The 58,158-nt window shown below is 38.0% G+C and overlaps 1 protein-coding gene across 1 annotated transcript; it reads left to right on the top strand.

Moving 5' to 3' along the window:
- Window positions 1-1,995: 1,995 nt before the first annotated feature.
- hook1 (hook microtubule-tethering protein 1) lies at window positions 1,996-53,574 on the top strand. Its single transcript, XM_052011925.1, has 22 exons — window positions 1,996-2,132; window positions 14,090-14,175; window positions 14,840-14,912; window positions 15,474-15,524; window positions 17,450-17,582; window positions 19,329-19,396; window positions 20,916-20,975; window positions 23,365-23,448; window positions 29,201-29,361; window positions 31,776-31,916; window positions 33,682-33,883; window positions 34,855-34,965; window positions 36,591-36,678; window positions 37,118-37,178; window positions 37,752-37,892; window positions 39,982-40,069; window positions 42,594-42,625; window positions 44,262-44,344; window positions 45,168-45,268; window positions 47,342-47,443; window positions 48,757-48,825; window positions 52,692-53,574. The coding sequence occupies exons 1-22, from the start codon at window positions 2,088-2,090 to the stop codon at window positions 52,836-52,838; spliced, it is 2,127 nt and encodes a 708-aa protein (XP_051867885.1). The 5' UTR covers window positions 1,996-2,087; the 3' UTR covers window positions 52,839-53,574.
- Window positions 53,575-58,158: the final 4,584 nt, after the last annotated feature.

Raw genomic sequence — 58,158 nt, 5'->3', positions numbered from 1 at the left:
TTTAAAATCCAGCTCCAACCAATTTCTGTGCACCCCATCTAACATTGGTCTTGGAGTTAGTTTTTCTCTGATTACATGAGGTGCCCTGGATCATTTTCTCTCCTAAAGCCTCTTCATAAATGTGCTGTCTATATACAAGACTGCTAAAGATCTGTGTTGCCTCCGTTTGCTTAGATTGTTAAAGCAATTATCAACTATACGTTGACATCTACAGTAGAGAGTGAGTGCTGAAGATAACATCAAATGCTCATACATAATTGGTTTATCACGGGTATAACAAGGTTTGGAAGATATCATAATTGAGATGTTCCTTTGTTTAGATGTATTTATTTACTCAGCAAAGCAATTACTGTAACTTATGGAGTATGCCATGGAGAACTGCCAGTGTCATCCCATATGACTATCTAGTCCAGGAGTGCCACAGAGATGCAGGTGAATATGGAAGACTTAAACTTCCAAAGAGAGCCTTGCCGCTCCCATTCCATCTGCTCTGATATTGGAATCCAGCAAAGGACCACCGACTTGCTGGGAAATCTGCCTGTCTGTGACTCTATTCCTTTCAAAGAATGCCCGAGGGAGAGGTAAGATGCAGGTTTCTTTTATTATATTAACTTGAACGTAATTAAATGTATCTTTTGGTGTTAAATGTTTTATTTTTAATGTTTATATTATTTTAATCGTTTTTAAAATTTTGGATGTCAGAGGCACAGACATGCCACAAACATTCAAATTCTTGCCAGTTGACAGGGGTAAGCCTGGGAGTGTGGCTTCACGGCCAAAGCATTTCTGTGGGCGGAGTTTATAAATCTAAATTGGAAGGCCCTGTAAACTATTCATCTCACGTATAGCGAGATAACTTTCATAGAACTTACATATTTTGTAATTGCAAATAAGGAGTTTTGGTCTTTTATTACGTATGTTGCTAAATACTTGAAGCAAAGGAAACAATTTATTGCCAATGTTCTAATTTTCAGTGATATGGTTTGTACTGTAACAACTTTGGAACAACATAAAAAGCAACTTAAGTATTAAAAATTCCCAGAAAATGTGCGCAATATAGTAAAATAAAATGCCGGATCTGGTTGCTTGTAAGCATTATTTTCTGTTAAATCTTTTCCTTGGTTATAACAGAAAAATAATAATTTTAAGTTTCTCAAATACCTTTCCTTCTCCACAGGAATTATATTCATTCCTCAAATGAGTTCACCTGAATATTTTTTCTCCCAATCTAAATATTCAGCTAGATGTTTGGGGAATTTACCGGCAGTAGCTCATCAATTCTAAATATTTGAAATGTAACAGTTGGAAGTTCTGCCTTTCCACTGTATTCCCGGGTGTTGCAGCAAGGCCGGCGCCGTGTGTTATTAATTCCATATTTCTCCTGGATGAAGGATCGTGCCCAGCTATTTCCTCATTTGCGTCAAGTAAAGATTGACAACCCGATGAACCAATTAAAACAAATAGCTAACGCTTTATGCCTTAATCCCACTCGCAGATTAATTTAAGATATTAATGTATCTGCCGTGTATGAGACAAAATATTCTGCCATGGTATTATGCATCACGGTACAATTCAAAAAAAAAGTTATGGAAAGGCAAGGCTCAACCGCCTTAAATTTGCAGTTTTTTCGTATTAAAGAAAATTTCCATTTCACATTTTACTTGGAATAAGTGTAAAAACATACTACAAATGCTTTTTTCAAATTAAGCATGAAAATCCCGCAGATTCATTTATCTCTTAATCCATTTGCAACTTGCCCAAATATTTGCGTTCGCTTTGAACCATCACAATCATACATTCTGCCACAATTTACCTGTCATGAGAGGAACGCCTCATTGAGGATGAAGAGGGAGGGGTTGGGCTACTATTACGATACCGTTCTTGAATGGATACTGGAAGTGTCGATCAACACGAGGACAGCCAATCCCAATATCCAGCTTTCCTTGCTTTGAGTAGCCATTCAGGTGGCGTTTTGTGTCATAATTTCCTTGCTGGCTCAGGTGCACTTAGACGGAAGAGTGCAGGGGAAAGTTAAAATAAGTTGTCGCCTTTATTGATCTGTATCTGTGTTCAAGTGGCTTAAACCAATGGAAGTAAATAAATCCGACCTGTGCGATAGTTTGATAATTTGGGTAAGTGAGTTCTCATGAACTGTAATCAGCCAATGTCAGTTTGTAGGTCCCGTGTTCCCTGTAACTCACCTGTGGTGCCCTCCTGTACAGGTGATGCTTGCAAACAGCCATTACGACCCTGAGTAGGCACGATTGCGATAGGTTTCATTTTCTGCTTAAATACCTGATTAACGTGGCGTAATCGCTAAGTTTATGGTGTATTTGCCAAACTGGTGTAATTACAACACCGTACAAAATGTTTTAATAGTAAAAGAAATCACCCCTGTAGGCCTACGCTAATAGACAGGAACTTATTTCTTCATTGCTGGCATTCATGATGTCATTCAGTTAATACTATACCTTTGATGATTTGTGATGATTATTTTTATTTTAAAAATGTAAAACAGTTCTAAATATAGTAAAACTCCAGAAATCCAATATGCTCAGGACTTTCATGGTGAGGGATTGGCAGGTTTTCCAGACTATTGGATGTTATTTCTCTTAGCACCTCAACAGTTTTAATTCACTTTTTCATATGTTCCAAAGTATTATAATGAATTTTCCAGTGAATCAGCAAAGTTGAAAGGGGAAGTAGAACTGTACCTTGGTGAGTGGAACTTGGGAAGGGAGTGTGGAAAGCATCACCTGGTGAGCCAGAGGCCAAATCATTGGGATTTCTGCAAAGTCAAATAGTGTATTATAAGAGATTTACTGTAGTTGATTGAACTGGTCCTCTTAACAGACCTAGTTCTGCTTTCTCTTTCTCTGGTCACCTTGTCAGGTAAAATCAAATGTTTATTGCAGTACTTGGACAGTGTGTTGCATTGGAAATTTGAGTTATGCTGTAGATTTAATGAAAGTGAGCGCCTGCCTCTGTTGTCACTGAGAATTGGCAAGTTGATACAATAGCTGGGTCACAGGAGCAATTATTTGTTATGAAGGAAAATCTACTTCTATCTAAAATAGTCACACTGGAGCCACTGAACAGCAATCCTGTATAAAACTAGCTCGTTCCACCAAACCAATTATAGATTAGGAATAGAAGTTAATTGCTGTTTGTCAATTGTCTATAATCAATTTTCTTTACACATTGTGCTAATGCCTTTTAATAATACTAAATGTGTTAAAATGGTAGAATAAAAGATCACAGCATTCATTTTTCCATAAAGTCCATTTGTTTTAATTGTTAAACACCATTTATTTCCTGTATTTTCTTTAATGGTTTGCCAAACACCAATTAAACCAGACCAATTTACAGATGTAGAAACAGAATTAATGTTACAGGCCATTGATCAATTATAATGAACAATCTTCAATCTGAAACTGTAACTCCATTACACTCACCACTGATGCTGTCTAACCTGGTAAGAATGTAAACGAAAGCAGTTTTTGGCCCCTCATGCCTACTCTGCCATTCAATAAGACTAATCTTCTACTTCAGGGTCACCTACGTGCACCAAGTTTATCTCTTGATTCCACTAATATTCAGAAGCTAACTAATCACTGCCTTAAATTACAACAGATCTGTAGACAAAATTCATGGTTCCAGTCTCACCATGATCCTATATATTTTTGTATAACATCATTACTCTTGTATTCTAATCCTCTTTCAATTAAGACCAATATTGCTTACTGAACAGGTATATTAACTTAGTTATTTGTATACATGGACAGGTCTTTCTGAACACAAACACCTTTTAGCACCTCTTTTTTTTTCTTTTTTGTTTCTACCAAAGTTGAAGACTTCACATTTTTCCACATTATATTCCATCTGCAATATCTTTGCCCATTTATTTCACATGTATATCCCCTGAAGCCTCTCTGCATCTAACTTATAGATATAGATCTGTGAACAACTGTCCCTCCCAACCCCACCACACTAGACACACTCTCCCTACCAAATAGTGACCTCTTGATTCCAACTTGCGTTTTCTGCTTATTATCCAATGAATTACTATTTCCAACATTTAGAACAAATGTATATTTTTATTTCATATATGTATCTATCACAATGGATACAGATTTAGATTGTTCAGAAAGTTGATTGATCTGAAAATTATGCCATGGCATCAGGCAGTAATATAAGCTGCAAAAATAAGGTTGGATGTATTTTCAGCTTTGTCCAATGAAGATTTATCCTGTTTTGTTTTCTAGAAGTACATAACAGTAGTGAGCTCCACAAATAACTGTGATTAAATAACCCAGTAATTTAGGATATGTTCCAAATCAATAATTATAATTATTAGGTGAATTTGAATGGCTGGATTCCATTTGTAAACAATGTCCTGTGAAATACAGAAGATACATTCTGAAATTTAAGCTCAAATTATATTGCATTAAACCTGTAGCTATTTTCTTTTAATTGTAATGGGAAACAAGGCCCAGATCTCAAAATGATAAAGGATTTCAAGAATGTATTATTAATTTAATTCATAAAAGGATACAAGATTGTTTAGACGAGAAGAATGCTCTTGCTCTTCCATTTTGCACCTCATCATGGTGGTCTCTACACGAAAAGAAGAATCTCAAATTGTTCAATATACTTTGATGAACTTCACAGAATGACAGAAGGATTACAGCAAAGAAGGCCATTTGATTTGTTAAGTTCAAGCAAGCTCTATGCAAGTGCAATCCAGGTAGTTTCACTTCCCAATCTCTCACCACAACCATATTTTTTTCCCATCTGAAAAATTGGGCCAGATCACCTTTAACCCAGCTTGTGCCCCACAGCCACTGTGGTTGTTTTGCAAGGTGGAGTGAGTGATAACTAGGTTGCAATCAGCACAAACTGAGGCCCTGCCAACTGACTGACCTGATGAACATTTAGATATATTATTTATTAAAATTAAATTTATTTGAAACACAGTAAACTGCTGTTAATTAAAAGCATACTATACTGTGAAATAAAGAAAAATAAAAAAAAAATTCCGAGCTGAACCTGCCATTTATTCAACGTCAGTACCCTATCTGAATGAATGTAGCCATGTGAAATATGCCAGCTGTGGCTGGCGTAAAGCTCTGGGGTCAGATCTGAAGTGCATTCCAGTCTCTCAGCTCAGTATGCTAATGAAAGCATCAGACTGAATCACAAGTCCAGGGGTGGAGCGAAATGCTGCTGCATCTGACCTGCATTTTTCATACTTGCATTGTGCAGTCATAGAATTCCAGAACGCAGTGACAAGCAGTCTGCAACCAGCCAGCAGATCCAGTGGCTGGCCATCAGCATGATCTGGCACCTTATCTGGTTCCATTTTGAATCTGCCTCCACTACTCTCCCTGACAGCATATTTGTGACTAATTGAAGTGCCCAGACTTTAATTGACAACCTTTGGCATGGACGTAAATTGTAGGGCCAGATGATGACACCAGTGCAGTTGTAACTCTTGAAATCTGCCTTCATCTCTCCCCGTTCAGACCCCAGAGTCACAATGCCACTTAGACTTCCTATTTTGTGGTATCAATATTAAAATGTGCTGCATGTTAATCTGGCAGATTTACTTATATTAGCTGAGATCCAGTTGCATCCAGATCAATTGCATTGAAAGATATGTGCAGAATAACAACACACAACGTGCATCCCAGACTGAATCCTTGAAAAGCACAAGCTATAGGAATGTTACACTGAACCTTTCAATGACTTCATTAGAGGATGTCCATTACCCAGAAATCCCACAATAACTAATTCAGATCTCTCTACTCCGACATGTCACCCTCAACAAGATAACCGAGGGCATTACCTAAATCACAAATATCATTACATCAAGCTTGGACCACATTCCATCTCTAAGGTTTAAGCACAATGACTCGGCCAACACGAGACACTGAAATTACTTTATTTCCTTTCTTGGCCTTAGAAGTGCCTGCTATTAAGTTATAAAAATGCACTTTCCTTCAGCAGAAACTGGAGGAAGAGATTTTAATGGTGTTGAGGAAAAAATATTTCACTCAATGAGTGGTGAAGATCTGAAACTCAGTCTAAAAAGATGAAGGAGACAGAAACCGTCACAATCTTTAATATAGAAATACTTGGATAGACAATTAGGGAGCCATAACCTACAAGGCTATGGGTCAAAAGCTGGGAGGTGGGATGAGCCTAAAGTTCATCATTGGCTAGCATTGACATGATGGGCCAATTGGCTTCTTTCTGTCTGTAAATTTCAAGGATTCCTTGGAAGAAACTAGAAACTGTCTATTGATAGAATTCTCTGAACCAGCAACCAAAACCATTGAAGCTACTGTTCCTAGATTTCAGTCGAAGCAAAGCATGAATAATATGTTTGCTGTTGGACTGTTTGAAAAGTTTTAATATGTGGGACATGTCACGGTTTTTACCAAAATAACTAAAACCTTTGTGATGTAAACAGTCAAGACAAGTTTGAGCTTGTTATTCACATAATTGAGCAATGATGTGAAAGAATTTTGGAAGATTGCTGAAGGCATGGTTTTTGACACTTTTTAATGGACTGACACCTGACCTGTTTAGCATGTTCTTCAATGCTTTGCCAGATATCCTGAACCAGTATAACTTTCAAATTATTTTTGATTCTTTTTATGGCCTTGCCATTCTATATCCCCGTGACATCCTTCAGCCCTGCAAACGTTACAGATATCTACCCTTTCTAGGGTCTGATTTTAATCACTCTACCATTGGTGGACATGCTTTCAGTTACAGTGGCCCTAAGTTCCAGAATTCATATTTTCAGATTTCATATTTCCTTTTTGATGTAGAAGGAAGCCATGTGGTCCATTGAGTCTACGCTGGCTCTCAGGGCAATCCCATAATTTCCACTCCTACAGTTATTTCCCTGCAACCTATTCTCTCTCACATGCCCATGACCGCCCCCAATTCTCATATCACCAATCTACACCAAGGATAGTCTACAGCAGTCAGTTAACCTACCAACTAACATTTCCTTGGGACATGGGAGGAAATGAAAACACCCAGGGGAAGCCCACAAGGTCACATTCTCTGTATGTGTCTCAAAGAGTTACAGGTTTCTCCTTAAAAAGTATATCATTGACTATATTTTTAATCATTTGTCCGAATTGTTTTTAGTCTCACTGTCCGATATTGTTTGATAACCCTCCCGTGAAGTACCTTTTGGTTGTTTTGCTGTGTAAAAGGTACTACTGATATAAATGTTGTTGCTTTTGACAATCAAAAATCCAAACTTAGGCAGAATCTACTACAAACTAAAATTAGAGAAGAAGGTGATAGTTTTATTTTTTTGTACAGCTTCAGACCATTGCTACATGATCTGAATTTATAGCTCAGAGCTGAGTCCTGTCCACTAGCGTGAAGTAATGTTTCCCTCATTTGAAGCATAAATCGTGTTTGTTGTTCAGAATGTTTCAGTGAGTTACCCAAATGAGTAAAGAATGTATGTATCTTGTTTTAAAAAAAAGGTGTTCAACTCGGAGTTTGGATCAGTTTTTGCTTAATGTGGGAATAACAATAAAAAGTTAAAACCAAGCTTGTGGTTTATAAGCAAATGGTTCTATTGTCTCATTGGTACTGGCAAGGAACTTAATAATTTCCACATCAGACAGTGTGGGGATTTCTGCTTTATTAATTTTTTAAATAATCTATGGGATTATGGGCAGATCTGGCAAACCCACCTTTTACTGTCCTGGAGAGGGTGCTGTAGGTGATAAACTGCAAACTCAAACCAATCTGGTCCATGTACTAAAGGTTTTGTTGGATAGAGAGTCAGATTTATTATGAATCTAAGCCATTTAGCATACCGGTGTCATACGACATAATGGAGAATATTCTCAGGGTGAAGACAGAACTTTGTCAAAGTAGATTTTTTTCTACACTGTTGTTTTCTCTCATCAACTGCCATAGCCTAGCCTGGTCTATATATACCGTCAATTAGAGGCGATGCTGTGCCACTGTGGTAATGGCACATTGAAGGGTCGCTGAACCAGGTCCCACAAAACAAGTTCCCAAGGATGAGGCATATTCAGGCCATTGTGTTTAAAGACTGCAGATTTCCTTACTAACCAAAATTAGTGAGCCAGATGAGCTTTTAAGGACAATGTGGTTATTACACAGTCAGTAGCTTCTTAATACCTAGTTTACTAAATTAACTATTTAAATTTTCCGGCCACCATTGTGGGATTTCAACTCACACCTATGGCTCAGTACTCTTAATTATGAGTCCAGTGCCAACCTGCATGTTAATGCGTAAATAATGAGTTCCTAAACCTATTGAACAACAAGGTCCTACTTTGAGGCAATGTTGATCAAAGTTTGACCAAGAAAGCTTGAGCCTGGGTTAAAAATGTCAAATGAACCTGTTGCTCTGAACTCGTTTTCTGCTGTCAGCTGAAGGTAGGTAAATGTTATAAAGGCAAATTAGAAAATAACTTAAGTTTGAGGGTAATTTGACATTCCTGGAGCAGCATTGCATATTCTTATTTGTATATAATATTCACTGGGATAGGTGCCAGCAAGTTTAAACTGCATGGGAGAAAAAAGAATGACAACTAGATTGAAACAACAAATTTTGAAATTGACAGTCATTTCAGTTGTGCTTTATTTAGTTGCACATGTATCTCTCCAATAAATCAAGAAGAGATATTCTTAATTCTTTAGGCTAAGATTTTATCATGATTTCAGTTGTTATTGCATATGGATGCTGAGGGCAAAAAAAGGTATGTTTGTAGTCTATCCAAAATATCAGGATTGAGACAATCTAAAGGATCCATCAGTCCATGTAGAAGTGAGTTAGGTCACTTAGCTCCTCAAGCCTTTTCTGTCATTTACTGAGAATATTGTGGCTAACTCCACATCATCTGCCTTTTCTCTAGACTCGTCGGTTTTGTTACCCAAAGATATTGTCAATCTCATCTTTAAGATTAACAATTAATTTAGCACTGGTTGCCTTTTTCCAGAAGAGGAATGCAACTGTTTATCAATATTTGCACATAGAAGTGTTTCCTAAATTCACTCCAGAAAGTTCAGGCTTTTTGTTTTGGCTTGCCTCATGTTGATCTCCTCGGCCAATGGAAATAGCTTCCCTTAAAGTACTGAATAATTCAATGAAATCACTCTCTAAACTATTACATTCCAGAGAATTCAATCCTGCTAATTTAATCCTTATCGTCTAGGTAACATTCTGACCAATCCATCTGAGGCCAATGTACCTTTTCTAAGATGTAATCTCTAACATTGCACACACTTTGCCAGATGATGTCTTATTAGGGATTTGTATAACTTTAATATAACCATTACTCATTTGTATTCCAGTCCTCTAGACTTTTCCATGACATTTTAATCATCTTTGTGCAAGGACCACTAGCTTTCTTTGGACTTGCTTTGTGCACCATTCAGAGAGTATTATGTTCTATCCATTTTGTATATAAAATAGATGATTTTACAATTGTCAACATTAACATGCATTTCTTTTAGTTTACACATTCACTTAATCTATTCATATACCTTTTATGAGCGATATTAACCATGGTTCATTCTTCAGTTTCAGCTGTGGCTCAGTTGGTGACATGCTCACAGAGTCAAAAATTCCTGAATTAAATTCCCACTCCAGAAATGTGAGCACAAAGACCTAGGCTGATACTTCAGTGGAATAACAAGGAAGTGTTGGAGGGTCATTTTTAGATGAGATATTGAATGAAGGCCCGAATTTTTTCTCATAGAGATCAAAGATGATGGCACTACTTTAAAGAGTAATGGGAGAATGAGATGAAATTCTATGGGAACTTAATTCCAATTCCATGCTTGTGCCTGCCACAGGTGCAGTGGGGAGCAAAGGGAGAATGCTTGTGGATAAGGTGCATTTAACTGATTCGCCTGATTTTAACGTGAGCCTAACATGCTTGAAAGTTCACTGCAGCTTTTTCTGCAGTTTCATCTTGCAGCCCCTTTTATTATTCAGATCCCAGTGTAAATTGTATGTCAACATCAATAAATTTCACAATAAACTAGGGACTCTTACATATTTACTACAAATAAAGTACTTTTGAACAATTTTATGTGTGAAAGGTGCTCTAGCAATGCAAGCCTTTCATCATTCCTCATCAGAGATTGAAAGAAAGCATGTTACACTTCTGTGGCTGTATTGCCATCATTATGGACTGCTGAAAGATGTATGAGCTGCAACACCAGAGATAGGAAGTGTACTGTGACTATCACTGTGGCATGGGAATATTTAGCAGTATTATTGTGCTATGCTTCTAGACTTTGAGCCATATATTGTAAACATTTGGATATGTAGATTGGCAACGATATTAGTCTACTGCCAGGAAATTGAGACCAGGCTGATGGATCAGTGGCTTTGTTTTGCTTCTTTAGTTTTGTTGAATAAAACAGTCCATGCATGGATCTTATTACACTAATAAAAAAGTCTACACGGTCACACTACACCCAACATGGATCCTGTTTTCAGACCTGCAACTTAATACCACATGTATAGACTCAGTATCTTGCCATAATGAATGAAGCTGATAGAATGATGTTCCTGTCATGGGTAGTTTATCATGTGGGCATTTAGTATTTGTCTCAGTGCAGGTATGTGTTTTTAAAGGATAATTCAATTTCTATAATGCTGATTGTCTCTATGTTTAAAGACATAGAGAAGCACAGAACACATGAACTTTTGAGTAACCTAGAAAATTTGTCATACATTTTGCTTTTATGTCATGGGGTCTGTGCATCCATAACCTGTTATACAAAGTATAATTAATTTTTTCAGCAAACAACTAATAGTGCTGGTTGAAGATGAGGATATTTTGAAGGAAAAGAAATAAAAACATTCAGTGAAATGATAATATATCAAAAATAAGCAATTTATATGAATTTCAAAGAAACTGCAGATATTGGAAATTTGAAATAAAACCATTAAACCAGAAAACTCACAGATCAGGCAACATCTATGAAAAACAGAGTTGATGTTTCAGGTCCAAGATCAGTTTTTATTTGAGGGTTCTGAAGAAGCATCTGGGACCTAATATATTAAGTTTCTTTCTCTTTCTACAGATGGACCTTCTGACCAGCATTTTCTGTTTTTATAACCAATTTAGATGATTACACTGACCTATCTATTTATTCAATAAAATAAACAGCAGTGCTGTTTGTCATAAATTGTTTTAGTTCTACAGTGATTAACTAAATCCTGAAAGACAAAACTATTTTCATTTTATTTCCTGGAATCAAGATCTTCATTTGAAAGTCTCTCGCTCTCTCTCTTGCTCTCTCTCCGTTCTTCATTATGAATCCTTGCCGTCGCTTAAGGATGCAATTTAAGCTGGCAGTTTAAGCCAGTTTATATTTAATTTGGGAATTTTGACTGGGGAATCTGTAAAGTGAACAGCAGGCTTTAAAGTGCAATGAAATTTCTATTAAAATGTTTTTTATGAGGAAATGTAAGTGTAACACAACAATCCATGTAATTTCCTTTCCTTTTACAAAAATAAATGCTATCTCCTGAAAAGTGGTGTAAAAATATAGATACTAATATATTTCTAAATATATTGCAAATGAAAGATTATGAGATCACAAAGTAAAGTAATATTATTTAAGAGACATATTAAAGAGCATAGTGCTATCAGTAGGGGTGGGGGGGAGTTTGAATTATGATTTACACCAAAAGAGAATGTAATAGTTTCCTGTTCCTTTAATGTTAAAGATACCCCAAAATTTTCTGGTTCCCTGTCAGGTCTCTTCTCGAATCAAAATGTGATAAAGCACTTTACTGTTTTAAAACCTCCACAAGTTCATTTTAATTTAATCTTCCTATTTCATCCCCACCAACCTTTAACCATCTTAGAGAGAGATGAGAGGTTGCAACAAATTCTTTAATAGAACAAGTATTTTATTGAGTGTCTTAGCTGGATGAAAGCATGGCACAGAGGAGCAGCTGGTAGAGCTGCTGCCTCATAGCTCCAGTGACCTGGATTCAATCCTGACTTTTGGTGCTATCAATGTGGAGTTTGTGTGTTCTCCCTGTGACTGTGCTGGTTTCTCCTGGGAGTTCCATTTGCCTCCCATGTTCCAAAGACGTTTGGGTTGGTAGATTAATTTTATTGGCCATTATACATTGCCCTTAGTGTGTAGGTGAGTGGTAGGATCTGAGGGGAGTTCAGGTTAATGTGGGGAGAATAAAATGGGATTAGTGTAAATGGGTAAGTACGGATTCAGTGGGCTGATGGGCCTGTTTCTGTGTTGTATAGCTCTGATGCAAGATTGCAATTGATTACATACCCAGCTTTGGCATGGAATCTTTAAACTGCTGCAGAATACCTCTCATTAATGAATTAAGTATAATTGAAGAAGTTCCCCTCATCAGAGCAGTGATTTAAAAAGTACAGCCTAATGTGTCTAACTTTGTCATATACAATTTAAAAATATGAATTTCATAAGTCATTCCAGATCTGGAATATATTTTTTCCATCCAGGAATTTGGATAAATATAGCAAAGTACATGAACTTTGGTAAATTTGGTTGTGCAGCCACCTGTAATAATGAGAAGAAGGAAATAAAGAGATCTTGTACATAAGCCTGAAGCAGGTTTTAGCATCTTTTCCTACGAAGGACTTAATGGGTATATAAGCCCCAGCCACCATTTGAATGCCCTGAGGCAGCCTATTCCAGTACCAACTGGATTCAGACAAACCAAACCAGACCTGCAACTTGCATGGTATATTTTTCACATTAACCCACCTATTTACTGAGCTCGGAAGAATACTCCTCGGGATCCTATCTTTAAAGAAAGCTCACATGAGCTCTCAAAACTTGCCTCTTAATTCATCTGCCACCCCTTCAGCCCTTGCTGCTGAAAGGTGCTGAGATGCCAGTGGCTGTACAAACTTGCACTGTTTAGCTGATTGTTGTGCCTCACCAACACCATTGTTTTCAAACCGGAGGTCTACTTTCCAAGGCACCTTGGGTCTCACCATTTAGGCCACATATTCTGTGCCACCTCTCCACCCAAGGATGGCTATACCTGAATTTCCAGGCAAGAAATTTTGGTATCACAGATGTGTCTATCTGAACTGTGGAATGAGGAGAATTATAGATTTAAATATTCCAGAATTAGTTGTACCTAACAGTGGGGTAGCCAAATAGCTATCACTAACTAAAGTAGTTTAGGGCATGGCTTTAAAGTAATGGGTGGGAAGTTCATGGGAGATATCCGGGGAAGGTTTTTTACCCAGGGAGTGGTTGGGGCATGGAATGCGCTGCCTGGAGTGGTGGTGGAGGCGGGTGCATTGGTCAAGTTCAAGAGATTGCTAGATAAGTATATGGAGGAATTTAAAATAGAGGGATATGTGGGGGGAAGGGGTTAGATAGTCTTAGCAGAGGTTTTAAAGGTCGGCACAACATTGTGGGCCGAAGGGCCTGTTTTGTGATGTACTGTTCTATGATTCTAGTCATGGTATATACAGTTCTATAGTTTGTTGGTTGTTAACTCATTATATATTCAGCAATAAGGCTGCTGTTTCCTTGAAGTAATTTGTGTAAGTATAGATGATCAGCTCCAACCAATGCTTGATGTTTTAGAATAATTAATACTTGGGCATATTTATTAGCACTCAAAACAATTGAAGGATCAAATGACTTTTAAAGAAACAAAGGCCAGGTGATTCCTGCAGTAAATGTAGTAATATAATCTTAGAGCTCAGGTAACAGCTGTGCAGGTACTTATTGTTTGTTTGATTTATTCTAATCCACACCTGTAATTGAAAGAAATCCTGCTTAGCAACCAGTGTGATTCAGTCTCGATAGAATAATGACACGATAGAAAATCATGTTATAAGAGAAAATCATCAAAAGAAATCATGAAATGCAAAACAAAAGGCTATTGCCATAACTGTTATAGATAAAAACATTGTATCTTTTGACACTATAATAAATTGCCTGTTAGTTCACAATGGTCATGCATAATAATAGTGTCTAAATTGTTTGTCTGTATTGATGTAATTTATCCAACGATTTTTCAATGTTTTCTTCACAGCTACAGACGTTTAATGTTTCCTCAGCATGTGACAGTGTTCAGGATTTAACCAGTGGAACTACAATGGCACAGGTTCTTAACAAAATGTAAGTCTTTTAATCTGAGCCTTTCTTGAATGGTTTGGGCTAGAAGTTGAATCCCACCTGAATCTCAGTAAAATGCTGGCTTAGTATACTCAGCATGTATCTAATGAGGCCTCATTGAGAAAGAACCAGGGAGCTGCAGCTGCCAATGGTAACTCCATAGATAGTTCAACAGTTGTGGGAGGGAGGGGGCTGTCCAAGGGCCTCCAATTACTTCAAGAGATTGAGTGGTTGGGAGAAATGGGGAGGGGCGTGAAAAGGGTCAACCTAATTGTGGCCGCAGCAATGTGGCTGATTGCACCTATAATGTGGAGCTTATAATTTTATCTTGGCTTCTAATGGAAGGATCACTGTTAGGCCAATTCTAGGATGCTGATTGTGATGGTTCCGAATGTTGCTGCTGCCCATAGGCTCCTCAAGAATACTCAGTTCTGGGTTCCTGGATAAATCGTTAACTGCCCCTGGCATAATGATGTATGCTGAACTGTATGATAAGGATATTCCTGTGCAGTAGCTGCTTGCTGATTTCCTGTGGAAGTGTCAGAAAACAGGGGGAAAAAAAAACTGAAATAACAAACTGGGAAAATTCTAATCCTTTGAGTTTACAAAAGAATGGCTGTGATTTTTCTGTTTTGTCTGTGACCTTTTTTTCCTGCAATCCTTGCAGTGACCCATCTTGGTTCAATGAATCATGGTTGAATCGCATTAAAAGTGATGTGGATGAGAATTCTAGATTGAAGGTACAGTACTGAATGCTATAAAGCTGATACTTTAAAAGTTTAAAGCCTTATTGGCAATGGAATGTTTTTTGTTATTATAAATTAAAATATGATACCCACATTATTTTAGCAAAGGATTTTAAAATATCAGTTCATACCTCTTCTAGCAGCTCTAAGATAAAAATGTTGAACTTAATTTGCTAAAAATTGTGATTGGCTTGATTCAAGTTTCTATGAACTTTAGATTTAATTCAGTAGTGCTAAAACATTGGAAGGCACAGTGATCTTTATTTCTTGAGGTTAACAGAAAATATAAAACAGTGAATGGTTTTAAGTGACAAATACTTAGCAGCTTTTAATAAATTGCGAAGTGGCATACTTATTAATCCTAGTACAATTTCACCACCAGTATGAGAAGGACAATTATACAACTCGATCAAAAAAGAATCAAATGCAGAGCTGTGCTGGTTCCACATTTCTGTACTAACTGTTCATCTGCCTTGACTTTACAACTATAAAGTTTCTCCTGACAGCAGACTTTAAGGATTTGTATATTTCATATGTGTATGCTATTCTCCACAGCTGAATAACCTAAAGAAGGTTCTCCAGATGGTTCTCAGTTATTATCATGAGGTAATGTTTTAAGTTAATGTGGTATTGGTGCATGTGTTGGGGAAGTGGAAGCAGGGTAGCCATCCCAGAAATGATACCCATGTGGAAATGTTCACCCTGACGTTAAAGATGCATGCCTCTCCAAAGGCCAGTATATTTGAAGTCCTTCCCTTGTAGTTTAGAAATTCAGAACTTTGCGAAGCAGCACGATTACTCAGCTGTAAATTTAAGACCTTTTTTCTCATAAAACTTTCATTTACCTAGAGTTTTGCCTTTTCCAGTAAGTGAATGGGTGAAGAGTGCTTTTGTCACATGGATGCAGTGCTTGCTCAGTCTGAACTATTCAGTGTAGATCTGACTAGAAAGCCAAACAGTTTCCATGTTGTTTAAACTGCATTTGTACTCCTTTATAACACTTTGTGCCATCACCCAAATCTCAATCCTGCTGTCACTTGAAACCCGTATCCACAATTTTATTAACTCCATGCTTCTCATTTATCTCTTTGCTGGCTTCCTGACTTTCCCCCTCCATAAATTGCAAAACTGCACCCTTGAAACTGGAAGCAGAGCAAAATAAATTCCATTGGCCCTAGATCTTGCTAATTTACAAGGTTTCCTTGTCCTCATGGATCAAACTCAAAATCTTCTCTCCTTTCTGTAATTCACTTCATGGTTTCTTTCAACTGTATGTCAACACTTGTAGTTTTCCACTGCTTTCCATTAACTCTCATCCTCTGGCCTTAATTTTTGTGCAGTTCATCCTTCCAGTGGTGGGAAGGACTCAGCTGTCTTGTCCCCAGACACAATCCAATTTGCCCTCAGTTATCATTCCCTAAATCTCTCCAACATTTGGTCTCCTGAGTCCTGATGGAGGGTTTTGACCCGAAACGTCAACAATTCCTTCCACTGATGTTGCTTGGCCCACTGAGTTCTTCCAGCAGATTGTTTGTTGCTCCAGATTCTTCATTCTCTTGTGTCTCTACTCTGTGTCTCATGACCTCTATCTTGCTTTCTCTCTTTCTTTCTGTCTCTTCAGAAGGTTAGGGATAATATTTCTTCAATTACCCTGTTTCCTAATGCTTTTCCAAAGTCTCTGTATCCATCCCTTTACTCTCAATCCTACAAGAATGAAAGGTCCAATTATCTCTGTATCCATCCCTTTACTCTCAATCCTACAAGAATGAAAGGTCCAATTATCTCTGTATCCATCCCTTTACTCTCAATCCTACAAGAATGAAAGGTCCAATTATCAGAAAAGTGTATATTTATATTGAAGAATTCAGGAAGTTTGCCTGTCTGAACTAGTTTTGCTCATTCAGGCTTTCACTCTCTTGTTGGGAATACTACTGTTGTGTATGAATTCTAAGCCTCATCTATGGAAGGGATTGTATTCAAAAGAAGTTAGGCTTAAGACCTGAATTTAAAACACAAAATCTGATCTTTCCAAGCCAAGTCTACTTGTTTTCTAAAGGCATTGGTTTGGATGCTTCTAGGGCAACTTCTGTTTACCTAGTACATCATCAGAGTAGCTATTCTTCATCTGTGATTCTAAACTGTGACTCTTAACAGATTACATTCAAATGTAGGAGGCATTTCATCTGAGCCTGATCATGACCTCTAGATGTTCATACATGCATGGCTTCTAGTTAGTCACTACTCATCAATCTGTCTTCATTAACTTAATTCAGCCATTTTTAATATTCTATTGTCTTGATATTTGAACTCAACTAATTTAGCACAGACTTGCAATTTAAATCTGTATCTTAATGATCTGAATGGTTTCATTCTGGATTCGGTAGTATATTTACAAATAGACTGAGAATCATCTGTTCAAATGATTGGTGTCCATTAATTATTTGATAGGCATTTGAGAATTATTTATTTCACTTGTACAAGAAATGACATGTCTACCAGCTACACTGTTAGTAATTGAAAACCATTTACAGGTACTCGGCCAACTAATCGCAGAATCTCTGCACCCAGATTTGAGTCTGATTGTAGAGCGTATGGATGTAGTGGAACTAGGCAGATTGCTCCAACTGATTTTGGGGTGTGCAGTAAACTGTGAGAGGAAGGAGGGTATGTATATCCAAACAAGAATCGATAATGTGTAATTTTGCTCTGTGAGAGCATTAAAATCAATTTAATATACTCCTCTAGGGCTGTATTAGAAAGAATTTCACACTATTCTCCTGCCCATCTCTTAAAGAAATTGATTAATGCTGGGGTAAGGATTTTTTGGAAAATTGTTGATTCTGAACTCTGCCTGTACCTTTTTGTGTAAACTCAAATGAAGGGTTTTGGCTCCTGTACAGTGGGAACATCATAAATGAAGTGATGTCCTTTTTACCACATTCCCACAGATGTGCACAATTCCTACAGCAGTTATTGAATACTCCTTCCTGACTGAGAGAACTTATTCCAAGCATATCAGTCTTACTGACACACCAGCTGATAACTGCTGTTTTAATGCAAACTGGGAGTTGAAGCTGCATCAAGTGTCTGGACATGAATTGTTTTTTATCCAACTTAGGATGTCGAACAATACAGCACAGGAACAGGCCTTTGGCCCACCACACTCACGCTAGTATAACTAATCCATCTGCCTGCGCGTGGTCCATATCCCTCTATGCCTATTGATGTGTATGTCTAAATGCCTCTTAAACATTGATATGGTATCTGCTTCCACCACATCCCCTGGCAGCCCATTCCAGACACCTACTGTATTCTTTGTAAAAAAAAAACACAAACCTTGCAAATCTCCTTTCAACTTGCCCCCTCTCACCTTGAACCTATGTGCTCTAGTATTTGATGTTTCCACCCTGGGAGAAAGACTCTGACTATCTACCCTGTCTGTGCCTCTCATAATGTTATATACTGCTATAGAGTCGCCCTTCAGTCTCCAATGATCGAGATAAAGCAATCCAAGTTTGTCCAACTTCTCCTTATAGCTAATATACTCCAATCCAGGCAGCATCCTGGTGAACCTCTTCTGCACCCTCTCCAAAGCCTCCACATCCTTACTGTACTGTGGCCAGCAGAACTGCACATAATACTCCAAATGTAGCCAACCCAAAGTTTTATGTAGCTGCAACATGATTTGGCAACTTGTATACTCACTGCCCCGACCAATGAAGGCAAGCATGCTATATATGCCTTCTTTACCACGCTATCCATGTGTTGCCAGTTTCAGGGACCTATGGACGTGCATCCCAAATCATTCTGTACATCAGGCTCATAAGAGTCCTGTTATTTTCAGTATACTTTCTTCTTGCATTTGACCTCCCAACGTGCTTTACCTCACACTTGTCCAGATTAAACTCCATTTGCCATTTCTCTGCCCAAATTTCCAACTGATCTGTATCCTACTGTATCCTTTGACAATCTTCCTTGGTACACAAAGCTCCACCAATTTCCAAGTCATCTGCAAACTTACTAATCAGACCACTTGCATTTTTCTGCAGATCATTATATATATTATGAACAATAGAGGAATACCTGATCGCAGGTCTAAAACACCGCTCCACCACTACCTTCTGTTGACTATGACCAATTTTTTTCCAATTCACCGTGGATCCCATGTGACTTAATCTTCTGGAAAAGCCTACCTACAACAAGGGATGTTGTTAAGTGCTTTACTAAAAGTCCATGTGGACAACATCCACTGCCCTACCCTCATCAATTATCTTTGTCACTTCCTCAAAAATATTAATTAAATACGAATGGAACTGATAAAAAGGATTCCATGAGTGACTGATGATAAGGATTTAAAAAGATATACATTTTTGATTGTAGTAGTTTAAAATATTTAATTTTTAATTACAGAGCACATCCAGAACATCATGACGCTGGAAGAGTCTGTGCAGCATAATGTAATGACCGCCATTCAAGAAGTAAGGAAACACAGATCTAAGTGTGTCATAATTTTAGTATAGGCAATAGTTTGTTGAATGCAAAAGCCTTTCATGGCTGAGAGGTCCAGGGTAGAATGACAAGACCTAACTTGGACCTGTCCTTGCCTTACTGGATCTGTATGCGACTCCAGCCCCAAGACAGCATAGTTGACTCTTAAGGTGTCCCAGCAAAGTACTTAGATGGTGCTGGGCAATTAATACTATCTGTGTTGGTAATGGCCACATCCAAAAACGAATAACAATGAGAAAAAATATGCTGCGCACGATAAACCATACAGCACTGTGATATTGTTAAATATGATATAGCAATACTTATCACTAAAATGCTGAAAATATTGTATCGGAAAACACAGTATAGTGAAAGAGCATTCAAAAACAAGATAAAAAGACATTTTCATTTGTCTTGGACATTACACCCTTAAAAGGTGAAAAAGTGAACCAAAAATGAAGTACTATCAATACTGGTGAAGATACCCAGATTGGTAAAATGAATAACAGAGTTTAGAACCTCTGTAAGCATGTTGATTTAAAGATGAAAGCAAACTACTAAAATTAATGAGTACCATGGGAAACAATTGACATTTGGTAAGTCTGTGAATTGGTTGGTCCCACAATAAAAAAAAGCAATAGTAAATCACTAATGGAACACATAAACCAGTAAAAAAAAAATTAATTTTTCCATCTTTAATAGGAACAGATGCGGGCTCTTAAACCAGATATCTGGATTTTTATATTGGTATTCCTGCTGCATACTTCGATGACCTGATTTTGACTCTGCTGTATTTTAAACTGTATTAATTAGCATGCTCCAAATTAGCTGTCTTTAATTGGGAGTTTCCTCAAGTATTATGTGATGAAGATAGGAATGACTAACACTGCAACGCCCACCACATCTGAAAGTGTCCATAATGGAAACACTGCACTGTTTCCCGGCTTCTTCAGTAATTCCTGTGGTCTTTGCTGCCTGCCATACCAAATTCGAATTCCCTTGTGCTTGTTGATTTCCCTAGTGACACTGAGCACTTTCTGTATAGATGTAGTACTTTATAAATTGGTATACCCTAAATCTGGTATTGTGAAGAGAATTATAATATACCATGTTATCATATGAAATAGGAGGAGGCCATTCATCCCATCAAGTCTATGTTGGCTCAGAGCAATCCCATCAGTCATATTTCTCTGTAACTCATTCTGTCTTCCATCAACTCAATTCTGAGTCTCCAGCCACCCACCTATTGCTGGCGGTAATATACAGTAACCAATCAGCATGTATTTGGGATGTGGGAGGAAACTGGAGTACCCAGAAGAAATCACCGGGAGATGGTGCAACCTCCACATATACCACAGCAGAGGGCAGGATCAAATCTGCGTCACTGGAGCTACGGGGCACCAGCACTATCTGCTACATCATTATGTTCTGTTTATGTTATTGGGGTGGATTGGAAGGGGATCAGAATGAAGGGAGGCAGTATATTGATTGGCCAACTTTGCATTGCAGCTCATGAGTAAAGAACTGGCAGGAACATATGGTGAAGCATCTGGAGATTTGGAACAACAGGTAACTAGAAAATATGATCACATTTTACTTTGCTTATGTTTGAATATCACATCCAGAATAAAAGATTTTTTTTAACCAAACTTGATTCCAATAAATCTGGGTTTCAGCCATTCCCTTAAAACCCAAACAGTAGTATATTTTCTAAGTTAAATAAAACTCTATTCACCATAATCAGCATTATTCTCAGACAGGTAAGGTTCATAAAAAAATTGACAGTGTTAAGCTTTTGCCAAGGTTTGCATTTTAATTTGAACATGGAGTGTTACAAAACAGAACTGCATTGACTGACCAAAAAGACTTCAGCAAGCAAGTTCCTCTGCAATTCGTTCCTTGTTTTTTCCTGATTCAGCAGCAAGAAGTATTCGCAAAGGAGGCACTGTACACGTGTTAAAAGTTATAGAAACTACTTTATTAGAGTTAGATAAAGAATAAAATACAGAAAGGAAGAAGAATACTTAAAATGCAGAAGGAAGCAAAATAATACTTATCAACCAATCGATGAGCTGATCTATATAATGCCGGCGGGAACCTCAGGTGTCTGACAGCCTTTCACGCAGCCTTCTGTCTGTGTCTTTGCATTGGTCGCGACCCGGGCTAAGGGAAGGTCCCGATTTGCACAAAGAAGGTGCCCCTTTTATACCCCTCGAAAACTTAACATAGCTTTTACCCCAGTACTTTTCCATTCCTTAGTGGTACCAGCCTGTACCTTCTTATCACTCGCAACCTTTAGCCTAAATGCCTAACTTGGAAACAGAGACAACAGGTCTGCAAAGAAGAAAACATTCTTCACCAGTATCTAATTTCAAGGATGTGCATCTGTACTCCCTTTGCAAGGTCAAAGAAATGAGGATTTTGGCAATCAATAACAAGGGGATGGGGAGGGGTACCGGTGAAACTGTTAAAAGTCTAACAAGGGCAGAATCTCTCGCATAAGTTCTCAAAACATTTCCACATTCTAAGCTGATTCTATTTTGTGTTACACACTACTGCACATACTAAGGATGTGAATTAGAATTGACTTTTGGCTAATATAACTCTTTCCTTACAGGGGTGGAGAAAGAATCAAGGTAGCTGTTTTTGAATTTGAGTCCAGTAGTCAGACAGGGATGGGGTTTTAGAATTTAAAAAGGCAAGGCAATTGTGGAACAGATTACCTGTTTCACCAGGGGCATCATGGTAGAGGGAATGGGAATTGCAATCAGAGCAATTAATTGCAAGGAAGCTGCAAGTAGATTTTTTCTAAAATCAATAAAATCCTGTTTAAAATTTAAAATTAATTTACTTCATATTCAGAATGTAAGTTGCAGTCCATGATCTTCAGGCTAATAAAATATACGTGAGATTGTAACCAGATTTTGAGGGAAATAGCATGAATTAATTAAATGTCAAAGTAAGTACAAATAGACCATAGAACAGTACAGCACAGGAACAGGCTCTTCAGTCCGCAATGTCTGTGCCAACCATGGTACCAAAAATTAAATTAAATTCCACCTTCCTGTACATGATCCACATCCCTCCATTCTCTGTATGTTCACAAGCCTGTCTAAATGTCTTAATGCTACTATATCTGCTTCCACCACCACCCCTGGCAGTGCATTCCAGACACCTACCATACTCTGTATAAAAAAAACTTGCATTGCACATTTCCTTTAAACTGTCCCCAACTCACCTTAAACCTATGCCCTCTATTTGATATTTCCTCCTTGGAAGGAAAAAGGATCCCGACTATCTACTCTATCTGTGCTTCTCATAACTTTATAAACTTCCATCAGGTCTCTCCTCAGCCTCCGACACTCCAGACAAAACAATCCAAGTTTGTCCAACCTCTCCTTATAGCCAATAGCCTCTAATCCAGGCAACATCCTGGTGAACCTCTTCTGCACCCTCTCCAAAGCCTCCACATCCTTCCTGTACTACAGCAACCAGAATTGCACAGGATACTCCAAAGTTCCATACTGCTGCAACGTGACTTCCTGGCAATGAAAGCAAGCATGTTATACGTCTTCATTACCACCCTGTTGCCATTTTCATGGAGCTATGGACTTGCAATAATTTAAATGAAAAATAATTTCCAGCCACGAGGGGGCATAAAGCATGAGAAGACAAAGTTTCTGCTTTTGATGAAATCAATGATTGGAATCTAATTATGTCCAATGTTGGTCTAGCTGAAAACTTTTTACCTTTGAGTCTGAACAATTGTATGAAAACGGTTTGTAAGGCAGCACTGAAGCCCAAAGTTTTAAAAAAAAAGTTGATTTAAAATTATACTTTTCTATCTTAGTGTTACACAATTAAACATTTTAATATGTTGTCTACTGTCTGTGAATAACTCAATCCATCTCTCCTGTTTGTAAAAAGTGTAGGACTTATTTGAAGTTTATGTTTTCAGTTGCAAAAAGCCATGGAAGACCTCGATGAGGCTTGGGTAGAGAAGGAGGAATTGACACAGCGGTGCCAGGAATTGGATACTCAGGTCAGTGCACAGAAAGTTGCCGTGTGATCTGCACTTGGATAATTACCCCTGCCTGAACCCCTGGCCTGATGTATTTAGAAAGTTAGGCAGCATCAATCTCAGATTATGTGGGAGTAAGGATGTGAAAGAAAAAAAATCATGATATGTGTGCACCATCCTTGTGCATTCACAAAAAATTATAAAATAGTTTGGAAAGTGGTTGCACTCTGGATTCTTTGGGTACTTCAGTCAAAGCATGGCTCTTGAATTGCTCGTTGCCTGTATGAAACAATAATTTCTCTTCAATTGAGTGTTTGGTGAGAGTAATGAAATGCTTGTATACTTTTTGGTTTGTATTTATCATCTGATTAGATTCAACAATATTTGATTACTGTTTATTTGCTGAGGCAAATTAATGGTGCTTATGTATCATGAGATGTTTAATATAATACTCTTGTGCTTAAATTTATTCAACATACCCAGTTAAATGCTTTTCTGAATTATTAGTCTATTTTATACATATTTAAATATGAGGTACAGCTATGTATTTTGTTATAACTAATTATAATCTCAAATTCAGAAATTTCTAAAATTGTATTGTTGAGTTACAAGGCTGAGGTGCGGAAATCTGGTGGAAATTTGTTCTGATGGATTCCTGTTTATTCAAGGCCCTGTTTGATCAATCGGTGGACAAGGGAAAGATTCCAAAAGCTCCTCTCTGAATCTGATAGTAGCTTCATTAAACTCTACAGGACCAAGGAAAGGGAGGGGAAATGGTGTGCCCTTAGGAAATGAAGCAAAGCAGGTTTGGGGACACCACAATATTTTCTAAATCCATGGATATGTCAGACACTAAGGGGTGGAAATTTGATCTTTGTTGTATACATGCAATATGGTGCCATTTTTATGCTGAAAACCATTTTGGAAATTTGTTTTCATCAAAGTGAGGTAACTGTGTCATGCATTTCATTGGACACAATTTTTTTTTGCGAGGAGCTGTAGTCAAAATGGTTTTTAAGAGGCCCAGAGGCATGAAGGGTGAGTGCATTAGATCTTTACAAATGCCCTTTTTGGTTTCCCACTAGAGCTTTGATAGGATTTTGTGTAGTTATTTATCTATGTATGGGTGACACAGTGGTGCAGCTGGTGGAGCTGCTGCCTCACAGCTCCAGTGACCTTTTGCGCTTTCCATGTGGAGTTAGCTCATCCTCCCTATGGCTTTTAGTTTCTTCTGAGTGCGTTGCTTTCCTCCCACATCCCAAAATCAGGTCAGTAGTTTCATTCACCACTTTAAATTGCCCTAATATGAAAGTTCGTGGTAGAATCCGGGAGGAGTTGATGGGACTGCAGGAGAATAAAATAGGATAAAGTGTGGGATTAATATAATTAGGTGCTTGATGATTGGCCAGAATTAGTGAGTTGAAGGGTCTCTTTCTGTCCTATGTGACTCCATGTTTTTTTGCTATATATTCATGTGGGCTTTGCAGACTGAGCAAGTATTTAATTTCCCATCCCTAAGTGCCCTTGGGAAGATGGTAGTAAGCTGCCTTCTTGAACTGCTGCGGTCCTTGAGGTGTGGGTACACCCACAATGCTGTTAGTGGGGGAATTCCGGGATTTTGACTCAGGATGAAGGAACAGCAATATATTTCCAAGTGAGTATAGTATGTGGCTTTGATGTTCCCATGCTTTTGCTACCCATGTCCTAGCTGGTAAAGGTCATGAGTCTGGAAGGTGCTGTCTAATGGAGTCTTGGTGACAATCCTATCTGCATCCTCACACCTTCATATGAAAAGACTGAAAGGAAACGAGGAAAGATTTTGCTGCGCCTTTGGCGATGATCCTTGTGTCCTCACTGGCCACAGGAGTAGTGCCAGATGATTGGAGGGTGGCAAATGTTGTTCCTTTGTTTAAGAAAGAGAGTAGGGATAACCCTGGGAATTACAGACCAGTGAGTCATACTTCAGTGGTGGGCAAATTACTGGAGAAGATTCTTAGATCAGGATTTATGGGCATTTGGAGAAGCATAGGCTGATTAGGGACAGTCAGCATAGCTTTGTGAGGGGCAGGTTGTGCCTCAAGAGCCTGATTGAATTCTTTGAGGATGTGACAAAGCACATTGATGAAGGTAGAGCAGCGGATGTGGTGTACGTGGATTTTAGTAAGGCGTTTGATAAGGTTCCTCATGGGAGGCTCATTCAGAAAGTCAGGAGGCATGGGATCCAGGGAAACTTGACTGTGTGGATTCAGAATTGGCTCGCTCATAGAAGACAGAGGGTGGTGGTAGATGGAGCGCATTTTGCCTGGAGGTCGGTGACCAGTGGTGTTCCGCAGGGATCTGTTCTGGGACTCCTGCTCTTTATGATTTTTATAAATGACTTGGATGAGGATGTGGAAGGGTGGGTTAGTAAGTTTGCTGATGATACAAAGGTTGGTGGTGTTGTGGATAGTGTAGAAGGTTGCCTTAGATTACAACAGGATATTGATAGAATGCAGAGCTGGGCTGAGAAGTGGCAAATGGAGTTCAACCCAAAAAAGTGTGAAGTGATACACTTCGGGAGATTGAATTTGAAGGCAGAATACAAGGTTAATGACAGGACTCTTAGCAGTGTGGAGGAACAGAAGGATCTTGGGGTCCACATCCATAGATCCCTCAAGGTTGCCGCACAGGTCGATAGGGTTGTTAAGAAGGCGTATGGTGTGTTGGCTTTCATTAGTTGGGGTATTGAGTTCAAGAGCCGCGAGGTAATGTCGCAGCTCTATAGAACTCTGGTTAGACCATACTTAGAGTATTGTGTTCAGTTCTGGTCGCCTCATTATAGGAAGGATGCGGAAGCTTTAGAGAGGGTGCAGAGGAGATTTACCAGGACGCTGCCTGGATTAGAGAGCATGTCTTACGAGCATAGGTTGAGTGAGCTAGGGCTTTTCTCTTTGGAGAGAAGGAGGATTAGAGGTGACTTGATAGAGGTGTACAAGAAGATAAGAGGCATAGATCTAGCCGACAGTCAGAGACTTTTTTCCCAGGGCAAAAATAGCTAACAAGAGGGGGCATAATTTTAAGGTGATTGGAGGAAGATATAAGGGGGATGTCAGAGGTAAGTTTTTTTCCACAGAGAGTGGTGGGTGCATGGAACGCATTGCCGGCAGAGGTGGTGGGGGCAGATACATTAGGGACATTTATGAGACTCTTAGATAGACACGTGAATGATAGAGAAATGGAGGGCTATGTGGGAGGGAAGGGTTAGATAGATGTTAGAGCAGGATAAAATGTCGGCACAACATCGTGGGCCGAAGGGCCTGTACTGTGCTGTAATGTTCTATGTTTTATGAAACTCCAATTTGAATGATAGTAGCATCAGCAGATCTCTCGTGACACCAGAATGAAATGTAAATGCCTATCTAATTCTTGGACTGGAAGTTTCTTCTGGCATCTCCCAATGTCAGGATGGTTTATGAGAGCCCACTGCCACTTTCCAGATGAGAAAAAAGCTTAATGCCTGCATTTTTAAAATTTCTCGTAATGAAATAGAATTTCAGGAATCAAAAAATACTCTTGTAGTTCTTTGGTAATTAAGTAGGCAACATCTATCTACTTATGATATTTGATGCATTAAAGATAGTGCATTAGTAAATTAAAGTGCCACTGCACAAAGCATAAGATGGCTCTTTACGTCCATGGTGTCTGGGAGGTGTGTTTCAACTAGAAATCCAAATGCTTAACTACAAACTGTTCTCAGACAGACTTGACGCTCCTTTCACCTTGTGTAGAGGGGGAGAGGATTAGGGATTTCTCAATTCAACCTCTTCTAATGCATTTCCAGTACCTTTTTGCACCTTGATGTAAGAAGAGGGTTTTAAGCATGTCGCTTATACTCCATCAAAGAGAATGGGGGATGTGATGTGAGATCTTCACTCAGTGCTATTAAGGAAAGAGGTTCCAAAACTGGGGAGGAAATTGTTTCTTGAAAGGAAAAACAACAAAGGAAATTGTTTCCTTGTTTTTTTTTCACATAACATTTTATTTAGATTTTTTTACATCATTCAGGGATGAGAATAAATGTGTAGTAGATATTGCTGCACCAATCAGTGCAATGACATCATGCTTTACAGATTCAAATGTAGACCACACAAAAATGTGATTTAGCTAAAATGAAAAGTTTTCCAAATTACATATAATATTAGAAATAATGTTATTTTTTACTGTGCTTTATTAATTGTAGTGAACAACGTAATCTTGCAAGATGCCATTTCAGTCTCATTTTTTTTTCATTATTACGTCATTTTGAGACTGTTCGAAAGCAGTGAAATCTAATGAGTGAAATGGCCTGATGCAAAAATAATGTTATTTATGATTCAAGAAAAATGAATTGCCATAAAACAAGATTATGATTGAGAATCATGCAAGAACTGTGCATTGTAGCCTACAAAGGCCACCGATTTTAATTTTGTAAAAGAAATAATTGATATTTATCCCAATAGTAAGAGGAATAGGAAAAATATAAGGAGAATGACAAACTTGTCATTAGTGCCATATCTGCAAAATGTGTATTTTTCTGTTGCTGCTAAGATATGGTCAGCTGGATAGAAATGTGTATGATGCTATATGTCATAATACAAAGTCAAGCAAATATATGTGTAGAGTTTTCTAATGTATTTTGAGCATTGGGTTTTGACTCAGAAAATACAACATTCACGTGTTACAGTTTGTTAAGATAAAAATTTTTCAGAGCATGAGATTATAATGAATGTGCCATGAATCTTGATAATTGCAACACCCACATATTACAGGCAAGGATATCAACAATTTGAATTCTAACTAAACATACAGGGAGAAGAAATAATGAGGTGCTTGTCTGGAAAATGGCTTTCTAGTACGAAGGGAGATTAATTTAGTTGAGGCTGGTACTCTTTCAAGTTTAGAAGAATAGATGGCTTACTGTTTCCCCTGGCTGTAGTGTCTAGAACCAGGGTCACGATCAAAATAAGAGGTTATCATTCAGGACAGAGATGAGGAGAAATTTCTTCACCGTAAAGGTGATGAATTTTCTACCCAACATAAGGCTCAGTGCCGGTTATATTCAGGACCAAGATCAATGCATTTTTAGATCTTAAGGGAATTGAGGAATATGGGATTAGTGCAGGAAAGAGACTCTGAGGTAAAAGATTAGTCATGATCTTATTAAATGGCAGAACAGGAATGCAGGCAAATGACCTCCACCTGCATGTGCTTTTTATTTTATGTTATTCCAGCTGATCTTATTGGTAATGTTCTATTAATGATAATTGTCCATGGAAGTAGATGTTTGAAGCTGTTGCCAAATAGATTTGTGCATGGTTGTATATTGCTATAATAGTGCTATTGTTGTAATAACTCAGGGTGTAACCTATAACTAACATCCACACCTTCAATGTATTGGCTGACTTAGTCATGGATGTGATTTTTAGAGCTGTTTGGCAGACTTGATTACTACAACATGAGGCTCTGTTATGGGGAAATATGATATTAATGGGCAAAAAGCCTGCCTGACATCACAATGCCCTGTTCCTTCACAGCCATGGATTCTCTTGAGTACAGAGGGAAAGAACTGGGGACAAAATCTCTGGGAAAATTCATGAACAAAATCCAAAGAAATGCCTCTTTGACCCTTCAGGCAATCCAATTATCCAGGAGATCTCATTGATTATTTATGTATTAACTATTAATCCGTGTAAATAGAATTTAGGTATCTGGGTTAAATTGCTAACATGTCAAAGAATATGTACACTACTTTTAGGTTTCTGCTCTACAAGAAGAAAGGAACAGTTTGTTGGCTGAGAATGATCTTCTATCAGAGAGAATACACCAAATGGATACAGTTGATGATCCACAGCTTGCAAACAAGAAGTACTTTAATGTCCAGCTTCAGTTGGAGCAAATACAAGAAGAGAACTATAGGTATGTGATTCATTTCTGTTCATTTAATTTGCACAGTAAATGTGAGATGTGGGCATCAGTGTTGGAGCCATATCTTTCACAAAGGAGGAAGATTGTTGTTGTCAGAGATCAATCATCTTAATCTTAGGACATCACTGCAGGGACTCCTCAGGGCAGTGTCCTTGTCGCAACCCATTTTCAGTTGTTTCATCAATTATCTTCCTTTCATCTTAAGCTCAGAAGTGGGGATGTTCACTGATGATTGCATAATGTTCAATTCCATTTTCAACTCCTTGGCACATGAGACAGTTTGATGTTTGCATGGAATAAGACCGAGATGACTATGAGGCAAGGGCTGGCAAGTAACAATCTGGCCACTAGAGGTGCCAGGTTATGACCATCTTCAACAAGAGACAGTCTAACTAATTTGACATTCAATTGTATTGCCATCACTGAATCCCCCACCATCCTGGGATGGGGGTGCTGGGTGGGTGGTCACAATTGAACTTCAGGGAGGCAGTTCACTACCACCTTCTCAAAGATAATTAGGGATGAAGAATAAATGCTGGACTTGCCAGGAACTACTGCACTCTATATCTACCACCAGATGGAGCTTCAGTTACTCCAAATATTGCAGATGATTGTACCTACAGCAGCTCTGTTCTACCAGCTTCACCAGCCTTAGCACATCACACACATTCCTGACCTTATTCTTGGCTAACAGCAAGTTTGGAGCATCACCTCACCACATCCTCTCTTGCTTCAGTTCCACATTTTTTATTCTAAAAATATACTGTAGTCATAAAAATATATACAAGAAATACGTATAAATACACACAAACCCATAAATGTTAAGTAATGGCTTTGATCCTCAGCAGTGACTGCTTTACTAAGTCACAAAATGTTAATGCTACATGATACTCATTTTTAACCCACCTTTATTTGGTGTGTATTTTTATATTTGTTTACAGTTATTTCCTTAAACATGTGCTTATTTCCGAGCTAGCATATCCTTTTTTATTTGACACAAAAAAATGCTTTTGGTCTTTCTTTGATTACCTTTAATGCATATCTTGCCTGCTAGTAGAATCTCTGTGAATCCTTCACTCTCCTCTTTCCTATTATTTACTCAATTACTTTCTTTTATTCCCGTGACATTTTCTTTCAATTTGATAATTTTGGAAATCTGGTAAGATGGCACATTGAAACCAAAGATGAGCAAGAGTACGCTTTACGCTATATTGTTTTTGATAGACTATTATGAACATACAATTGTGTGTATACAAAATTACTTAATGATTTAAGCAAGAATTGTCTATAAATTACATTTCACAGGTATGTAAAGGTAGTAGTTGAAAGGTCTTTTCCTCCCTAACCTCCACTCTCGTTTCCTGTAAAGAGCTATTGGTGTTTGCCCTGGTTAAATCCCCTTGGCTGTGAAATTGGCATGTGATGGAATTGTGGCAATGGAGTACATCATGTTCCACATAGCATTGCCAGATTGTACCTGTTGCTCAGATTTTATATGTACAATTTCATGTTTCATATGAAAATTTGGATGTTTAAATTTCACTTGCTGCTATATCATTATATCTAAGTCATAACTGGGCAGTATTCCCGATATGCATTAGATGGATGGGCTGGATCCTACTGGGCCCAGCCTGCTGATTAGATTTGCTCCCTGTGATTTCTTCCTGCCTGCACTTGCCCTTTTGCAGAGGGCCGATCGAGCTGATCCAACAGGTGATTGTCAAGGACTCCAGTGGTAACTTGTCTTAAGTCAACATATCGGGAGGCACTGGCAGTCCTTAATAGCTTGCCAGTAGTCAAAGGCTTCTCAAGAGGTTTTAAACCTGTCTGCTAGCACTATCTGTACTTCCCCACTTCTGCATTCCCCACCTGGACAGTGATGCAATTCAAATAAATAAGATATCTTTATTAGTCACATGTACATCGAAACACACAGTGAAATACATCTTTTGTGTAGAATGTTCTGGGGGCAGCCTGCAGGTGTTGCCATGCTTCTGGCACCAACATAGCATGCCCACAACTTCCTAATTCGTATGTCTTTGGAATGTAGGAGGAAACCGGAGCACCCAGAGGAAACCCACGCAGACACGGGGAGAACGTACAAACTCCTTACAGACAGTGGCCGAAATTGAACCCAGGTTGCTGGTGCTGTAATAGTGTTACGCTAACCGCTACACTACCGTGCTTGCCTAGTAAATGAGGTTTCCAGTTATCTGCCCTTCCTAGTGTAAAAGCGGAAAGCTGGACGTAAAGTACATCCAGGCTCTCCTCAGCGAGTCACTTGGATGAACTTCATGTTCCATACTGGTTATAACATAGATCAGGGTCAGTTTGGTTCAGAAAGGTCAGAAATGATTTGTGTATTTATATTTTACAGAAGCTGTTTTTGTTGTGAATCTCTCTAGGCTTGAAGCAGCAAAGGATGACTATCGTATTCATTGTGAGGAGCTGGAGCAACAACTGATTGAAGTACAGCATAGGAATGATGAATTAAACAGTTTGGCAGAAGAAAATCTCGCTCTTAAAGATGAAATTGATGTTCTGAGGTAAAAAAAAAAGAGATTTCCACCTATGTTGTGTTACATAAAAAAAGGAAACAAAACATTGGAGCAGGAGCAGAGGTAGCCAGGTGGTCCCTTGAGGTTGTTCTGTTGTTCATGGCTAATCTGATCTTGGCCTCAGTTACACTTTCTTGCCTGTTCCCCATTCCCCTTGACAACCCAAAAGATCAAAGCTCCTTTTGATCTCAGCTGTGAATACTTTTAATGACTCTGCCTCCATAGTTCACTGGCGATTTGCAATACTTGAAAAAATAACTTACTCCTCATCTTAATTTTAAAATGAACAGTCCCTTATCTTAAGACTACCTCCCCCAATTTTAGATCCCTTATAAGGTGCATCCTCTCAATGTCATTAAACTAACCAACAGCATAAGTACTGACCAGGAATTGTTTCACGATGATCCGCATTGTCAAAGAGCTTTCCATATTCAAAATAAGAGATGGATAAATCTTTCAACTGTATTATGCCACTGTCATAGGAGACCTGCACAGAAGGTACTTACAAGATGATGCTATTTGCACAGCTGCTAAGGCCACCTACCATGATTAGCTCCAATTTTGGAGGAAAACAAAGGCACATCCGCACAAAACTGCTGGAAATTCCTTGCATAAGCACCAGCGAGTTCAAGGTTCCTGTACAGTTCTCACAATTGACAATGCTTCTCTGTTGGACTATACATAAAATCCAGTGGTGAAGTGTGAGGTTGTGTTCACAACCCCTCAATCAATCTGCACCAAGAGCAAGGCAACTTCTTCATTTGTTTTGGAGTGGAACAGCTGTGAGAAACCAAACTAAGTGTAGTTAATTTGTACTTTTTAATTGTTTTGGTTTATTTTATTAATTTTGTTTGAACTTTTAACATGTCTACTGCTTAAAGATTTGATGGTTTAGGTTTTGAATGCTTTTGCATGAGAAACGTTCACAGTGATCCAACAGGGGTAAGCCAGGCCATGACTTAAACAGTCAGTGTGAGTTTTGCAGCATTTCTGTAGGTGGGGCTTGTTCTCCATCTCTTGCCTCTTTCCAACCTCCATTATGGGATTTGCATGGAGGAAGCTCTGTCACAGCAAAGTACCTTGTCCCCAATGAGAGTGAAGCCTGCTTCTGTCCACAGAAGAATTGTGCTAATCTTGATGGGTGGTCCATCTATTTTGCAGTTAATGCGCGCTGTGCAACTGGATTTTCTCATCTATGTGATGTCTTTTTAGTAGTGTTGAGAATCTGGGAAAATCATGAAGAAGGTGCTCTTGTGTTTTAAAATGAGTTTCTCGTTTATTTATTGTGGTAATGTTACCCATTCCCATGCCTGTAATTGCTTTTATCAATTCACCCATATCTGCTTGGCTTTTCAGGAAATTTGTTTGATGCTTTTCTGAATACAAGAGTTTTCTGTTCCTTTGCATGCTAAACTTGCCTGATTACAGACTAAATAGAGAGAAGCTGTTTCCATTATGCAGCAGTTCAAGGACTAGGGTCATGGATTTAAAGTGATGGGTGAAACACACAGAGAAAATCTTTATTATTATGCAGAGAGTGATTATAAATTGGAACACAAGGGTGGTGTAAACGTTGTCAATCAGGGCTTTCTAAAGGGAAATGGGTAGGCACTTGAGGACAAATTAATTTCAAGGCTGCAGTGGAATGTGACTGACAGGATTTCTTCACCTGGACTGGTGTGGACTTGACTATCTGAATGGCTGCCTCTTGCACTGTAACAATTCTCTGATTCTGTGATTTGTCTTTTCACAGGAATTATTCAGATAAGGTAATCAAATTAGAGGCCTCAGTGGAGTCATACAAAAAAAAGCTAGATGATCTGAATGACTTGAAGCGACAGATGAAATTATTGGAGGACAAAAACATGATGTACATGCAGAATGTAGTCAGCCTGGAGGAGGAACTGCGTAAAGCTAATGCAGCCCGTGCTCAGCTAGAGACGTACAAGAGACAAGTAAGCATCAAGCACAGATCCTGTGGTCTGAGCTTATCTTGCAGTTTCATGAACAACAGTAAAAGAACACTAATACAATAGTCATAAGATCTCAGTCATAAGGTCCACAAGATGCCCAGATGACTCATGATCTATTTGAGGAAGTGCTCTCCAACGAATAAGCAGTTGCATTGTCATTCACGTATCAGCATCTCTGAGCTAGAGCTGAGAAAGATACCTTCATAATTGGAGAGCAGAACTGTTAAAGTTTTTAACAACTTAATTTGTTTGCATTGTTCCAAAAATTTGGTAGTTGAAAAAAGATTGTTGAAATTTCCTTTGCATTCCCCTGTAATTATTGTTTCCATTCATGAAAAAATGCTAACTTGCTTAGTTCCACAGGTCTTTTTATACTTTACTGAATACCTAATACGGTATATCTCTCTCACAATTCCCTATCCAACTCTTTGGAAAAACATATGGTTCGGCATTTGGCATACTAAGAGAAGTTTACTGCAGCCCCTTGAAACTCACCGGGGCCCTGGTTAATGTACTCCCTCCTGCTCAGAGGTCACAGTTCCCATGATCCTTTTAAACTCAATGAGCCTTGGTTTCTATGCTATGCTCCATTTAAACTAACCAGGTTCACTGGAAAATTTATTACAATACTGTATAATATCTACAAAAATAGGATTTAAAGTGTGTTGGGATTTTCTGGAAAATCGGCTGGTCTGGCACCACCGAAGTCCCAAACATGCCAGATTATTGGAGTTTTACTGTGTGTGGAGGAGCAACTGCTGCTCCAGTGGGAACAGGTAACTCTAAATAGGCTAAGAATTGATCTGAGGACTTTCTTATTCTGTTTGGCCTCTGCCATTTGTGAGGTGTACATTTCCCCATTACACCATTGAAGATAATTTTCTCAATTTATTATAACAGTGCCAATTGATCTGGTGACTTCTCATAACACTGAATGCTTTTTGTTATTCAAGGTTCAGGAGCTCCACAATTCATTGTCTGGGGAAATGAGAAGAGCAGACAAATTGGCTTTTGAGCTGAAACAGATTGAGGAAAAGCATGAAACATTACTGAAGGAAAAAGAGGCGAGTATCCTTAGTATTCAGATAGAAAGGTGCATCGTTGTCTTTTTTTAAACTCTTTGAATCTGATTGCCTTATTAGCTGAAACACTGTAATGCCTTGGTTTAACACAGGGTATTTATTAAAGCTTTGAACTTTGTTTTCCTCAGAATATGATCCACATATTTCTTGGCAGTGATAAATTGTTAGCCCATTTACTCAAATGTGACTTAAGTAATTTCTACCAAGTGTAAGCAAGCATATATATATTTTAGCCTAGTTCCCTAAACTTTCAGACAGTAAAAATCTGCAGGATTTCTTTCAGGAGTCCTTGAATGAGTTGAAAACAACTTGGCGCTTCACAAAGTTTTATTGGAAAAGTTTAAAACAAAGAAACAGTCACAGAGCACATGGCACTAGCTTTACTACTAGGAGATGAGCCGAGACAAAAGGAATGAAAGATGAGCCGGGGCAGGGGTAAGAGAGCAAGAGAGTGATTAACAAAAAAATGACACCTTTTATTCCTGAGATAAGAGGTACTCCTTAGCTAACAATAGTCCAATCAGGAAACCTATTAAATACCTGTTGCCAAACTAACCAATGAAAAAACACATATTCACCTGATGGACGAACCAATAAGCTAGGAAGCGGCCATTCCTTGTACAGCCACTTGAGGTGTATTAAACACTACACATGTTAAAAAATTAATTAAAACAGTCGAATCCAACACCCCATTTACTCAAATCTGACTTAAGTAATTTCTACCAAGTGTAAGCAAACATATATATTTTAGCCTAGTTCCCTAAACTTTCAGACAGTAAAAATGGATCAGGCATTTTAATATTGACTGAAGTTTTCAAAACTAAATATTAAAAGCACCGTTGTCAGAATTTGTGCATTCTTGGATAGTCAGATTTTATTCAGTTCTTAATACTTTAGCTTCTTTGCTGTCACATTGCTTCCAGCCATGCAAACTTTCTTTCCACAAAATTTGTGGTCCAGCATCTCCAACTGAGGGAATAGCTGTCTTTATTTCTCAAATCCCTCTCCCAGAGTAATTGTGTAGCATGAGAAAAGCAGCTTCACCAGCCTGTTTCTCTGCTCCTTCAATGTAGAATCAATTTGCCTCTAATATCAGAACTGACATTGGGAGCTAGTCAGCTGAAAACGTTTGGATGCATACTGTAGCAATTCTACATGGGTGCAGACAAGTAGTTAGGTTATGAGGCCAACAGCTCAGAGGCTGTGCTCAACTGCCAATGTTGCAAGTTATAAAATTAGATTTAATAAATCTGTGCATTGGCAGCAAATAAAATCTATAAGTTCGTTTTAAAAAAAAATCCAACTGACATACCACCATGCCAAGTAGTGATAATCTCCATAAATATGCAAATGGCCAAGAAAAGCAATCATCTGTCTCAGTCATACTATCGCCTCAGGGCAATAGTAAATCAATAATGAAGTTCAGGTTTGCTCACAGGATAAATGTCTGCTATGTTGCCCAAATTACGATCATTTTGGGATGGTACCTAATAAAACACTTATAAAAATCATTGCTTATTACTTTCAATCATTGTGAATTATCTAGTAATGTCTTTTATTGACTTATGTGTGGCTGTTATTTACCGGACTATGTCTCTAACCTTCAGCGATTGATTATAGAACGTGATACTCTTAGAGAAACCAATGAGGAGCTTAAATGCACACAACTACAGCAAGACCACTTGTTGCAATCAGGTAGATGACAGTTCCTTTAATCATTCACATTCTGCACTCAGTACTTTTTGTAATTTTTTAGCAACTGGAATCATGTATTTGTTATTTTAAATGCCTGTACATCTCAATTTTCCAACTTCTATTGAGTTGTCATGACAGCATTAATTTAGTCATATTGAATGGAATTTACTACTTACAAATTAGACTTTTTAATACATCTACCTATTGCTTAATCCTAACTCCATAGACGATATCTGTGATTAGCTCAAATGGCATTGATAAATATGAAGATACCTGTTATGTAGAGCTTGCACAAGCCTTTTTTTGATAATAGCTTTTATCTTGATAATTAAATGTGAAATGGAGTTTTGCATCAAGGAGATGAAAATGGAGCCATGATATAAATATAACTTAATTATCCACAGTAAATGGTGAATAATCTTAAGAATCTGATCTCTAGGTAAATTCTCCCTGGCTTCGCACGATCATCTTGCAGCTGAAATTCTTCCTGTGGAATATAGGTACAGCTCTTAAATTTCTACTTTGTTCAAAAATTCATATCTCCTAATGTTAATGGTGAAACCTTTTTAAATGTGCTTTACAGTTCAAAAGCAGGTAAACTTCACACGAGATCAACACTCTTCTTTGCCCCTGAATTCCCCTGGGTTCTCTCAGTTTAACATGTTTTCATTTGTTTACTTTGTTTCTCTGGCGATTCCATTCACCTCTTGCTGGCTTTCAGACAGCTTGTTGGTGTCAAGGTCCTTTGAACTGTTTTAAAATGTCTCTGATGATCAGATGTATTTAAAATGATTTTGAGAATTAAATAATTAACAAATAACAATTTTTGTAGATTGAAAAACCTTGATGAAATGCACTGTGGGAATGTCAGTATAGTGTGTTCCTGTGCACATAGAGTGTAGTGCTATTCCTTATCGTGAAAAATTGCTTCATAAGTTTAAATACCCAGACCCCAAAAGAATCAATGGTGTTATAGCACAAATTCATAAATGGAATGTTTATAAATTGAAAAAAAGCTGTGCTGGAAGCCATTTCCTTGAGCAATTATAATCCAGTCTACTCTGGACACATAGGGAGAAGTTCATTCGACTGCAGCATGAGAACAAGATGTTACAACTGCAACAGGAGGGATCAGAGAATGAGCGGATTTCAATACTGCAGAAGTTGTTGGATGAAGCAAATCGGACCAAGAATGAACTGGAGACAGAAAATAGGTTGGGCTGTGTTTTGAATATGACCTGTCCCATTCTTCAACTGCTGTTTTCTTCAACTGTGTTTTTAAATGAATCTACAGCTCAGTTATCCTCTTGCTTTTGTGACAAAATTTAAGTTGCACTTTTTGATGTAGAAGCTATAATTTTGAACTTGCATTGTAATTGTAATAAGAAAAGCACACAATTCTGAATAATACTCACCTGTGTAGAAGTTAAACTGTCAGGTTGATGTCCTTTTAGCAGGTTGTCAACAGGAAATGTCAACTGTACAGTTCATCCCAGATTCTGCCTGACCAGCTGAACAATTCTAGCATTTTATTTTAAGATTTCCAGAACCCACCCTATTTAGCATATGTAACAAAGTTGGAGTAACAGGGAAGCTAACTAGATTAAAAATGTTGCTGTGACAAAAATCTATGATTATATGAGGAGGGGGTCTTTAGACCGGATTTAATGCTCATTCCTTAATCAGTGGGTTGCCAGTCTGGTTCTGACGACAAGAGCACATTAGCAAATTGATATGAATAGGTTGATTGTAACCTATTATGAAATCAGGCAAGCAAAAGTGGAGTCATTAATTTCACTGAGATAAAGGAGGAATTGGTCTCAGTGGGAAATACCATAGAGGACCAAGCTGAATCAGATAGTTAAGTGCAAGGTGGAAAAACTACAGATTAAATTTATAATTATAATTCTACTGGACACACTGGAAGTGTTAGAGGTGACCACTTTATGGAATATTGGGAGAAAAGACCTTATATATTCTATTAAACAGAGGGATGTGATAAAAATGGGAATGCTAATGCAAAAGAAAACTGAAAAATATACCACATTGAGAAAGGAAAAACTGAAAGGTTAAGGAGGAGTATAAAAGAAGAATGATGATCAACAAAAGGCAAATTAACAAGGAGTTTAATTAGAGAATTAATAATATGATAATTGTGGTGAGACCACTTTGAGATGAAGGGTTCATCATGTATCTGAGTGAGAACAGCAGAGGTACTTAACAGATATTTAGCTTATGACTTCTGCCAAACCTTAAATATAATTTTTATTTTCTGATAAACCACTATCCTCTGAGATGTTGAAATTATTTTGGAACTTGCCATAACAACAGAATTAATATTGCTCAGATTTAACTGCGTAGGATGACATTTCTCAACTTTAACTCCAACATTCCATATTACCACGTATCTGAATGATGTGCAGAATTAACTGTGCCCAGTTCTTCTTGGAGCAAGTAATTCTAATCAGAGAAATAAATATCTGAAATGAAAACAGGAAATGTTGGAAACACTCAGCAGGTCAAGCAGCATCTGTGGAGAGAGGAACAGAGTTAATGATTCAGGTTTGAACACTTATAGCATTTTGTTTTAGAAAACAAGTTAATTTTAACCAGAAAACAAATTAATTTTAATTTGTAGAGGCATTGGGAGAAAAATGGATAGGGCAAAAGAAATAGCTCTGAGACAGCGAGACCGGAGTGTAATTTTAATGTTGATTTTTAATGGAGTTATATAGTTAAGAGATTAAAGAGGGCAGTTTGGAAAAAAAGGAGAAAGCAAATAAAGGGACGTATTAAAGCTGTGAAATGAAGATCAGAGCTGTTGCTAAACCTGAAATCAAAATGAAAATGCTAGAAGTGTCAAACAAATCAAGCAGTGAGTCTGGAGAAAGAAAACTGAGTTAATATTACATATGGATAACCTTACAGCAGAACTATCTATTTCCAGAGGCAATAAGGCTACAACATACCCAGACAGAGGATGAGGTACTGTTCCTCAAGCTTACATTGGACCTCTCTGGAACAATGTCAGAGACCAGGGACAGAGCCTATCATGTTTTTAGAGATGATTCTGAAGGTGGGAATGTAGGGTCATGTGGAAGAGCCAATATTGGAAAGACATTTTCAAAAGAAGCTATGTTGGGAAAATCAAAGTGCTCAAAAATAAATAAGAATGGACACAAGGAATATTAACTGAGAAGTAATTGATAGCTTCAGATGAAGAACATAAACAGCAGGAAGGTCCTGCTGTCGGTTGGTTTAAACGAGCAGTTTTCTCTTTACTTTTTTTTAAAATATAAGCAGACTTGAAAAACAGCGTGTCCAAGAACTGCAACATCAAGTAGAAGATCTCCAGAGATTCTTGCAGGAGCAAGGCACTAAGGCGGAAGAAGTGAGTGAGTGAAAGTAAATTAAGGTTACATTATTATATTTAAAATAGAAAATATAGAAGTTTATAGCACTTATCATCTTTTCAGAAAACATTTTGCTGAATTTATGACAGCAAATGTTGAATCTGTATGCAATTTTGGATGCTGAATATTGTGATTCACCTAGACTGCATTGCAATGGTAGTAACTAATGGGGTGCCATAGGGATCAGTACTGGAAGCCTCAACTACTTACAATCTATATTAATTACTTGGATAATAGGATAAAGTTTACTGGATCCAAATTTGCTGCTGATATAAAGATTGGTGGATTAGCAGTTGTGAGGAGGATATAAGGAGCCTGCTAAGGGATATAGATAGGTTAAGTAAGAAGGCAAGGAGTTGGCAGATGGAGTATAATACAGGAAAATGTGAGCTTTATTCCATTTGGAAGGAAGAATGAAAAAGCCAACAGTGCTACAAAATGTTGTGGTGCAAAGTCCATGAATCACAGAAAGTTAGTATGCAGGTAAGCAAGTAATTAGGAAAGCTAATGAAGTGTTGGCCTTCATTGCAAGGGACATGACAGATGAAAGTGGGGACATTTTGATGCAACTTCACAGGGTGTTGGTGAACTATACTTGAGTACTGAGTGAATTTGGTATCCATATACAAGGAAGAATGTGCTTAACTGCAGTGAACGTTCACTAAGTTGATTCCTGGAGTGAAACGATTGTCAGATGAAGAAAGATAAGCAGATCGGACATATACTAATTGCAGTTTAGAAGAATGAGAGGTGATCTTATTGAAACCTTCTGAAAGGGATTGACAGGATGAATGCTGAGAGGATGTTTGCATTAGTGGAGGTATCTGGAGCTGGGGGGAGGGCAGCATGGTTTCCATATAAGGGGTCGCACACACTTCTGATGGAGATGAGGAATTTTGTCTCCTAAAGGATTGGATGTGTTTGGAATTCTTTACCTCACTGTTTGGAGGCAGTGTTATTGAATGTATTGGCTGACATTTAAACTACAAGGGAGTTAAGCCATATGAGGAGAGAGAGCAAGAACATGGTGTTGAGTCCAGGATTGGATCAACCATGGTCTTATTGAATGGTGGAGCAGGCTCGAGCAGCTGACTGGCCTATTCCTGCTCCCATTTCTTATGATTTTATGTTCTTGGGTACACACTTAGTTTCTTCTGTTCACCCTTTAGAACTGGGCTGTTTATATTGTCTCATCTAATCTTTTGTGCTGAAATATATTACTTCACATTTCTTTGCATAACATTTCATTTGTCTCCCATTCTGTCAGCCTACCTTTGACCTCTTGCTATATCCTTGTATTGTCCTCACTGTTTACTGAATCGTTAGACTTTATGGACATTTTATTCTGCATGCCAATATTCCACAAATCATTAATCTATATCAGAGCAGTAGTGGCCCTCACATTAACACTAGTCTGTACCAACCCACAGTCAGAAATACATCCATTTACCATTACTCTGCTTTCTATTGTTAAGTAAATTATCTATCCATGTTGCCATTGACCCATTTATTTCCTGGGCTTCAGTATTGCTAACCAACCATTTTGTTTGAGACTTTGTCAAACACATTCTGACAAGGTAGTATTTTGAAAATGCATATAGATGGCATGTATTGCATCCCCTTCATCAACCTTCTGTTATTATCAAGAGAAACTTCAGTCAGATTTGTCACATATCATATGCTCTCCATAATTCAATCAAAATTCTCTAAGTGCTTTTTTTTCCCTTCATTTTCCCCGAAAGTTTGCCTACAACCAAGGTTACGATGACCAGCCAAGAGTTTCTAGAAAAGGCTTCTACCCTTGTTTGAACAAAAGTGGTGTGCTTAATGATTGCCAGACCTCATGCACCTGACATATTTACTGACTGTCAATTATTTGATTTATGATGAAGGAAGTAGACCCACATTTCTTTTATATAACACAGAAAAGACCCCAAACCGAGACAGAATTACAAGTGGCTGCAAAATTATTGCAGCAGCAAAAATAATCACAATGAATCATGCTACAATGTACATTTGATGTGGTTGATTGCAGTACATAAAGTTGGGTGTATATTTGAGAAGTTCCCAAGATCAATTTCGGGGATTCTAAAATGTGAGGAAGATTTTTTGAATTACAGTTGATTCTCTGGACATTCTAATTATTTTCAGATTGCAAGTATGTAGTCTTGATTATGTGTTTTCTTAACATTTGCCATTGATCTTAAGAAAGGAGAATAGGTAAAATAGACAGATGTAATCACAACAAAACTGAACTTGGTACATTTTCCCTATTTACGTCAATTATGACACATGACAGTAGCTTTAATGAGTGACTGCAGTTTGTAAGGCAACTGTAAGTAAATTAGTATTTCATCTTAATCTGCTTTGTATAGCTATAAGATCAACATTGACTTGTTCATTAGCACATTTTTTGTTTAAATATGATTAAATATACTTGACTTGCACACTCCACAATCGGAGAATATCATGTGAAACTACTTGCATTGTCTTGTTTTGCAGTCTAATGAACTAAAGAAATTGGATGCACATCTGTAAGTTAACATTTCTTTAAAATCTTTTTGTCCTTTTAATGTTCCCAAGTTATCACTATGTTTAAAAGTATGTAGATTTAATGATAAAGGAGACACAAGATACTGCAGATGCTAACAGAAAAAAAAACTGCTGGAAAGACTCGGTGGGTCAGGCAGCATCTGTGAAGGCAAAGTGATAGTTAACACTCCAGGTCAAGATCCTGCATCAGGACCGATTTAATTATAAATCTGTGGTTCAATATTTTCCATATTGTTATTTTTTCTCTTGCCTTGTCATAATCCAATTACTATAATATCTCTTCTTACACATATATACCTACAAATGAAAAGCTCAAGTAAAGAATTTGTGTTCTCTCCATTTGTCATTCCTATAGGGCCTGTACAGTCAAGGTAGGCTCAAACCAAACTGATCTCAATTGCCTTCTGTTTTATGTGGTGCTGAACAAGTCTCACAGTGTGTTGGGGCATGTTTAATTGTTATGCATACACATCCCTGCAAGCCTTTGAATTTAAAAGTTGTTGTTAATTGTCTAGCTGGACAGAATTTATCTTGTGTCTAGCAAGCTAACCATCATTTCTCCTAACTTTTAAAATAAAACTGATCGTTTTCTAAATCTAGTGGAATAGGTTTGTTTCAGATAACAGTGAAAGAAAAGGAAGAGTTAAAAATTGGTTTAAATATACAGGAGGTAACAGATGAAAAATGAAACAGTTTGATTTATCTTTCATATGATATTTTTTAAGTTGAGGTATTGAATAAAATACAATTTAATTTATATGGACTATGTGGTTTTTCCACATTAGCACTTGTGGTCAGTGAGATTATATTAAGGAAGCAAAGTTTTTCTCACCCAAGTTCATTCCCCTTAGAAGCTGAGAGGCATAATCTCAGGATAAAACATTGGCTATTCAGGACACAAATTAGGAGAAATTTCATTACGTAGAGGTCCGTGAATCTCTGAAATTTCGCGTGCCAATGGATTCTATAATTATATTCAAGGTTATGATTAATAGATGTTCAAATATTGAGGATCAGAGCATTTGTGGATCAGGAAGAAAAGTGAACTTGAGTCAAGGATCAGCTATGGGTTTTATTGAATGACCAAGTGGGGTCAAGGGGCCATGTGGTTACTTTCCCAGTTTCTTACGTGTTTCATTTCTTGAAGGAACTGATCCTTCCAGTAGCCTTTTCTAATTCATGGGCATCTAGGAACTATTTTGCATTCATAATATTCAAGCACAAATTGTGAACTATATACTCTCTTAAAGTGGAATGCTAATATAAGGTGAGAAATGTTGTTACTTATTATCTCTAAGAAACACAGTCTAAAAATCTCTTTTTTAAAAAAAAAGTCCTCAAGTCCACCAAAAAATACATTAGAAAATTACAGTAACTTTTCAATTGCTTTCAGTTTAGCCTATTATAGCTTGTATTTAGTGATAAGGTCAATAGGTTTGAAGGTATTTCACAACTTGAAGCTGGCAGAACTAAAAAAGGTGAAATTAACATACCTGATGGAAAACAAAAGGCCGTTTAAACTAATAAGTAAGGGTGTGGAGTGAATAAGATAGTTAAGACCCAAACAAGGATTTTCCACAGGTTATGCATATAATTTGTATCGTATTTTGTTATTAGAGAGAAACTTCATGAAGCTCAAGATGAGCTGCAGAAAAAGAATGAGCTTATTGAAGACCTACAGCATGAAATACAGCAGAGTTGTAAGTATAAACATGAATGTATTAGATAAGCCTAATCTCCCAAATAACTTGATGTCATAATGTTAATCAGAGTAAGCAAAATATTGGAAAAATGAAACAAAATAAGGTTTGATAACATTTGTGCAGAAAAGAAGGCTGGCATAATGATTCAAGTATATGATCTTTTGTCAGGATTGGCAAGTATTATGTATGAGATCTAGGAAAGAAGGTACACAGTAGAACAAAAGCATACATGAACATGTTAAGAAAATGATCTTTAAAATGAATTCCCAAGTTAAGAAAACGTTCTGTAAAATGAATAGGTGGCAAATAGGAAATTAGTAAATTACTAGTGATAAAGATTAAAAAATGAAAGGAAACATTAATGACAGAAATAAGCAGAAATATTTTGGGATGCCATGAAGTTGTGCAATGTGCTATATGTATAATCAAGCTCTTCTCTCTTCTATAAATGTGTTTTTACTGAACTACAGGTAAATAAATATATTTACATTCATAGTCACTGAAAAAATATTTTCCTACTACCTCTTAGTGCTCTGATATTTTATGGTCCATGCTTGGTCTTTATAAACCATTCAAATCCTATGTTAGTAAATGTATTATTCGATAGAAATTCAATGCACTTCATACGTAAACAATATTTACAATTGAAATAGCAGTTCAACTTCCTATTGTACAATAATCTTATTTAAGTTTAATAAAGCATGAAAATATAATGACTCCTTATTAACATCTTGATGTAACAAAAAACAACAGACTTTTATTTATACTCAAATGCAATTATAACTGAAACATTTTCAAATTGCAAATCTTATCATTCTAGCTCAAAATATTGAGGAGTTGCAACGTGGCCTAACTAAAAAAGATGAAGATATGCGGGCAATGGAGGAAAGGTACAAAACGTACCTCGAGAAAGCTCGTAATGTGAGTGTATGTTTGAAGATAACTTGAGATTTCTGACTTGCCATTTATTTTGTATTTTTTAATGATGCTCCCTTGTGCTTCTTTTTCCACTTTAGTCTGAGAGTTGCTCTAAGTATATTTTAAATATCTTTTAAAACACCTGACTGAATGGAATCTCTGCATCTGAAATGATGTATGAAAAATTACTTGAGTAATTCATTTCACTGGAAACTGATTTTCACAGGAAACAATAGATCCTATAAGCACTGGAGGCACGTTTTGGTTCCCATGTTGCTTTTTCCAGGTTGAACATCCCGATTTCTCCACTTTTTCCCATCACATTGTTTGATGTTGGGGAAAATATCACCTCCTGAAATTTTATACAAGGATCATCCCTTTTTTGCTGATCATAATTAAAACATTCCAGATCAACTGGCCCATCAACCATGCTTCATCAAAGAGCTGCAATAAAACCAACCAAGATCATAACTCCATATAACTTTAGTATTTAGCATTGAAAATAAACCATGTTAAGATTTTGTGAAAAGTACAACTTTCAAGAAGAGTTAATTATCTGACGGGACAGTTGTTCCCAACTTCAGTAGTGGGAGCTAAGATTAAATAGGATATAGATAATCATAAAATTAACTCTATAGAGCCAGTTTTTACAATAATAGTGGGTTAAAAATCATTCTGGCAGTTTTTACTTCAACTCTGATGGCAAGAGGGCTATGAATTGGAACCCACATATGAGGGATTTCTGATTTTGCCTGAGGGTTAGTGTGGGTAACAGAAATACGATTTCTAAGCAAGCTGAGCAATAACAGAGGAGTTGTGGTGGACCCTTCGATGCATGTTTATGCTAAACAGGTCCAGGATATCAAAATGTACAAAGACAGTGCTGAGTACATCTTGGGGTTCAATATTTGGGTTGTGGCCTCCACCTGTACACACACATGCACCCATGTTTGCTTAGTATATTTCTCAACTTCTCTGCAAGTGAATCATTGGACAAAGTATTGTTTTTCACCGTGGGGCCTGGTAATGCTTGCCACCTCCCACTCATCCAACTGGGTTAAACATCTGGCTTAAACTCCCGGTCTCAAGCAGCAGCTGGGCACCAGAAATGAATCCTGAATGACTAAAATGAAATAGTAACCCCTAACTGTGTGGACTTTGGTGTGCACAGTTCCAGGAATCAATTTTATAGAAGACCCATGGATATCAACAGAGTAACTTTTAATAAAGTCTGAAATGATATTTCATTTGAAAGATGAAGAACATTAGAAGGCAATAATGATATTTTGGAATGAATATATTGTACTTGGTGAAAAGAGTAGATATCTGTCACAGTGCCTTCCTTCACTGAATATTTGTATTTAAAGTCGGCAAAATGTGTTGAAGCAATTTTCTAAACAGTCTCTGGTGGCTGGGAGCCTTATTGGCAAACAGTGTACATTAGAAAATGTTACATTGTCACATTGTCTCTTATTTTTTTATTTTATATATATATATATATATATATATATAAAAAATATATATATATATAAATAAATAAATAAACACACACACACACACACACACACACACACACACACACACACACACACACTTAGGACAAAGTTCCCTCTCATCAGCAGATTTTACTTTTATTTTAGTTGAGCAAAAATGAAAATATTTTTACACATCATTAACTCAAATGCATGTTAATTTTTGGAACAGAGGGGACTGTGAATGCTAAGCCATTAAATATATTTAAGCCAGATATTAAGATGCTATGGAAACCCAAGTGATGGGAATAGTACAAGAAGGCGGAGTTTATGGTTAACCATGCTCTTATTGAAAACATAGCTAGCTCAAAGGACCAAAAGGTCCTTGCTTATTAAGTTTTTACCAGACATCATAAATGAGCAAATTTTCAATCCACTTATTTAACTTACCAAGAGCTTCTGTGATGCAATACCTGTCGCAGAAGTTGTCTACAGTGAATGCAAGTTAGGAAATCTCGATAAAGAGAATGATTGTATGCTTTTGAAGTTTTTATAGAGGATATTTAATGAGAAATTATTACATCTGTTTAAATCACACATCTAGGTGATTAAAGCTCTAGACCCAAAACAGAACCCAGCCTCTGCAGAAATCCAGGCACTCAAAATCCAAATCATTGAGAGAGACAAAAAAATACAAATGCTGCAGGTATGATGCACTTTGTAGCGATGATAATATTTTCCTCGATGTTTATGATTTTGCGATTTTAAAAAAGCGGAGGCTATCAACAAAGAAGGAAGTTGGACGGCAATGTCTGGAGTGTGCATGTACGTTGTTAAACATGGAAATCCACAAGTTGTGGTCTGTGCTATTCTGCTTTCTCAGAGAGTGTAATGTTCTGACTGTTAAGAGGGAGTCAGTTAGAAATCAAATATTTAATGAGAATTTCAGCATATTATTGCATGCTATACAAAATAGAATGCCTTGTTAAATAATTGTGCCTAAGTTTTAAACAAGATACCACCCAATAATTACTGCCGACCAACCTTTCCAGCCTAATACCTAATTTTGTGACTGGAATCTAATTCCTTCAGAATGAGAACTCGCTTAAGGAATCAGACTGGGTTAGACTTTCATCTTCATTGAAGCAGATCTCATGTTCTTTGTCAAGACTTGCTTCGATGCAAGTGGTCTGCACCACTCTGGGAGTTTAACTGGTGGCACAGTAGTGTAGTGGTTAGCGTAATGCTATTACAGAGCCAGTAACCGGGGTTCAATTCCCGCCGCTGTCTGTAAGGAGTTTGTACGTTCTCCCTGTGTCTGCGTGGGTTTCCTCCAGTGCTCGGGTTTCCTCCAGTGCTCCAGTTTCCTCCCACATTCCAAAGACATACAGGTTAGGAATTGTGGGCATGCTATGTTGGTGCCAGAAAGAGTGGCGACACTTGTTGGCTGCCCCCAGCACACCCTCAATAACGCAAAAAGACGCATTTCACTGTGTGTTTTGATGTACGTGTGACTAATAAATAAATATCTTGTATCTTGTAAATGAGTGGTATTCAAATGTGAGTTGAACACCACTGGACAAAGGGAGCAGCAGTAGCAAGAGGCACTGGGAGTGAGGCAACATTGCAGAGGACAGTGGCACACTCCTTCTTAACTCGCACTGAATTTGCTCTTGTTTTATGCCAATTTTTTTATGTTCCAGTGTAGCAAAGAAATTCAGCAGGACTTTGGGTGTAATATTCCCGTGGGTGGAATGGCTATCGGAATTATTTTAATTGTAGCGCAATCTGAAACATTCCTTACTGCCTGACTGGTTTTGTTGAACCAAATTCTACGTTTTAATGTCATAGTAAATGCAGTATTCTTCCATCAAAATGTGTTTAAGATATATAAGTTGGAGAAAACACTATACATTTTCATCTGCAAAGCTCCAATTTAGAAATGCATTATTTATGCATAGGAAATATACAGCCTTTAAAAAGAAACTGGACTATTTTCTCTTTCTGTGTTTATACTAGCGTGATTGCGAGCAAGCAAAGCTTCGTGAGTATGAAGAGAAACTGTTAGTAACAGCATGGTACAATAAGGTAAATTATTAAATAAAGATGACATACTGCGTGGCACCTTTTTTTAAGCAGCTGTGCATTTCCTACTCTTTCCTAATAGCCCTTGTGATTTTTTATTCGGCTTATGTCTAAATCCCTCTTGAAATCATAATTGAAATTGCTTCTGCCCTTACTCAAGCAATACATTTTAAATTTAGCAGCTCACTGCATTAAACAGCTCACCTTCTCTGGTCAATTGCAGTGTTTTTAATCTCCCTGGATTCATGAAGTCCCTCTTTTGTTTATAAATCTCGTGATGCAAGCCTAACCTTCGATTTATAAACATTGGCCGTGTTACCTGTTTCAATGCTCCATGCCTCTGTTTATAAAACCAAGGATCCCATTTTATTTTTAATGAACTGTCAACCTCCTCTACCACCTTCAAAGATTTGAGTCCCACAAACAGCCTGTCCATGGGTTACAAATCCGCGACTTACCAACACCTCTACATACAAATGAGCTCCCATAATATTATTAAATTCAAAAGTCCAACATACATAAGTTCATTCCTAGGAATAGCAGAACTAGTTTCCTCTTTCCACTTTTAGTAATTGTCTTTCTTATCAGTCTTATGTGCTTTTGATGCCATTCATTGCAATACTGTGGAGGTATGGTTACCCTATGGAGTGATTTTTGTGTATTTTCTGACTTATGGACAAAATCAACTTATGGATGTCAGTGAAATCAGAACCTGTTTGTTACCTGGGGATGGCCTGCAGTCTGTTTCATTCTGCTTTATAAAAATCTTTACTTTGCAATTTTATGGGTCACAATTCATTTGCCCATTTTGGCATTCTATCCACATCATCCTAAGATATGCTACTGTCTCCTCAGTTGTTTACTAAACATCTGAGTTTAGTGTCATCTGAAAGCTTGAAATTCTGTCCTCCTTACTCTGGTTGTAAAGAGCAGTGGTCCTAATACTGGATCCCCAGGAACTACCTTATTGGAATTGGTTTATTATTGTCACTTGTACCAAGGTACAGTGAAAAACTTGTCTTGGTTACCGTTCGTACAGATCAATTCATTACACAGTGCATTGAGGTAATACAGGGTAAAACAATAACAAGATACAGAGTAAAGTGTCACAGCTACAGAGGAAGTGCAGTACAGGCAGACAATAAGGTGCAAGGTGTTACGTACTGGCAACAATAGAAACACAACGAGCCATGTAATAGTGTTAGAATCTATTTATTAATAACTACATATAATAATAAGAGAAATAAAAATGTTAGGTATTAGATATTGACCCCAAAATAAAGTCGAAGGGTATGTGTGGCAAGTTCCCAAACCCCAAGTCTTTGAACAGTTCTCAAAGTTCAGTTCAGCAAGTCATGAAGCAAAATGATGAGCAAAGGCTTCTGAAAACCACAGTAGAATGAAGAGGAAATATAGAGAGCAGTTTACGAATTCCACAAGTTCCACGATGGAACCCATATGACACCTCAATTGCCGAAGAACTCTGTTGCTTTTAGTCAGAGATCTTTGCCACTTCGAGGGCACTCGATACATGGCCGCCCACAGATATACCCACTTTCCAGTACAGGTTAATGACAAAGGTTGCTCCGCAAATACATGTATGGATGTATAGTGACAGTCATTACGATTGTGCTTCTCTTGCTCTCGCTCTCTCTCGCTCTCTCTCTCTCTCTGCAGTTGCCAGCACTTCAGTGAATTTTTCTTCAGACTGTTACATCATTCCAGTTATAGACGTCTTTTCTACTCCCACTCGTAGCAGTCAGATAAAACCACACGCACAATACTACACTACCGTCCAGGTACCTTAAAGGGACATTCACCAAGTAGCAACCTGGCTCGTAACAAAGGTTATAAACAAGGTAGATTGTGGAGTCAAGAGACCATCTTATCATATAAGGGAACCATTCAATAGTCTTATAACAGAGGGATTGAAGGTGTCCTTGAGCTTGGTGGTACATGCTTTCAGGCTTTTGTATCTTCTGCCTGATGGGAGAAGAGAGAATGTCCCCTATGGATGGGGTCTTTGATTATACCGGCTGCTTCACCAAGGCAGTGAGAAGTATAGGCAGAGTCCATGGAGGGGAGGCTGGTTTCTGTAATTTGCTGGGCTGTGTCCACAACTCTATGCAGTTTCTTGCAGTCCTGGGCAGAACAGTTGCCAAACCAAGCCATGATGCATCCAGATAGGATGCTTTCTATGGCGTAGCGATAAAAGTTGGTGAGTGTCAAAGGGGACATGCCAAATTTCTTTAACCTCCTGAGGAAGTAGAGGCACTGGTGAGCTTTCTTGGCCATGGCATCTACGTGGTTGGACCAGGACAGGCTGTTGGTGATATTCACTCCTAGGAACTTGAAGCTCTCAACCCTCTTGACCTCAGCACCATTGATGTAGACAGGTGCATGTACACCGCCCCCTTTCCTGAAGTCAATGACCAGCTCTTTTGTTCTGATGGCATTGAGGGAAGGGTTGTTGACATGACACCATGTCACTAAGCTCTCTATCTCCTTCCTGTACTCCGACATCGTTATTTGAGATACGACCCACTATGGCGGTATCATCTGCAAACTTGTAGATGGAGTTAGAGCAGAATCTGGCCACGCAGCCATGGGTGTAGAGTAGAGTAGGGGGCAGCCTTGCTGGGCACCAATGTTGAGAATAATCACGCAGGAGGTGTTGCTGCCTATCCTCACTTGCGGTCTGTTGGTCAGAAAGTCAAGGATCCAGTTGCAGAGGGAGGTGTTGAGTCCCAGGTCTTGGAGTTTGGTGATGAGTTTACTTGGAATTATAGTATTGAAGGCGGAGCTATAGTCAATAAATAGTAGTCCAACGTAGGTGTCTTTACTGTCCAGATGCTCCAGAGGTGAGTGTAGATGGCGTCCACTGTAGACCTGTCCCAGCGGAAGGCGAATTGCAGTGGGTCGAGGTTATCTGGGAGGCTGGAGCTAATGCATGCCATGACCAGCCTCTCATAGTTTTTCCAATCTGAAAAACAATTCATCACCTTTCTTTTTTGTTTCCTCTAGATCATTCCTGCACCCATGGTGCCTCTGCTTTTTTTGTCATGAGTTTCAGTTTTGCTAACAATGAAATAATTTCATCTCTCCTTTCTAATGCACAACTATATCAGTCTCCTCTATTACTTCACTAAAGAATATCAAATTATTCAAACGCATGCTTCTTTAGGAAATCCATGTCGACTGCCTTTTTTTATCTCAAGTTTTCCAATCTTTATGCATCCTTTTATTGAACACATTTATTCAACAAAACTGACACTAATGAAATATTTTAAACTTTGGAGTTCCCTCAAAGTTTTGACAGGAGGAATAAAAAGAAATTGTTTTTATTAGTAGAGGAACTATACCAAAGATCATAGCTTGTGTCATAAAGAATAAATTATTTTCTGCATGTTATATGTGATGGTGATTTTAAGAAATAATGGACTGTTGTAAAAGTCCATGTTGACTTTTCTCCAATCACTGGTAACCTTATGGGTCACTCAACTCAGTGCAAGCTCTTATATATCATAAGAAGAAAAGAAATAGAAGCAGGAATAAGACATGTGATTGGTCAAATCTGCTCTGCTATCGCACGAGGACATGGTTGATCTTCTGCCTGAAACCATTTTATCTGATTTCCTCGGCATCCAACAAAATCCATGATACTGTGAGGTATAGCATTCCAAAGGTTTGCAGTCCTCTCAAAATCCACATTAAAATCCTAAATGTCTGACCCCTTTTCCCTGAAATTGTGGCCCCCAGGTTTTAGAATCTTAGCAAACTCTTGGCATCTGCCCTGTCGATACCCTTGAAATCTTGTGTGTTATTTTCCATTCCTCAATGTAAAACAAATAATTGTGCACTACTTTCAGAGTTTGGCTTTTCAGAAGATGGCTATTGAAGCTCGACTTGAAGGCCTTGGTTCAAATACAAATCGTTCCTTCCTAGCACAGCAACGGCAGGTCACCAGTTCACAGAAAACACTCACGGTTGCCGTGCCTGCAGCACCTCCCAAATAGAGCAACTTGGAATCCGTATGTGCAGAATGTGTACTGTACGTTAAAATACCTTAAAAATAAAAGGCAAAATTATGATTTAGATCAGTGTTTTATAATTCTCCTCCTTCCAAGAATAGGTTTCCTTTCTAATGGAATGTTTACCTTGAACTTGTAAAGAGTTGCTTTTTATCACATCTGATATATTTTGTATATAGTAGCACAGAATGGTATGGGCAAAAGATGGAAAAGGTTAGGAATTCCTTGCATTAAGATTTAAATTTGTATATAAAATTGGTGTACATCACATTTTAAAATACAAAGGTAGGTGTGAATGTAATCATGTTCAAAATACATCTGTTCTTTATAACAAATCTTTACATGTAAATAAAAGATTTGATTTTTTTAATTTATTAAGAGAGAATTGCACTTAATGAGATTACCTGAATGATGCTTAATTATAAATTCTAAACTAAATTTTGTTTCTACAGTAAAACATTTAAAATGCCTGATGAGGTTTTATTATTTCATTTCATATTTCCGTGCTTAATTCAGAAAATTGTAATTTTAAGTTGGCTGATTATTAATTTATATGTTGTCTTTATTGAAGTTGATTATTGTTATTCCATTAATTTGAGTACATTGCAATTAAAATATTCCTCAATATTTGGGTTTATGCTTTTATCAATATAACTGGAATAGTTTTTGTAATTTTGTTTGATGTGCTTGTGGTGTTAAATGATGACTGGATTACATAGCTCCTAAGTGTACGAGGGATACATTACTTAAACCTTTTTTTAATATACCTGTGAAATGGGTTCATTTTGATTGCTAACAATACGCAACAAATAACTTTGGGTTGAAGAATTTGATTCATTACTTTTTTTCTGAACCAGACTTGGTGTATTTAATTGTTCTTTATTCTTGTTTTACCACTGGTACATAGCAAGGATTTTAAGAGAAAAAAAATAACAATGTGGATACTTTCTATGTTTGCATGTAATGGATTTTGAAATTACTTTTGTTTCAAAATTCATGTCTGCAGCCAAAATACTGTTTGCTGTTTTGTTAAAGTGCTATTAGAAGGTCTTTTTGAAATATTTAATTACCACTGGGGAAAAAATACTGGTATGAATTGATAATAATGAGATTGCGTGCACTTACACAAATGATTTGAGCAACATTCTACAACAATTCTTGACTTGCTCTTGCATAATTATAGACACCATGCATGTACCAGTTTCCTGACTCCAGAGCTCACTTTCAGAACCTGCAACATGGCTAAACTTGGTTCTCCAATTGTGTGGGTGGTTCAATTAGAAACATGCATGTAATTTGTGACACTCTGTTGCAGGCCTTGTGTTGTAAAAACGATTGATGTTTATGGCTCAATTTTATGATCCAATGTGTTCAATTTGAGTTATCAAGAAAGATAATCTGATGAGGGGGTGCATTCTGTTGGGGAATGAGACAACTAAATTGTTGTCTAGAGGCAGGTTCATCCTTTAATATTTTAGTGAGACTGCTTGCCTCAAAGTTCACCTTTGTTTAACAACTAATTCCTGAGGCTTGAGTTTCTTGGCAATGAAAAACCTGGCAGCTGAAGGAAGACAAGAATGACCATATCTGCCAGGAAAGAGTCTGGAATGAAAGGAGCAATCATGCTTCCCTTCCCACTCCCAAGCAAATCAGAGTCAGCTAGGAGCAGAATGAAGGTGGAATGGACATGTGCTAATGGGGCATGTGGGGCATCATGCAGGTGAAAGAGGCAGCAGCCAGACTTGGGTAGGAGTTGAGTTGGAGCTTGGCATTGGTTTAATATTGTCATGCACTGAGATACAGTGAAAAGCTTTTGTTTTTGATAATGTCATACATAATTACATCGAGGGTTGTGAGGAAGATGGGAGAGTTGCTTGGGATCTCTGGCAGAATGGTAGGAGTGATGCAACTCTGGTTCAGGAAAGGGATAATAACAAATGGGAACTTGAAAATCGGAATTTCATTTAAAGTGCTTTCACTTCTCACCCATGCCTGCCTGCTTACCATGTGTCCAGCATACTGCCTTGTCTCCTGATGACCAAGTCAATCCTTGCATAGTTGCCAATGGAGGAGGGTTGACAGGGTCTTTGCTGGTTCCAAGTCACCAAGGTTATTAACCAAGATTATCTCACCAAACAAGGCAATGATCTTTAAAAAGAAAACCTTCTTCGCAATTTACACAGGGTGTACCACACAAACTTGGTAGGAAACATAAGTTAAAGATATTGTAATTCACAAAGAGTTGGCACTTGGATGCTTTGCTGTTACTTTTTTCAATAACACTGCACAAAACTTCTGAAGTGCCTTGGGATTTGGCTCGATTAAAGGTTCTACTCAATGCTTGTTGTGATTATTGTTATCCTGACAAGACTCCTGAATTAACATTGAAATTCACCTCCTTTTCATTGGAGAGCTTCTGGAGCCCTGGAAAACTATGCTGGAGATAATAAATTCAATATTTTACATTGGTCTGCAATAAATTTCAGTTGGCCATATTTACTTTGTTTAGCTCATTCTGGAATTTTCAACTGCTTTCATTTCTGCCGACCTCAGTTTTTCAGATTTAGTAGCTACACATTGAATTTCAGAATCCACACCATTGATATAAATTGGAATTATTAGTCCTGAAGCAGTCTATTTAATACTTCTCTTGGAGACCACAGTTTTGTGACAACTGATGTCAATGCTTTTGCTGTGGTCCTTCACTCTCTCTCTGGACCCAACTTTTACTGTTTCTTTTCCTGACCTGTTATCATCCACTTGCACCAGTGCCCCTTTTATTATTTAATCTCTCCTGCCTTCCAGACCTTACCCCCATCCCCTTTTCCTGCTTTTCTCTAAACTTTGGTTAAAGGGAGCACTTGGCCAAAGGGAGCACTTAGGCTCTAGTGACCATAATTCTACTGTTTTAAGATAGTGATGGAAAAGGATAGGACAGGCCCACAGGTTAGGGTCCTAAACTGGAGCTGGGCTAATTTTGGGGGAATTAGGCAGGGTCTAGCAAAAGTTGATTGGGTGAGCCTGTTTGAAGGGAGAGGAAAGAATAACAAGTGAGAAGCTTTGTTGTTTAAGAAGTGTAACAAGGACAAGCCAGGGAACTGCAGGCCGGTCAGCCTGTCATCAGTAGTGGGGATGTAACTGAAGGGAATTCTGAGGCACAAGATCTATCAGCATTTGGATAGACAGAGTCTGATTAGGAGGAGTCAGCATGGCCTTGTGCCTGGAAAGTCGTGCTTGACGAGACTTTGAGTTTTTTTGAAGAGATAACCAAAAAGATAGATGAGGGTAGGGCAGTGGATGGTTTCTATTTGGACTTTAGCAAGGGCTTCGACAAGGTCCTGCATGGTCTGGAAGGTTAGGTTGGTCTGAAAGGTTAGGTCCCATGGAATTCAGGCAGAGCTAGTTAGGTGGATTCAAAATTGGCTCAGAGATAGGAAGCAGTGGTTGAAGGTTGTTTCTCGGAATGGAGACCAGTGACTAGTGGTGTGCCATGGGTCGGTGTTGGGACACTTGTTATTCGTTATTTACTGGATATAAATGATTTGGATGCAAATGCACAAGGCTTGATCAGTAAGTGGATGACATGAAATTAGATGTTGTTGATAAATAAAAGGTTATTGTAGATTATAGGGGGAACTTGATCAGTTAGGGAAGTGGGCCGAGGAGTGGCAAATAGATTTCAATACAGATAAGTGTGAGGTGAAGAACACTATGATGCTGGAGGAACTCAGCAGACCAGGCAGTATCTGTGGAGAAAAGCAGGTGGTCAAAGTTTCGGGTCAGGACCCTTCTTCAGGACATTTTTCGTCTAGATTCCAGCATCTGCAGTCCTTTGTTTCTCCAAGTGTGAGGTGATGCATTTCGGGAAGTTAAACCAGTGTAGGACAGAGACTATGAATGGTAGGGCACCAGGGAGTGTAATGGAATGGAGTACAAGTGCATAGTTCATTGAAAGCGGTGTCACAGGTAGACAGGGTGGTGAAAAAGGTATTTAACGTGCTGGCCTTCATCGGTCAAGGCAGTGAGTATAGGAGTTGGGACGTTATGTTGCCGTTGTATATGTAGTTGGTGAAGCTACACTTGGAGTGCTGTGTACAGTTTTGGTCACCCTGTTTTTGGAAAAATGTAGTTAAACTGGAAAGATTGCAAAAAAGATTTATGAGGATGTTGCCAGGACGAGAGGACTTCTGTTATAGGGAGAGGTTGGCCAGGCTGGGTCTTTATTCCTTGGAACATAGGAGAATGAGGGCCGACCTTATAGTAATGTTTAAAGTTATGAGAGGCATAGATAAGGTGGATGGTAACAGTCTTTTCCCCAGGGTATGGGCGTCCAAAACTAGGGGGTATAGATTTAAAAGGGACCTGAGGGGCAACTTTTTCAAACATAGGATGGTGAGTATATGGAACGAGCTGCTGGAGGAAGTGGTTGAGGCAGGTACAATGGTATCATTTAAGAAGCACTTTCAATTACTGTTGAATTTGCTGCCATTTCTCTCTCGTTCTCTACAGTGCTGCCTGACCACTGAGAATTTCCAGCATTTTCTGCTTTTATTTCAGATTTCCAGCATCTGCAGCTTTTGTTGCTTTCCTTAACTTTGTCCCAGTTTACATTGTACAAAACGCTCTTAATATCTTTACTAATCAGGATGCCTAAAGCCTATCTACCATCTTGAGGCACAAGTCAGGAGTGAAATGAAATACTCTCCACTTGCCCGGATGAATGCAGCAACGATAACTCAAGAACCCGACAAAGCAACCTGTTTGATTGATACCCCTTAAACCATCCTAAATATTCATTCGCTCCACCACTGGCTCTCAGTGGCTGCTCTGTTTACCATCTAAAATGCTGCAGTTACACACCTAGGCCACTTTAATAGCATCTCTCAAACCCATAACTACTACCAATAAGAGAGACAAGGGCAGCAGGTGTATGGGAACACCACCACCTGCAGGTTCCCCTCCAAATCATACACCAACAGCACGGGGGAATATGTTTACCAGAAGGTCTGCAGTCATTTAAGAAGGCAGCTCACCAGCATCACCTCAAGAGTAACCGAAGGAACCAAGCATGTCTGGTTGTGGAGAGGTTTGTACTCAACCTTGCAACTGGATTATCAATCTCCTTGTATTCACTGGAGCTGTTCTGGAACATTTCTTGCTGTTGATGTCGCAGGGTGACTGGTTAACTTGGCAGTAAAACATGAATTTAAAAACAATCCATGTGAAGTAGCAAATCTTGAATGAACTGGAGTAATAATTGAAACGGAAATATTTTCAACAGTTGATTTCCATTTTTAAATAATAG

The sequence above is a fragment of the Pristis pectinata genome, chromosome 3 (genome assembly GCF_009764475.1).
Source record: "Pristis pectinata isolate sPriPec2 chromosome 3, sPriPec2.1.pri, whole genome shotgun sequence".
In the NCBI taxonomy this organism is placed as follows: Eukaryota; Metazoa; Chordata; class Chondrichthyes; order Rhinopristiformes; family Pristidae; genus Pristis; species Pristis pectinata.
Note: the sequence above shows the minus strand (reverse complement) of the source record. Positions and strands in the feature narration are given on the sequence as shown.

Bases quoted from the DNA above. Each gene is read 5' to 3' on its own strand.
- hook1 (XM_052011925.1), top strand. From the start codon at position 2,088: ATGGAAGTAAATAAATCCGACCTGTGCGATAGTTTGATAATTTGG. The intron at 15,525-17,449 runs GTAATGTTTTAA...AACCATTTACAG, and splicing joins TTCTCAGTTATTATCATGAG to GTACTCGGCCAACTAATCGC. The intron at 37,893-39,981 runs GTTGGGCTGTGT...AAATATAAGCAG, and splicing joins GAACTGGAGACAGAAAATAG to ACTTGAAAAACAGCGTGTCC.